The 72,089-nt window shown below is 42.8% G+C and overlaps 2 protein-coding genes across 2 annotated transcripts; both read left to right on the top strand.

Moving 5' to 3' along the window:
* Positions 1 to 31,361: 31,361 nt before the first annotated feature.
* On the top strand, positions 31,362 to 40,828 carry LOC132829835 (sialic acid-binding Ig-like lectin 15). The gene is made up of 4 exons (XM_060847211.1): positions 31,362 to 31,691; positions 35,235 to 35,588; positions 40,616 to 40,656; positions 40,796 to 40,828. Exons 1-4 carry the CDS (start codon positions 31,586 to 31,588, stop codon positions 40,826 to 40,828), a joined length of 534 nt encoding a protein of 177 aa, XP_060703194.1. The 5' UTR covers positions 31,362 to 31,585.
* Positions 40,829 to 40,856: 28 nt separating this feature from the next.
* LOC132826502 (uncharacterized) lies at positions 40,857 to 64,838 on the top strand. The gene is made up of 7 exons (XM_060842468.1): positions 40,857 to 40,999; positions 47,608 to 47,991; positions 52,993 to 53,346; positions 56,695 to 56,802; positions 60,380 to 60,419; positions 61,554 to 61,615; positions 64,499 to 64,838. Exons 1-6 carry the CDS (start codon positions 40,861 to 40,863, stop codon positions 61,582 to 61,584), a joined length of 1,056 nt encoding a protein of 351 aa, XP_060698451.1. The 5' UTR covers positions 40,857 to 40,860; the 3' UTR covers positions 61,585 to 61,615; positions 64,499 to 64,838.
* Positions 64,839 to 72,089: the final 7,251 nt, after the last annotated feature.

Genomic DNA, 72,089 nt, shown 5'->3' with positions numbered 1-72,089 from the left:
CAGCTGAACACGTGGCTGCAAGGATGGTGCAGGAGGGAGCGTTTCAGGTATATTGATAATTGGGGCTCATTCTGGAGAAGGTGAGACCTCTACAAACAGGACGGGCTTCACTTGGACCAGAGGGGTACTAATAGCCTGGGTGGGAAATTTATTAGTCTGATTGGGTGAGTTTAAACTAGCTCAGCAGGGGAATGGGAACCTGAGGTGTAGTTCCAGTGCACAGAAGGATGTGAGAAGGGAAGGCATGGACAGGATTTCACAGTCACAGGAGTGTGCTGGCAGACAGCAAGCTGGTTTTAAGTGTATCTATTTCAACGCCAGGAGTATCTAGAATAATTTAGGTGAGCTTGCAGCATGGAGAGGTACCTGAAAATTCAATGTCATGGCCAGACATGGATAGAGCAGGGTCAGGAATGGGTGTTGTAGATTCCAGGGTTTAGATCTTTCATTAAGATCAGGGAGGGTGGTAAAAGAGGGGGAGGTGTGACTTTGTTAGTCAAGGGCAGTATAACGGTGGCTGAGAGAACTTTTGATGAGGACTCATCTACTAAGGTGATATGGGCGAAGGTTAGAAACAAGAGGGGAGAGGTCACACTGCTGGGAGTTTTTTTTAAATAGGCATCCAAAAAGTTCCAGGGATGTAGAGGAGAGGATCGGCAAAATGATTCTGTGTCGGAGTGAAAGGAACAGGGTGGTCATTATGGTGGACTTTAACTTACCCAACATTGACTGGAAATGCTATAACTCTAGTATGTTGGATGGATCAGGTTTTGTCCAATGTGTGCAGGAGGGTTTCCTGACTTAGTATGTTGAAGGGCCAACAAGAGGGGAGGCCACACTGGATCTGGTACTTGGTAAGGAACCAGGACAGGTGTTTGATTTAGTGGTAGATGAGCACTTTGGAAAGAGCGACTATTGTTCGGTTATGTTTAGTTTAGCGATGGAAAGGGATAGGTACATGCCACAGAGCAAAAGTTATAAATGGGTGAAGGGCAATTATAATGCCAGTCGGCAAGATATAGGAGGCATAGAATGGGGTAGCAAAATGCAGGAGATAGGGAAAATCGAAATGTGGAGCTGGTTTAAGGAACAGATATTGTTTGTCCTTGATAGAAATGTCTCTGTCAGGCAGGGAGGAAGTGATAAGGTAAGAGAACCATGGTTTATGAAATAAATTGTATCTCTTGTTAAGCAGAAGAGGGAGGCCTATGTGATGCTGTGACAAGATGGTTCAGATGAGGCAATGGAGAGCTACAGATTAGCAAGGAAGAATTTAAATAGAGAGTTATGAAGAGCAAGGAGGGAGCATGCGCACTCTTTAGCAAGTAGAATGAAGGAGAACCCTAAAGCTTTCTCTAGGTATGTGAGGAATAAAGGGATGACTAGGGTCGGAATAGGGCCAGTCAAAGACAGAAGTAGGAAGTTGTGTGTGGACCCTGTGGAGATCAAAGAGGTACTAAACAAATATTTCTCATCTGTTTCACTCAGGAAAAGGAGAATATTGTCGCAGAGAAGACTGAGATACGGGTTATTAGACTAGAAAGGATTGAGGTTTGTAAGGTGGAGGTGTTATCAATTCGAGGAGGTGTGAAAGTAGGTAAGTACCCTGGGCTGGATGGGATTTATCTGAGGACTCTCTGGCAAGCTAGGGAGGAGATGACGGAGCTTTTGGTCTTGATCTTTGAGTCATCATTGTCTACAGGTTTAGCACCAGAGGACTGGAGGATTGCAAATGTTGTGTCCTTGTTCAAGAAGGGCAGTAGAGATGACTAAGGTAATTATAGGCCAGTGAGCCTTACATCTGTTGTAGGAAAAGTTTTGGAAAAGATGATAAGAGACAGGATTTATAATCATCTAGCAAGCAACAATATGATTGGAGATCGTCAACATGGTTTCATCAAGGGCAGGTCGTGTCTAACAAAAGTCATTGAGTTTTTTGAGAAGGTGACCAAGCATGTGGATGAGAGTAGGGCAATTGACGTGGTGCATATGGACTTCAGCAAAGCCTTTGATAAGGTTCCACATGGTAGGCTTTTGGAGAAAATGCATAGACATGGGATTGAGGGTGATTTAGCAGTTTGGATTAGAAACTAGCTTTCTGTTAGAAGGCAGCAAGTGGTGGTTGATGGAAAATATTCAGCCTTGAGTCCAGTTACTAATGGTGTGCCACAAGGATCTACTTTGAGACGACTGCTGTATGTCATTTTTATAAATGACTTGAACACAGGCATAGGTGGATGGGTTAGTAAGTTTGCAGATGACACTAAAGTCGGTGGAGTGGTGGACAGTGTGGAAGAACATTGCAGGTTGCAGGGGGACTTGGATGAACTGCAGAATTGGGCTAAGAGGTGGCAAATGGACTCCAATGCAGATAAATGTGAGGTGATTCACTTTGGGAAGAATAACAGGAAGGTAGAATACTGGGTCAATGGAAAGATTCTTGGTAGTGTGGATGTGCAAAGGGATCTTGGTGTCCATGTACATAGATCCCTGAAAGTTGCCACACAGGTTGATAGTGCTGTTAAGAAGGCATAAGGTGTGTTCAGTTTTATTGGTAGAGGGATTGAGTTCTGGAGCTGTGATGTCATGCTGCAATGTAAAAAATGCTAGTGCGGCCTCACTTATAATGTTATGTACAGTTCTGGTCGCCCCATTACAGGAAGGATATGGAAGCATTGTAAAAGGTGCAGAGAAGATTTACCAGGATGTTGACTGGTCTGGAGGGAAGGTCTTATGAGGAAAGGCTGAGAGACTTGGCCCTGTTCACATTGGAGAGAAGAAGGCTAAGAGGGGATTTAATAGAGACACACAAGATGATCAGAGGATTAGATAGGGTGGACAGTGAGAGTCTTTTTCCTAGGGTGATGACATCAGCTTGTACGAGGAGGCATAGCTGCAAATTTAAGGGATGATACATTTAAGATAGATGTCAGAGGCAGTATCTTTACCCTGCCTGCCAATGTAATTAACTCAGCCACATTAGGGTGGATAAGCATGTGGTTGATTATAGGATAGTGTAGGGGAGTGGGCTTAGATTAGTTCACAGGTTGGTGCAACATCGAGGTCCAAAGGGCCTGTTCTCTGCTGTGTTGTTCTATATTCTATGTTCTATGTTTTAAACCAGCAGTCCACATCTTTGAAAAGGTATAGAAATTAGTGATTGATACAAGCGTGATGGTAGAAATGCTGTCATTCAGAGCTGAATTGAACACCTCTTGCTCACAGACAGAATGCAAGCTCCCTGCTGATGAGTGGCTGATGTTATCTGCTTTTGTCCTATTAAGAAGCTGTTCAAACACTTTGAGTGGGGAATTGATCAGTGGACCATGAAGTAAATGACAGGTTTACTGGTTCCAAGCAGAGTGTGCCAATTTTCAAATGGTTGTAAATCTCTGAGTTCACCTGTGATCTCCCTTCCCCAAATTCACCTTGCGTAAAACTAAAATGTTGCTCATTTTTTCCGCAATGGACAATTTGAGTTGGAAGAAATGTTTTATGGAGGGAAACATTGAAATATTATCACTTGCAATGAGTGCTGAGGACAAAATGGAAGGTTTTGTGAGTCCTATCTTTTTTCCCTCCAGATCTCCAAGCAGCTGAATTTCCAATGGGCGGGGATGTGATTTCCTGATCATCCTCCACTTCCCAAGCTTTCCTAGCCTTGTAACATCCTCCAAAGTTACAGCAGATGGGAAGCCCCTGCAGGAATTTTCCCCTCATCTCCAACACCCTCCCTTTCTGCCCTGTGACTAGTTACTCAAAGCTGACCCAGAGCTGCCTTAAATGATCTGTCACTGTGATTCCTGACAGTGTCTGCACAGCCCTCCCTGTGTTACAGCTGCTGACTACACCTTGGGTTCCATGGGTGCCAGCCACATTCTGGTGCCAAAGCAAAACTGTTTTTGATGATGGGTTATTGATGGGTGACATTTCTGATTGGGTCTGGTAGGTGATGGTGTGGTACCTCTTAAAATTGCTGCAGTATATTTGCTATAGGTAGAGCCACAGTGCCCTTAGGGAGGGAATTCCAGAACTCTGACCCAGCGATATTTCACTACCACCTTCTCAAGGGCAACCAGGACCTGTCAATGACACCCATAACCTGTGGGTGAATAAGCAAAAAACACATGATGCTTTTTCCTGGGACTTGAGTTTTGCCATTTGCTTCCTTGGAATATTCCTGTTCCTAGTGTGTTTTCAGGAATGGTCCAGGTTTGTCCAGTATTTGCGAGACAGATCAGGCCCAACAGCCATATGGTCCAGGTACTGGCTGTACTCTAAGCGATCAATGTTTATTTCAGACTCTGTAACAGAGAGAGTGTGAAGCATTCACTGGATAGATATGTAGTGGCAGACTGTCACCCTCACTGTCCAGGTTATATACTGACTACAAGGGTTGTCTCCCTTGATTGATGTACCTTCCAACTTTCTGACTATTCAATATAACTGAATGGAAAGCAGTGTGTTTTCTGTTGAGACCATCACTAATTTTCTTTGATTTTCCTCATTAACTCAGTTCCAAACTGAGGAACAAAGTTGAGAATTGAACTTTGAACTTTGAACACCAGCTTGTTTTTCAAAAGAGGAGAGAACAAATGAGAAATGTTTGCTGTTGGAAGCTGGCCTGGAAAGATAGTGCACATCAATTTCTGATCAGGGTTACCAGGGTTGGAAGATTTGAGCTAATGGGAGAGGTTGAATAGGCTAGGGCTGTTTTTCCTGGAGCGTCGGAGGCTGAGGGGTGACCTTATAGAGGTTTAAAAAATCATGATGGGCATGGATAGGATACATAGACTACATCTTTTCCCTGGGGTGGGGAGTCCAGAACTAGAGGGCATAGATTTGGGGTGAGAGGGGAAAGATATAAAAGAGACCTAAGAGGCAACTGTTTCTCTCAGAGGGTGGTACGTGTATGGAATTAGGAAGTGGTGGAGGCTAATACAATTGAAACATTTAAAAGGCATCTGGATGGGTATATGAATAGGAAGGGTTTGGAGGGATATGGACCAGGTACTGACAGGTGGGACTAGATTAGGTTAGAATATCTGGTTGGCATGGACAAGTTGGACTGAAGGGTCTCTTTCCGTGCTGTACATCTCTATGACTCTATCAGCAACGACTAGCTAATGTGTACGATCATCTGCTGAGGAAATCCTGTGTCACTGATCATGGGTTCTGTGAGTCGCTGTGTAGCTGATAAGCCTGATCCGAGAGCCACTTCTCCAATTGCATATTTGACAGGTGTTTCCAGGAGGTCTTGGCCTTGATGCCATTGACATTCCTTTCTCCAATTCCTTTTCCATACTTCCCTTGTTGATGGCTGTTCTCAATGAATTGTTTCCCTTCATAGAGGAGTTTCATCCAAGTCAGTTTCTTTTGAATGAGCGTTTCCCATGCATTGACATCTTTGTTATATTTCTTGAAGGGAAGCTATCTGAGAGTCTTTCCTTCTCCTTTGATCCTTGATATGTACCATCAACACTGAGGAGGACAGTCTGCATTGGCTGGGAGGAGAGTTGTCAGCTTCCTTGAAGCATTTAATAGCCGGTAAATTATTGCTGTAAGCACATTGTAGATGAACTGAGATATTGCTATGCTTAGTACCTGGCTGCTGGTTGGATATTGAGTTGGTTACACAAGGGAGGACCAATGTTGGTCATGCAGCCACAGAGAATGTTGAAAATAAAAGTAAAAAAAGAGAATGAACTGGCGTGAGGGGAGTGGGTGGCAGTTTGTATATTTGGAGGAAGGGCAACTTGGTTTTGGAAGCTTCCAAACTAAGGCATTTTTTTCTCTGTCTCCAGATATTCCCCAGTTATCAACTTGTTGAAAGATCTGAGGAATGAATCCCAGTTTGTGAGACATCAATACAAATCTCCAGCTATTTGCTTTGACCAATGACTTTGGAATTCAAGCAAGATGTACAGTCCTTTGTGCCTGTAATACAAATCATCATCCAAGGATTTCATGAAGGCGGCTTAGGAAATTCAGCATGCCCACAAGGACCCTCACCGTCTTTTACAGATGCACCATAAAAACATATTGGGTGCATAATGGCCTGGTACGGCAACTGCTCTTCCCAGAACCATAAGAAACTACAGAAGGTTGTGTGCACAGCCCAGATCATCACCTAAGCCAACCTTCCATCCATGGACTCCATTTCCACTTCTTGTTGTCACAGAAAGGCTGCCAACATCTTCGAAGATCCCTCCCCCCCGGTAATGCACTCTTACAACCTCTTCCAACAGACAGAAGATACAGAAGCTTGAACACATGCTCCAATAGGTTGATGAACAGTTTCCTCCCTGCCATAATTAGACTGATGAATGGACTCTCTAACTTCAAATAATGTTGATCTTGTGAATGTTTACGTTGCTTTGTGCACCTCCTATGCAGTGTCACCTGTATGCCTCACTTTGTTTAAGCATCTTATGATTTGTCTGTCATTGCTTATAATGATCTGCCTCTATTGCTCATAAACAAAGCTTTTCACTGTTCTCAGGTACATATGACGATAAATCAAATCAAGTCAAATCATTTCTAGTTAAAATGGTCATTGAGTTGGAAAATTACAATTCTTTATTTTAGGTTTCAATTTTTCCCTTAAGTTTGTGTGTGTTGTGTCTATGTATGTGGTGGCTTATTGAATGATTATGATCAAAGATGTTTGGGTCATGAAGCACATTAATTAGATTGCCTTATAGTTGATCTGTGATCTGATGAGTTACATTCTCATTATTAAAGTGTGAATATTTTTTCAATTAAAAACTTGGTGTCCAAAATGTATTACTTGTAATACATTTGGAACAATTCAGCAATTCTGAGGATCACTGAAAGTTTGTTTTGTACAGTGTTGTGAATCCAGTGATAGATGGATTTGGTTTGGCTTGCTATCCCCATGTTGTAACACTTTACGAAGGGAGCCTATCAGACTCTTTAGATTATTGTATGAGTAATAGAGATGAAAATCTTCTCCTCAGTCAATGATTCTGGATGGATTCTTGGACAGGAACCATTTCCGATTTCCTGAATCATCTGGCTGAGTAACTGGCTCGGCCCGGTCCTTGCTGTCTCGAGCGGTTCATGGCCAGTCTGTCTGCTGCTTTGGTATGGGTCAAGGAAAAGTGACTCGAATGGCTCCCAGTAGCTGGGATGTTGAAAGGAATGTGAGGTTCATACTTATGCTCTGGAGAGAGGAGTTTAATTCTCACCACAGCAACTTACGGAATTTGCATTTAATGAATAAGTCTAGAATTGAAACCTCATTTCCACGATGGTCTCCATCTGAATTATCAACAATTGTTCAAATAAAAAACTGGTTCACAAACGTTCTTCAGGGAAGCAAGTCTACCATCTTCACCCAATCTGACCCACAAGTGACTTCAGATCCTCATTTCTAACTTTAGTGTGTCCTTTTAGGACAGCTTGAATTCAATGTGTCTGACTCTGACCTGCCCTCTGAAATTGCCAAGCAAGCCTCTCAGTTCAAGGGTATTTAGGGGTGGGCAGCAAATGCTGGCCTTGGAGTGACATCCATACACTTTAAAGAATTAAAAAATCTACATAATCTTTTTCACTCTCTACTCACTCCCTGCACCCCCTTCTCTCCCTAACAACTCCCAGCTTATACTTAAGACCATAAGACATAGGAGTGGAAGTAAGACCATTCGGCCTATCGAGTCCACTCTGACATTCAATCATGGCTGATGAGCATTTCAACTCCACTTACCAGCATTCTCCCCATAGCCCTTAATTCCTTGTGACATCAAGAATTTATCAATCTATAAATTTTTGGCGCTGCCTCACCTCTCTCTCTATCCTTGTGTCTCCTTTAACTCTATCTCAGTGTCCAATATCCCACCCACTCCAATCATATCTCATAAATATTTCTAACAGCCTGTATGGTCTTATCCAGAATAAAACATACAAACACTAAATAGGAGTAGCAGAGACAATTCAGCCCGTCTAGCCAATAGTCAGAAAGATCATTGTTGAACAGCATTAGCTTGTGGTCCTTAGGTCATCTTGCAGGACATTTTATAAAGTTTCAATTTACAAACACTTTGTTAAATACAAATGATTCAGAGGTTCAGAGCTCATCAATACTCTGTTCCAGTCTCTGATGGCTACAGATCACAGTTAACTCTCTTGTATCATACACATCTCTTGTGGAATGTCTCTCCAGTGTGGCGGCAAAATAGGCAATATTTGTTTCCACTCAGCCCACTGTGTTTGTGCTAGCCTTTTGGAAAAGCTATTTAAATTAGTCACACTTCCCGTGTTCTTTCCCCCAAGAGTCTGGTGCATAACTTTGTCATGTGACCTCTGATTCTTTGGTCAATCACCTTTATCTGTATCCACTTACTAACCGACTGTCCTGTCACTGGATTTACTTCAGGGCATACTTATTCTTCTTGATATGGCACAACTTAATGAAAACTCACCTGAATCTCCAGCTCAGAATCACCCCACAAGATTCCAACTCAAGTTTCAGCCCTCAAGCTCCAAATCTACCCAGGATGATACGTTTCCCCATTACACTGTCCAACATTCCACAAAGCTGTTTTCAGCACATCCTGAGATCTATACCAAGGGCACATTCTTGACCTCTACCTCCAACAGCAACACGTTACGCTGCCTTCACTTCAGGACCAGAGCTGAACGGAAGCGAGCGGAGAGCACTTTGGGAAGTTAAGGGTTTCTGATTCTGAGGGGGGAAACTGAAATGTGATGTTACAGGTGGGCTGTGATTTGGTTGACTAATAAGGGGTCTGCTAAATTTGAACACATGTTAAATTGAATCTTGTTAATTTATTGCTTGTGATCTATTTATTAGTTACAAACCTGCATAAGCGGTGGCACAGTGGTTAGCACTGCTGCCTCACAGCGCCAGAGACCTGGGTTCAATTCCTGCCTCGGGAAACTTTCTCCCCATTGGTTTCCTCCAGGTGCACCAGTTTCCTCCCACAGTCCAAAGATATGATTAGGTGAATTGGCCATGCTAAATTGTCCTTAGTGTCAGGTGTAGGGGAATGGGTCTGGGTGGGTTGCTCTTTGGAAGGTCGGTGTGGACTTGTTGAGCTGAAGGGCCTGTTTCCACACTGTAAGTAATCTAATCATCTAGAGTTGTAAGTAATTTAATCTAATCATCTAGATCTAAAAACAGTTAAAAAAAAAATAAATTAAATGAAATAAGGATAGAGAGTCAAGGTGATGTGCTGTTTCTGCATGATGTGGGAGCTGTGGACCCCATTGTGGCTCCCAGTGACCATGTGTGTAGTAAATGTTGGTTGCTGGAAGGACTCCAGCTCAGATTCAGTGACAATAGACAATAGGTGCAGGAGTAGGCCATTCTGCCCTTCAAGCCTGCACCACCATTCATTATGATCATGGCTGATCATCCTTAATCAGTATCCTGTTCCTGCCTTACCTCCATAACCCTTGATTCCAATATCGTTGAGAACTCTATCCAACTCTTTCTTAACTGAATTCAGAGACTGGGCCTCCACTGCCTTCTGGGGCAGAGCATTCCACACACCCACCACTCTCTGGGTGAAGAAGTTTCTCCTCATCTCTGTCCTAAATGGCCTACCCCTTATTTTTAAGCTGTGTCCTCTGGTTCGGGACTCACCCATCAGCAGAAGCATGTTTCCTGCCTCCAGAGTGTCCAATCCTTTAATAATCTTATATGTCTCAATCAGATCCCCTCTCAGTCTTCTAAACTCCATGGTATACAAGTCCAGTCGGTCCAATCTTTCAACATAAGATAGTACTGCCATTCCAGGAATTGACCTCGTGAACCTACGCTGCACTCCCTCAATAGCCAGAATGTCTTTTCTCAAATGTGGAGACCAGAACGGCACACAATATTCTAGGTGCGGTCTCACCAGGGCCCTGTACAGCTGCAGAACAACCTCTTTGTTTCTATATTCAATCCCTCTTGTTATGAAGACCAGCATGCTATTAGCTTTCTTCACTACCTGCTGTACCTGCATGCTTGCCTTCATTGATTGGTGTACAAGAACACCCAGATCTCTTTGTACTTCCCCTTTACCTAACTTGACTCCATTTAGGTAGTAATCTGCCTTCCTGTTCTTGCCAAAGTGGATAACCATACATTTATCCACATTAAACTGCATCTGTCCACTCACCTAACCTGTCCAGGTCACCCTGTAATCTCCTAACATCCTCCTCACATTTCACCCTGTCACCCAGCTTTGTAACATCAGCAAATTTGCTAATGTTACTATTAGTACCATCTTCTATATTGCTAATACCATCTTCTATATCATCAGTGAGCTGAAGTCTGAGCTTCAAACACATCGGGGAGGGGGAGAGTTACCTGGACGCTGTGTTTCAGGAGACAGTCACACCCCTTAGACAAACTAACTCAAATTTGGCCAGTGTTCAGTCTCCGGAGGATGTGACTGTCAGTGAAGTAAATAGAGGGATCCAGGAGGTAGAGTGGCAGAAGCCTCAGCTCCTGTCCATATCAAATAGTTTCAAGAGTTTTGCTCCCTGTCTTGATGGGAATGGAGACTGCAGGGAGGATAGGCCAACTGACCACAGTAACATGGTGCAGGGAGCCATTCAAGTGGGGGGAGACAAAAGAAATCTTGTTGGAATTGGAGATAGTATAGTTGGAGGTACAATCACTGTTCTCTGGGACCAGGATTGAGAGTCCTGAAGGTTGTGTTGCCTGCCTGGTGTTCAGGTTCAGGATATCTCACCTGGGCTGCAGAGAAAATTGGAGTGGGAGGGTAATGGTCCATGTAGGCATCGACAACATACATATAGTTAGGGCAGAGGTTCTGCTAAGGGGATATGAACAGCCAGGAGCTAAACTAAAAAGCAGAACCAAAAAGGTAATCACTAGGATCAAGGAGCCCCAGAGGACTGGAAAATTGTTAACCTGACATCCCTGTTTAAAACAGGAGTAAGGCAAAAGATGGAAAATTACAAACTGATTAGCCGAACCTGAGTCATGGGTAAGATCGTGAAATCCATTGTGAAGGATGAGATTTCTGAATGCTTCCAAGTGTATAGCAAAATAGGGCAAAGTCAGCATGGTTTCATCAAGGGGAGGTCATGCCTGACAAATCTGCTAGACTTCTTTGAGGAAATAATGAGCAGGTTAGACCAAGGAGAGACAATGGATGTTATCTACCTAGGATTCAACAAGGCCTTTGACAAGGTGCTGCACAGGAGGCTGCTGAGTAAGATAAAGGCACATGGTTTTAGAGGCATGGATAGAAGCTTAGCTTTCTGGCAGAAAACCGAGTGTGGGGATAAAAGGGTATTTCTCAGAATGGCAGCCGGTGACAAGTAGTGTTCTGCAAGGCTCCGTGTTGGGATCACAACTTTTCACTTAAGAAATTAACAATTTAGATGAAAGAACTGAGGACATTCTAGCTAAGTCTGCAGATTACAAAGATGGATGGAGGGACAGATAGCATTGAGGAGGCGGAGAGGCTGCAGAAGGATTTGGGCAGGTTAGGAGAGTGGGAAAAGAAGTGGCAGATGGAGTACAACACGGGAAAGTGTGAAGTCATGCACTTTGATAGGAAGAATAGAGGCCTGGACTAAAATCTGAAGTGCAAATAAACTTGGGAGTTCTAGTCCACAATTCTCTCAAGGTAAATTTACAGGTTGAGCCATTAGTTAGGCAGGCAAATGCAATGATGACATTTATTTTGAGAGGAGTTGAATGTAAAAGCTGGGATGTACTTCTGAGGCGCCATAAAGCTCTGGTCAGACCACATCTAGAGTATTGTGCTGAGCTTTAGGTCCCAATTTTCCAGTACACTCTGAGACTGTTAGTCAGTCACATGACACTTGCCTGCAAGCTTTCAGTGCAAAACACCTTTCACTCTCTCTTAAAAGGTACAGTACACACCTTCAACTTCATAACAATCATGCATCCTGAGAGAGAACACCATCTTTGACCCAAGCATCATTCAATGTCCTGTGCCAATTCCACCCTCACTTTCCTCTCCAGAGTCCTTATACTTGGTGTCCCTCAGCATTCTACCTGTAGGCCTTTGGATTTCTCAGCTACATACTGCCATGGGGTGACACCATCCAAACAAACCGCATTGGTTTTCACAAGTTCACTGATAACATCCAGCTCTACCTCATCATCATCCATCTGCATTCCTCCACAGTCAACAAATTATCAAACTGCTTATTTCACATCCAGAAGGCCATTTCATTTGGTCATCATTAACGAATACCAACTCCATCCCTCTCCCTGGGAGCTGTTTGAGGTTGAACTAAACTCATCAAAACCTTGCTCTCATTTCTGACTCAAGATGAGCTTCTGACCACATATCCTTGCAGTCACTAAGATCAGAAATTTCAAACTCCAAAAAGTTCTATGTTTCCACCTCACTCCAACTCACCTGCTGCTGAAACCCTCATCCGTCTCCATTTTGCCTTCGAACTTGATCCAATACATTTCTGGTCCTGCTCACTGCTGACAGACGTTGGCTTTTGGGAAGTAATGCCTTAGAGGTTTAAAAGTAACATCCTTGTTATTAACTAACTTGGTTCACTTATATATCTCTCTATCACTTACAATCATACCACCTTCTGAATGACCTGAGCTCCTCTTATTCTGGCCTTTTCAGCTCCCGGATTTTTAATACTGCACCATGGTGTCCATAGCTGGGTGTATTGCTCTCAATTACCTTTCCCAAACCTCTCCACCTGAACCTGCAACGCACTGAATCACAATGAGGCAGAATCTCAGCCAGTGAGAAAGCTCCAGGGTCAATTTCGTACCTCCTTCACTCCCATTGGGTGAACTGATTGATTGGCCTTCAAAACTCCACCAACAGCAATGGTCCCAGCTGGCTTCGCAAATCCGCTACTCCAGATAGAGCGGTTTCCCAACAACATGGAATTGTGGGTGTTTCAACCGCCATGCGAGAACTAATCTCAGCTGTCCGCATATCATTGGGAAATAGTGCAAACAGAAACTACGGAATTAGAAAAGATGCGAAATGCAGCGTTCTGCAATGAGGGACCTGTTCGCAAAACTAGGCAACCAATTTCTTTCAATTAGCCTGTACCAGCGTAATCGTTGTTCTGAAACAAAAAGGATGCACCTAAGAAACATAACATCAGGAGAGAGAAAACAGAATTCAGTGACCCTTCGTCAGAACTGAATTATTTCTATTTATTACAATCGTTTTTCTGCTCCAGTTTGTAAATTGAACAAAAGTTTGTAATGGCGGAATGGCCTACCCAGTGAGGTAGACTATAATCTATCTCCATCAGCAGTGAGCCAGCCCGCACTGGTATTTCACTAATTAGAATGACATTTTCCATCTCACTGCGTTGCCTCTCAGTGTGGTTTATTTTCCATACATTTCCATTTTGTGATGTTTCTTAATGTTTAAAATTCATTCTCCTCAATAACAGACTATTCTTCTTCTGTTCAATTGCTATAGAGATGCTGATACAGAAGAGAGTGAGTCAGTTTTTCTGATCAAAGTCCAATCCCAATTTTGTCACCCTTTCTCCCTCACCCTCTAACTCCCCTCAGTCCCAGAAGCCCATTGACCCATGTACTGGAAGTACCAGTTGGAGCTGTGTGATCCATTTCCTTGTTCCTGGTTTCCCCAATACTGGGCAGTTACATCAGGTGGGGTTTGATCACCTCTTCACCCCAATGCTGCTATCATTGGTCAGCTCACCTGCCTTTCTTCATTGAGGGTATTCCTTTTCTGCACCAATCAGAAAGAAAATATACTCTCCACAATCCCATTAGATAATACTTAACTGTCAGTCAAACAGCTTGTCGCTCCCAAATTATTTATAAAGGTCAGAAAGAAAATGAGCAAAAAGTGAGACACAATGTCTTTGTGACAAATTGCTGGACAGATTACATTCTGGGGACATGAATTTGAATGATGCACAGAGGATGGTGGAATTTGAATTTTAAAAAGTCTGGAATTAAAAGTTTAATGGTGACCACAAATCTGTTCTCAATTGATGGGAAATACCAAATTGGGTCACCAATGTGCTTTAGAGAAGGAAACTGCCACCTTTACAGGATCAGGCCTACATGTGATGCTGGACACATAGCTATGCATTTGAGTCTTGGCAACTTTAGGGATGGACAATAAATACTGGCCTAGCCAGTGACACCCACACCCCATCAATGAATAAAAGAATATTTACAATAGGAGGGGTAAGTAACTCCCTTTCATGTAATTACCATCAAATTGAAATTACAATCAGCTCTGATTTCTGTATCTTTCTAGCAAATGTAATCTATGCAGCTGTTGTGAACACATATTAGGAGTTAAAATTCACAGTAAGTACTCAACCTGTCTCACTGTTGTTGCACAATTTCCCACATTAAATTCAAGGAACATTATGGGATTCACCAATTCCTAAAGTTGACAGATTTATTCTTCAAAAGATTTTTAAATATTTTGTGAAGTTATTTTTATCTTTCTCTGTATTAATTTGTGGACTGAAATGATCAGAATTGTTTTAAAGCTAAGGATTGCTGAAGAATTACTGCATGTTTTTGAAAGCGAGTAAACTGTCACTCATTGAAAGTACTGTTTACACAACAGTTGGGTCAAATAGTAGTGATAAAAGGTGCAGACAAGCTGGAGGCAAAGGCATGTACAAATGCAGATTCAGCTGGCTACAAGTCGCTGATTGATATGTGAACTAATGACCAGTAATCAATGACAAGAACATTTTGCTGACAACAGCTTTGTGATTAGTTCCAGATAACAAGATGTGAACAAGAAAGAGAGAAGGAATCAGACCTCCACCACCTCAGGAGCTCAAATTGATCAAATTGTTCCCTGAAGTAAAAACTACTTTAAATCTGAGGAAAATTAGCTTTTTTTCCCTTCAGCACCTGTAGCAAGCTTTGACTTTTAATTAAGAAGTCAGACCTTCAATAAGCCACACTGCATCTTTTGTAAACCAATGACAGCATCTGAAGAAGGAAGGCTGAGAAGCAGCATTCTCATCAGCACAATGATCATCTCAGCAGATTCTGTGAACAGGGACCATGGAAACTGCTTTTCATGTTTTCCCTCCACCCAGAGCCCAATGTTTGCTTCCTGTCTGTCTGTGTGTGTGTATGTGTGTCTTGAGTTTTGACGAAGGGTCACTGGACCAGAAGCATTAACTCTACTTTCTTTCCACTGATGCTGGAAGACTGACCATGTTTTTCCAGCAATTCCTGGTGTTATTTCAGATTGTCAGCATTTCATTTCTTTTGGGTTTTTTTTTTGTATGTGTATGGGAGGATGATGGTGTGCCTGTGTATGTATGGGGATAGTGAGGTGTCTGTGTGTGCCTGTATGGATATCAGAGTAGTAAAGTTCTGCTTCACATTGAGAATCTCCTCCATCATGTTGTGTAGCATTATCACTGTGCTAAATGGGACAGATGTCGAACTGACCTCACACCCCAAGACTGGACATCCATGATTTTATTTGATTTGATTTATTACATCACATAGACCAAGATACAGTGAGATGCATGCTATTCAGGCAAATTATACCTTACATAAGTACATCAGGGTAATAGAACAGAATACAGAATATAGTATTCACAGCTACCGAGAAAATGCAGAAAAAGATCATCTTTAGTATATGAGAAGTCCTTTCAAAGATTTGAACACAGTAGGGAAGAAGCTGTTCTTTAATTTGTTGGTATATGTTTTCAAACTTTTGTATGTTTTCCCAATGGAAGAGAGTATAACTGGGGTGGGAGGAGCCTTTGATAATATTGGCTGCTTTCCCAAGGCAGCGGCAAGTATGGGTGAAGGCAATTGATGAAAGGCTGACTTTTGTGATGGACTGGCCTGCATTCACAACTCTCTGCTTATGGATTTGGGCATAGCAATTTCCATAGCAAATTGTGATGCATCTGGATAGATGCTTTCTATAGTGCATCAACAAAAAATTAGTAAGAGCCATTGTGGACCGGCCAAATTTCCTTAGCCTTTTGAGAAAGTAAAAGCACTGGTGCGCTTTTCTCAGTGTAGTGTCAGCATAGTTGGTTCAGGATAGATTTTTGCTGATATTTACTACTGGAATCTTGAAGCTGTCGACTGTTTCCACCTCAGCACCATTGATACAGCCAGGATGTGTGCTCAGTTCCTGAAGTTAATTACAAGCCCCTCCAGGTTGCTGACTTTGAGGGAGAGATTGTTGTCTTTATGCCATGCTACTAAGCTCTTTATCATTCTTCTGCACTCTGTTTCATTGTTGTTAAAGATTCAACCCACTATGATGGTATCATCAAGAGTTAGGGTAGAACTTGGTCACATAGTTGTGAGTGTACAAGGAGTATAGTAGAGGGCTGAGTATATAGCCTTACGTGGCACTGTTGTTGGGGATTATCATGGATGAGGTGCTGTCACCTATCCTTACTGATTGCAATCTGTGGGGTAAGAAGTTGAGGATCCAGTTGCAGAGGGGGAGCAGAGTCTTGGGGGGGGGAGCGGGGTGATCTCAGAATTTAGAGATGAGTTTGTTGGAATTATGGTGTTGAAGGAATAGGAGAAGTCAATAAATAGAAGTCCGATGTAGATTTCCTTGTCATCCAGATGTTCCAGAGATGGATTTTGAGTAAGGAAGATAGCATTTGCTATTGAACTATTGTGACAGTAAGTGAATTGTAGTTGGTCAATGCAATCTGGAAGGCGAGAGTTGATGTGTGCCATGACTAACCTACCAAAGCACTTCATAATGATGGATGTCAAAGCCACTGCGCAGTAATTACTAACGCATGTTGCCTGATTTTTCTTTGGCACTGGGATGATAGTGAACTTCTTGAAATGAGTGGGAACTTCAGATTGGAGTAAGGAGATGTTTCAAGCTGTCTGCAAATACTCATGACAGCTGGTCCACACAGGATCTGAGTGCATAGTTGAGGGCACCATCAGGCCAGTTGCTTTCTGTGGTTTCATTTTCAAGAAGGCCAACCTGATGTCTATGACGGTGACTGTAGGTACACATGCATCTGTGATTGTTGGAGCAGGTGACACCATTTCACTGACCTTCTGTTCAAAATGAGCATAGACTGCATTCTGCTCATCAAGGAGGGAATGCATTATTAGATTACTTACAGTGTGGAAACAGGCCCTTCGGCCCAACAAGTCCACACCGACCCACCGAAGCGCAACCCACCCATACCCCTACATATACCCCTTATCTAACACTACGGGCAATTTAGCATGGCCAATTCACCTGACCCACACATCTTTGGACTGTGGGAGGAAACCGGAGCACCCGGAGGAAACCCACGCAGACACGGGGAGAAGGTGCAAACTCCACACAGTCAGTCGCCTGAGGCGGGAATTGAACCCAGGTCCCTGGCGCTGTGAGGCAGCAGTGCTAACCACTGTGCCACCGTGCTGCCCGTAATTATTGTCAAAGATTCAACTCAACTTTGCTTTGTGGCCCATTATATTGTTAAGCCTTGCCACAGTCGACATGTATTTATCTGGTCAATCAGGGATTCTAGTTCAGTCTGGTATTGTCTTTTGGCATCCTTAATTGCTTTGCAAAGGTTAGACCTGGATTTCCTGTATAGGTCAAGGTCACCCAATTAAAACACCTCAGATCTGGATTTCAGCAGGGAGTGGATCTCCCGGTTCATCTATGGTTTCCAGTTGGGTTTAGCACACAGTCCTTTACACATTTACTCATGAACTCTGTGATGGGAGTGGCGTACCCATTTAGATTGGACGCTGAGTTCTTGAATATGGACCAATCAATTGACTTGAAGAAGTCACACAGGAGCTTATCCATTACCCCAGGTCAGCAAGTATGATTTTCTGTACTGGATCTGCTTGTAAGCTGGGAGAAGGGGCATAGCGTTTTGGTCTGATTTACCAAAATGCAGATGGGGAATGGGGCAGTCTCTGATGGTTGTGTAGAAATAGTCAAGGGTGTTTGGGCCTCTAATGGGCAGGAGATATGGTGATGGTACTTTGGGAGCACACTCTTGAGCTTGGCCTGGTTGAAGTTGCTGACTACAAGGTCTCCGGGTATTGCATCTCAAGGCTATTTGTGGTGGTGTATATTATGTCAAGTGCACTCCTTAGGTCTGCATGGGGTGGAATATAAATTGCTATCAGGAAAGCAAAAGTAAACTCCTGCAGTAGGTAGTGGGCACTGTGGGCCATCAATACTGAAAGAATTGTCCTGGAGCACAATCTGCAAACTCACAATCTGACATATCTACCATTACCATCAAGTCAGAGGATCAACCCTGGTTTGATAGAGAATGCGGGGGGGTGGGGTATGCCAGGATCATACCTAAAAATGAGGTATCAACCTGTTGAAGCTACCAAACAGGGCTACTTGCATGCATTAGTAGCATAGCTGAAAATGTGTTGCTGGAAAAGCGCAGCAGGTCAGGCAGCATCCAAAGAGCAGGGGAATCGATGTTTCGGGCATAAGCCCTTCTTCAGGAATCAGATTTTCAGCTCTGATCTCCAGCATCTGCAGTCCTCACTTTCTCCCTGCATAAATAGCATAAACAGGTGATCCGACGATCAATGATCAGATCTAAGCTCCAGAGTCCAGCCATATCCAGTCATGGCTCCAGAAGCAAAGGTAGCAATAAAGAGGTGATAATGACAGTGCAGAGAGATTTTAGGGAGGTTAGGAGCTGTGAATGACCAAGGCTGAAGCCAGTGCTATGTGACAAAATATGTGGGGGATGGGGGGGGGGGGGGGGTGGTGGGTGAAGCAGAGACAAAATGGAAAATAGGGGAGAGGGGTAGCAAAGGGGGAAGAGAAGAGGAAAAGGGTGATGAGAGAGTGGGAAGCGAGAGAAAGAGAGAGGTACAGAACAGTGAAAACATTTTTTAAAAAGATAAATAAAATAAATGAAATAAAATTACAGAGCAGAACGAAAACAGAGGGGTCGAGATGGGATAATCATCTGAAGTTGTTGAATTCAATATTGAGACTGGCAGTCTGTAACGTGCCTAGTCGGGAGATGAGATACTGTTCCTTCAGTTTGCGTTGAGCTTCACTGGAACATTGCAACAGGCCAAGGACAGACATGTGGGCATGGGAGCAGGATTGTGTGTTGAAGTGGCAAGCCACAGGACGGTCCAGGACCTGATTGCGTACAGACCGAAGGTGCTCAGCAAAGTGATCACCCAGTCGGCGTTTTGGTCTCCTCTACATCGAAAAGGATAATTGTCGGTCATTCTCAGTTGAGTCAGGGAGACAGCCTTTCTCAGGGGCTCCTGGAACACTCAGCTGAGTGCAACCTCCGATCTGTCCTGGCCCTGTTCGGGGCAGTCAGAGTCAGGATGCTCTCCACATCAGGACTGAGGAACCGAATGATCAACAACACACCCCTTATCTAGACTCTTTCTGACCTATTGTGGGTTGTTTTCCTCCTGGAATGAGACAGAGGCAGGCAAAAATGTTCCCAAAAATGTTGTGCAGCTCGGACTTAGCCAAAGAAACACAACATACAGCCCAAAACATCGGGACTTTGAGAAAGAAGTTGTGGGAACTGCAAACATAACATGCAAACCACACAGAGGCTTCAGTAGCTACAACAGAATTTCCTGTTCTGTTAAGTCCAATGATTGTTTTTAATGGCACTGAAAAGAAGTTTGTAATTGTGTGCATGTATATGTGTGCATGTGCACAATGTCAATTCAAACCAGACTAACTGAATTTGCATCTGTCTACAAACAGATCTGTGATTAACCCATAAGAGATCTGTGACCCTCGGTCAGCTGTTATCCACGTGAAGTGTGTTCAGGACAGAAGGTCCAGGATAGCAGCCTTCATCTGTCTCCAGTCACCCTCCCTTCAGCAATACAAAGGGATGTGGGCTACCAGAAAGAAGAAACTAAACTCTTTACTTGATCCTGTGCTGCTCCTGTCTTTGGAGGCTTTGATGGGAAAAATGTAAAGACAGCTTTACTCTGTATCTGACTTCAACAGTTTCCTCATTTCCCTTCCCCCACCCCACCCCAGTTCCAAACTTCCAGCTCAGCACTGTCCCCATGACTTGTCCTACCTGCCTATCTTCTTTTCCACCTATCCACTCCGCCCTCCCCCCGACCTATCACCTTCATCCCCTCCCCCACTCACCTATTGTACTCTATGCTACTTTCTCCCCACCCCTACCCTCCTCTCATTTATCTCTCCACCCTTCAGGCTCTCTGCCTGTATTCCTGATGAAGGGCTTTTACCCAAAACGTCTATTTTACTGCTCCTTGGATGCTGCCTGAACTGCTGTGCTCTTCCAGCACCACTAACCAGAATCTAAACATGTGGTCTCCCTGCCATGGGAGTGCTTGATGAGGAAAGTTTAGAGAGCATTGCTTGCCTGTTCTTCATTCCTTGTATTTTCACCCTTGCTAAAGTGTTGCACACTCTTTGGCACTGTTGTGGTTCTGTTCGCCAAGCTGGGAATTTGTGTTGCAGATGTTTCATCCCGTGTCTAGGTGACATCCTCAGTGCTTGGGAGCCTCCTGTGAAGCGCTTCTGTGATCTTTCCGCCAGCATTTGTAGTGGTTTGAATCTGCTGTTTCCGGCTGTCAGTTCCAGCTGTCCGTTGCAGTGGTCGGAATATTGGGTCCAGGTCGATGTGCTTATTGATTGAATCTGTGGATGAATGCCATGCCTCTAGGAATTCCCTGGCTGATCTCTGTTTGACTTGTCCTATAATAGTAGTGTTGTCCCAGTCAAATTCATGTTGCTTGTCATCTGCGCGTGTGGCTACTAAGGATAGCTGGTCGTGTCGTTTCGTGGCTAGTTGGTGTTCATGGATGCAGATCGTTAGTTGTCTTCCTGTTTGTCCTATGTAGTGTTTTGTGCAGTCCTTGCATGGGATTTTGTACACTACATTGGTTTTGCTCATGCTGGGTATCGGGTCCTTCATTCTGGTGATTTGTTGTCTGAGAGTGGCTGTTGGTTTGTGTGCTGTTATGAGTCCTAATGGTCGCAGTAGTCTGGCTGTCAGTTCGGAAATGCTCTTGATGTATGGTAGTGTGGCTAGTCCTTTGGGTTGCGGCATGTCCTCGTTCCGTTGACAACGTAATATAAAATATAAAAAATATAAAATATGTGTATAAAGGAGGCACGGTGGTACATTGATTAGCACTATTGCGTTATAGCTCTGGGGACCTGGGTTGATTCCTGCCTCGGATGACTGTGTGAAGTTTGCACATTATCCAAGTGCATGCATTGGTTTCCATTGAATGCTCCAGTTTCCTCCTACAGTTCAAAGACATGCAGGTTAGGTGGATTAGCCATGGGAAATGCAAAGCTTCTGGGATTGGATAGATGGAATGGGTCTGGACGGTATGCTCTCTGGAGGGGTGATGGGACTGGATGGACCAAATGATCTGCTTCCACACTGCAGGAATCCTATGATTCTCAGTGCAGTTTTGCTTTGCTCCATCCCATGCTGTCCCAGAGTGTTTGATTGGGGAACAGTGTCGAGAGAGTTTTTTCTCTGTGTCTAACCCTGTCCTGCCATAAATCTTAGACTGTTTGAAGTTAACATTGAGGATTTCGAAGATTGTATTGGAAGCTTATACAACATCTCCTGTTCTCAAAGGTTGTTGTGGTTGCTGCCTCAGTTTCACACAGTTATGTCATTCTCTCAGCTGTTACTGACCATACAGAGACTTCCCATTTCTGGTTCTGATCAACATTTTTTCAATAGTGTACAGGAACCCAAGTAACTTCTGTATTTTTCTGTAAAAGTACAAGAGTAAGTAAGTGAAGAGGATGAAACACTGAAGTGTTGATAATGAAGTCTCTCTATGTTTATCTTTCTGGAGTGCTCGTCTCAGTCTCGGTGCAGGGTCGCAGTAAGTGCTTTCTAATACGGACCTTTCAAATCCATTTTTTCAATCATGTAATTGCCTCCTCCTGGATATTTCATCTGCTATCTGGTATTTAATTCCCAAACCTGTTACTGCTTAGCATGATGTGCCTTTTCCTTCACGGTGGTTTCTTTGTCAGGGAGAAATCATTTGCTTTACAAAATAATAAAGCAGGATAACATCACTTACCTGAATCTGCCAAAACATTCCCATCAGAGCTCAAACGGGACAGAGCCCACAGAAACTCATGTGACTTTCCACAGAGTGAGGGGAGATGCAGAATACTGCAGACACAACCAAGGTTCAAGGATATGCTGGGGCAAAACTGACTGAGAAGTAATAATAATGAATCTAAAGACATTTGTCTCTATTTCTTACAAATAATACTGCAAATACAGAAAACAGAGAGGCAAAATTTGCTACTGGATGTCGCCAAACCCTATAGTTGGCTGATCATTGAGATTTATTGAATGATGTGAAGTTGCAGCATTTCTCTGGAAGATATAAGTTAAATGCAGCGTAGAATGCTAAATCTTATCTATTTCATCTTCAATGCTCTTTTATCAGTATGATGAGTATTAATTACTGTTAACCAACCAATAATTAACTATTCCTAGTATGAAGGTTCATTCCTTCAAGGTTTCATTGTAAATTCATGGATTTTTGGACACTTACAGCATAAAAAGAGGCTGTTTGGACCATCATGTCTGGGTCAGACAACAAATATCTCACGATAGTTCTTCCATAATGCAGCTCTTGATCCAGTTGCCTTCTTACCAACTTATTGAAGGCTTTAAATTAATTATTCAGGTAGGGTTGGGTGGGAGGTGGGATTCAATTGGTTTAAAAATCAAAAAGAAATGAGAGGAGCAAGCTACTGAAGAAGCAAATGGAAACTCAACTGAATACCTAAATACTGCTTAAATGTTCCTCATGTTTCTAAAAAAAAAGCACCCTTTCCGGCAGTCAGTGCCAGATTCTTATTACTCTCTGTGTGAAAAAGTATCTCCTCAACTCTCCTCCTACTTGCTATCTCTGACCTTAAATCTGTAATCCCTGGTTACTGACTGCTCCATTGATTAAAAAGGTGCCTCCTGAATTTGTGACTTTTGAATGTAAATGAGCCTGTCCTCTCCACAATCTTCCAGAAAACTTTCTCACATTTGGAGCTCATTGTCAGGAATTCCCTGAATTCTGAGGACAAGATGGGTTTAGTCTTATCACCTCCCATGGACTCATTGTTTTTATCATTCATTCATGCGATGGAGTTGTCACTGGCTGGAACATTCATTGTTCCTTCCTAACTGCCCATAGGGCAGTTCAGAGTCACCTGCATTACTATGGATCTGGAGTCACATGTGAAACCATTAGGTAAGAATAACAGATTTCCTTTCCTTGAGATTACAATCACCATGGGACTGTTAATTCCAGAAATTTAACAAAAAAAAGTCCATGGTGGGCTTTGAACCCCATTCCCTAGAGCATGACCAGAATCTTTAGATGTCTTACCACTTGATAATACAGCTACGCCATGGCTTCCCTATTGTTGAAAATTGTTTGTGTTGTTTGAATCATGCAGAATCTTAAGTTTTCAGTGCAATTGCTGACCAATGAATTTGTTTCTGTCTTTTTTCACTACTTCAATAGGTAGCTTTGTCCCAAAAAATTTCCAGCTAAAAACAATGACTGCAGATGCTGGATACCAGATTCTGGATTAGTGGTGCAGGCAAAGCACAGCAGTGCAGGCAGCATCCGAGGAGCAGTAAAATCGACATTTCGGGCAAAAGCCCTTCATCAGGAATACAGGCAGAGTGCCTGAAGGATGGAGAGATAAGTGAGAGGAGGGTGGGGGTGGGGAGAAAGTAGCATAGAGTACAATAGGTGAGTGGGGGAGGGGATGAAGGTGATAGGTCAGGGAGGAGGGTGGGGGAAGGTAGCAAAGAGTACAATGGCTGGATGGGGGTGGGATGAAGGTGATAGGCCAGAGAGGAGAGTGGAGTGGATAGGTGGAAAAGAAGATAGGCAGGTAGGACAAGTCATGGGGATGGTGCTGAGCTGGAAGTTTGGAACTGGGGTGAGGTGGAGGAAGGGGAAATGAGGAAACTGGTGAAGTCTGCATTGATGCCCTGGGGTTGAAGTGTTCTGAGGCATAAGATGAGGAAGTCTTCCTCCAGACGTCAGGTGGTGAGAGAGTAGTAGAGTGGGAGGGGGAGTTGAAATGTTGGGTCACAGGGCGGTGTGGTTGATTGGTGCGGGTGTCCCAGAGAGCAGAGCGCTTTAGGGAACATCTCTGGGACACCTGCACCAATCAACCACACCGCCCTGTGGCCCAACATTTCAACTCTCTCTCCTACTCTGCCAAGGACATGGAGGTCCTGGGCCTCCTTCACTGCCGCTCCCTCACCACCAGACGCCTGGAGGAAGAACGCCTCATCTTCCGCCTCGGAACACTTCAACCCCAGGGCATCAATGTGGACTTCAACAGTTTCCTCATTTCCCCTTCCTCCACCTCACCCCAGTTCCAAACTTCCAGCTCAGCACTGTCCCCCTGCCTATCTTCTTTTCCACCTATCCACTCCACCCTCCTCTCTGATCTATTACCTTTATCCCACCCCCATCTACCCATTGTACTCTTTGCTACCTTCCCCCACCCTCCTCCTTGACCTATCACATTCATCCCCACCCCCACTCACCTGTTGTACTCTATTCTACTTTCTCCCCACCCCCACCCTCCTCTCACTTATCTCTCCACCCTTCAGGCACTCTGCCTGTATTCCTGATGAAGGGCTTCTGCCCGAAACATCAATTTTACTGCTCCTTGGATGCTGCCTGAACTGCTGTGCTTTGCCAGCACCACTAATCCAGAACTAACAATCTTCCCTCTTGGCATCTCCTTGTGAATCATTCCAATCTGGTATATTCCATTCAATCTTTTTTTTTGCAGCTTCTCCAGTGTCTTTAGGTTTCGCTGCTTCTGGCTTCAGCATTGTTACTTAATGCGCTGTAAAAGAGGGAGGTTTGTGAGGTTGTCATGGGAAACCTGTATTATGGTCTTGGTGAGCTCAGTGACATTGATATTGAGCTTCATTTAATTCTGTCCCGTTCAATTTGTAGGACATATTTGTGGGCAAGTGGAGAGTGTACATGCTACGCAGAGCTCTGGGTTCAAGTCATATCAGTCTATTCAGCAACTTCAGTCTATTCAGGGCCCCACCAGTGGGCTCTAATTCACTAGATGACCCTTTAAGGGGAGGTGGGGAGTCAATTTTCACATTCATTGCATAGAAAATGTAGTGACAACATAATCCTTAAGTGGATGCACCTTAAATTGTTGCCAATCATTACATACAACTGTCAGGATATAATGGATTGGTTCCATGACTTATTTGACAGTCTGAAGCAGCAGAACAGAAGTCAGATTGACAATAAATGTTGCTGAGGAGAAAATGAGGACTGCAGATGCTGGAGATCAGAGTCAAAAGGAGTGATGCTGGAATCCCTTCCAGTAAATCAAAATACTCCGCTCAAACAAAAACACACATTATTGTTTCACCGATCCTGTGCATGTCTATTACTTTTGCATTGAAGAGAAGAGCACAATGAAGGGATAATCTGACAGAGATATTCCAAATGGTGCAACCTTTGGATAGAGTGGATACAGACAGAATGTCTCCTCTTGTGGCGAATTGCACAATTAGAGACATCAAAATAATGAGACGTCATTATATAACTGGGTTAAGAATGGATCTGGGCCGAAGGAAAGGCTGGGAGAAGATTTGACTGATATGTTTAAAATTATGAGTGGCCAGGATGGTGTAGATGGAGAGAGATCAAATCCACTCATGAGGAGATGAAGAGCCAGAGGGCACCGTGTGATGGAAGTTTAAAAAATATTATTATTAATTCAGAACTTGGATTCAAAAGTAGAGGGAAATAGATTTTAGTTTTCAGTTCTGTGAAAGTGATTTCTTTTTAAAAAGAAGGGGTCAGAATATGATCTGGAACAGTGAAGTAAAGACAGCCTATCTGACAAAGTATGTCCCTATAGCTAAGTGTTAAAAAATGTTGCGAGTTAATTGATGAGCATTTATAAATTTGAGCTTTACAGCCTATTGGAACAGATGGTTAATTACCACTAGTAGATAGAGTTCAAAAGAACAGAAGTCAAACCAGCAGAAATACATTTTTTTAAAAAAGAATTTATAGAAGTCTCCAGGTTGAGATTTGGAAAAAATTCTCCAGACCACTAGAGCTGAAAATAAGTCTGAAACTGTTTCACTACTCCAAGAAGGAAGGCTAGAAAGAATCACTGAATTTGTTTATGTTAACGTGTTTCATGGAGGAACAGACAGAATCCTATCTGATGAATGTGCAGAAAGTCAAGTGTGCAAGACAGCCTTAAGTGAAGTTTACTGGAGTCCATGTAGACCATATCAATTGTGTTACTCTCATCCACATACTGAGATACATCCTTGAAAATTCAATCAAATCCCAATTCCTTTACAAAGCCATGCTAGTTATCCTTGATTAACCCTTAATGCTTAAGGTAGTGGTTCATTCTGTTCCTCCAAATTGTTTCCAATAGTTTTCCCACCATTGATGTTCACCTCACTAGCCTGTAGTTTTTTGGTTTATCATTACCACCTTTCTTGAACAATAGTACCACATTAGCTGTCCTTCAGCGCTCCTGTGGCCGGAGAGGATTTGAAAATTAATATCAGACCACTGGATTCTCTTCCCTTGTCCCACATACAGCCTGGGTTATATCTCAACTGAACCTGGGAATTTAGCCATTTTCAAGCCTGATAAAACCATTAATTTTTCTAACTTCTATCTGCTACCTTGTTCACACTTATTACAATTCCCATCCTTGATTTTTGCACCTACTTTCTACTTGTCTCTGTACTGAATACAGATGTGCAATTTTATTTTGAAACATCACCTATTACTTTGGCCTAATGAATAGATTGCCATTCTGGTCCCTAATATCCCTGGTTATTCTCTTGCCCCTAAATACACATGACATTCCCTCAGGTTTACCTAAATATTACCTAATAGTATTTTATTTCGTCCTCTCTTTGCTCTCCCAGTTTCTTCTTGACTGATCCTCTGTACTTTCTATACTCTGAGGACATCTGGTGTTTTCACAACTCAGTACCTCCCATAACCTTCCTTTCTTCCTTTTTCCAATCCTTCAGGTAGCTGCTTCCAACCAACTTTGACCAGATCCCATCTTATTAAAATCAGCCTTCTGCCCAAACACAACTTTGTCCTCATGTCTAATTACCTGAAATCTACCAAAATCATAGTCACTATCATTGAAATGCTCCTTACTGACACATCAACCATTCTCCTGCAGTGCCCTAAAATTTGATCTAGCATCACCCCGTCTCTTATCTGAATCTCCGTGTGCTGGCTTAAAAATCTCTCCTGGATATATTTTAAGAATTCTAGTCCCTCTAAGCTTTCAATTTTTAGTTGTCTATCCAATTGAATATTGGGGAATTTGGTATCACCTTGTGTTATTACCTTATTATTTTTCCAGTTCTCTGAGATTTGCTTCCATTTCTGTCTTTCTACCTCTCCTTTTTGGTTTGGGGGGGTTGATAAGGATTGTACCTGTTTTATAGTTATCAAGTCCTTGAGTCATACAGCATGAAAACAGGTTTTGGTTCAACTTGTCCATGCTTACCAAGATTCCCAAACAGAACTATTCCCATTTACCTGCATTTGATCTATCTCCCTCTCAACCTTTCCTATTGATGTGCATATCCATGATTGAATGGTGCAGCAGACATGATGGTCTGAATGGCCTAATTTCTGTTCCTGTGTCTTATGATCTTATGGTCTTTTAAATCTTGTAACTGTACCTGCATGCAGCACTTCATTGGACAGTTCATTTCACATACGAACCACTCTCCGTGTGAAAATGTTGCTCCTCACGTCCCTTTGAAATATTTTTCCGCTTACTTTAAAATATACTCCCCAGTTTTGAACTTTCCCACCCAGAGGAAAAGACCTTTGCTATTCACTTTATCTATGCCCCTTATGATCTGAGAAACCTCAGGAATGATCACCTTGATGGGATTGTACTATATGCACCTGCACCTCCAACCGCACCACCGCCCCCCCCCCCACCAAATACCACCACCATCCCTCACCACCCAAAAATCAGAGGGAATTGAGGTGCAAATATGCTGAGTGATTGCATTTCCAGATAAATATATAAGAATGATAGAGTTCTGATAGCAGTGGGTTTTAACTTTACAAACAAAGGCTGGGATGGTCATAGTATTTAGGATTTGGATAGTAAGAAATTAAAATGTGTTTAAGAAAAAATTATTTTCAATACATCGATGCAAATACTGGAGAAGGAATAATGTTTGACTCTCTTGGGAAATAAGGCAAGGTAAGTGACTGAAGTGTTGGTAGAGGAGCACTTTGGGACCATTGGTCATAATTCTATCAGTTTTTAAACAGTTATAGAAAAGTTTGGGACTTATATAAAAATTAAAATTCTTCACTGGCAAATTTAAATTCTTAAAAGCAAATTTTGATGATGTGAGACAGGAACTTTCAAAAGTTGATTGGAGTAGAACTGTTCACAGGTAAAGGGATGACTGGCAAGTAGAAGCTTTTCAAAATTGAGAAAATAGGAGTTCAGAGGCACTATGTTCCTGTTAGCGTGAAGGGTAAAGTTTGTGAGAAGATTTGTTGCTCAGGTGCTCGTTGTTGTGGTTCTGTTCGCAGAGCTGGGAATTTGTGTTGCAGATGTTTCGTCCCCTGTCTAGGTGACAGTCTCAGTGTTTGGGAGCCTCCTGTGAAGTGGTTCTGTGATCTTTCCTCCGGCATTGGTAGTGGTTTGAATCTGCCACTTCCAGTTGTCAGTTCCAGCTGTCCATTGTAGTGGTCGGTATATTGGGTCCAGGTCGATGTGCTTATTGATTCAATCTGTGGATGAGTGCCATGTCTCTAGGAATTCCCTGGCTGTTCTCTGTTTGGCTTGTCCTATAATAGTAGTGTTGTCCCAGTCAAATTCATGTTGCTTGTCATCTGCGTGTGTGGCTACTAAGGATACTGGTCGTGTTGTTTCATGGCTATCCTTAGTAGCCACACACGCGGATGACAAGCAACATGAATTCGACTGGGACAACACTACTATTATAGGACAAGCCAAACAGGGAACAGCCAGGGAATTCCTAGAGGCATGGCACTCATCCACAGATTCAAACAATAAGCACATCGACCTGGACCCAATATACCGACCACTGCAACGGACAGCTGGAACTGACAACTGGAAGCGGCAGATTCAAACCAATACAAATGCCAGAGGAAAAATCACAGGAGGCTCCCAAGCACTGAGGATGTCACCTAGACAGGGGATGAAACGTCTGCAACACAAATTCCCAGCTCGGCGAACAGAACCACAAGAGTGAAGGATAAAGCTGGTAAGAGGAGAAAACAATTGATGAATAAAGACGTTGAGCCTTTTGTCAAGAATAAGAAGGAGTCATATATTAGATATTGACAAGTGCGATCAAGTAAATCTCTTGAAGAGTATAAGGGATACAGCAGCATTTTTAAGATGGAAATCAGGAGAGAAAAAAAGGGGACATGAGGCAACCTTGGCAAGTAAGGTTAAGGATAATCCAAAGACAGTCTATAAGGTCATTAAGAGCCAGAGAGCAACTAGGGAGAGAATAGGGTCTCTTCAAGATCAACAAGGTTGGCTATATGTAGAACAACAGGAGATGGGACAGATATAGTAAACAAATACTTTGCACCAATTTTTACTGTGGAGAAAGAAATGAAGGCCAGGAGACTCAGGGAAATAAATATTGATGTCTTGAAAACAGAACATGTTACAGAAGAGGAAATGGTCAAGGTCTTAAAACATAATAGTGGATAAATCCCTGGAACCTGATCAAATGTATCCCAGAATATTGTGGGAAGTTAGGGAAGAAATTGTGCGGCGCTGAACAGAGATATTTGTATCATCCATAAACAGCAGTGAAGTGCCAGAGGAATGGAGGGTGGCGAATCTTGTGTCTTTATTTAAGAAAGACTATGAGGAGATGCCTAGTAACTACAAACCTTTGAGTCTGACATCAGTAGTGGAAAAGTTGTTAGAGGGAAATTCTGAGAGATATTTGGACAAGCAAGGACTGATTAGCATGGCTTTATGCATGGGAAATCATGTCCCACAAGCTAAATAAAGGATTTTGAGGAAGTAACCAAAAAGACCAATGAGTGCAGAGGGGGAGACGATGTTTACATGGATTTTAGTAAAGCCGTTGTCAAGATTACACAGGTGGACTAATTATTAAAGTTAGATCACATGGGAGTCAGGGAGAGAATGCCAATTGGATACAAAATTGATTTGATGAGAGGAGACAGAGGGTGGTTTGTTTTTACATTGTACCATGTGGCCTCACTTGAGGAACATTCTAAGATATCATCCATCTTATTACAGCAATTGACTCTTTGAAAAACGTTGCAACACCACTACCTATTCTACATTCCCCCTACCCCTACAGGTCTCATCTCATGGTTGTATACCCTGGAACATTGTGCTGTCAATCCTGCCTCACCCTCAACTATATTTCTGTGATAGCAATAATATCACATCCCCATGCATTAATCAACAGCTTCAGCTCATCTGCCTTCACAAGTAAATACCATCCAGCTATGCCACACTGCCTTATGCCCTCACTTGACAATATTCACACTGCCTTCTGGTATTACTTGGATTGTCTTCCTGGGCTCAGTAAGCTCAGTTGGCTGGACAGTTGGTCTGCAGTGTAGAGTGATGCCAACAATGCAGGGTTAATTCCCATACTGTCTGAGGGGACCATGAAGGTCCCACCTTCTCATCTGTGCCCCTTGTCTGAGGCATAATGACCCTCAGGTTATATCACCACCAGTCATCTCTCTCTAAGAGACAGCAGTTCTCCGGGACTATGACGAATTTACCTTTTTACTCCAATTCCCCCTATTTATTTCTCTGTGCATTTCCCTCTGCTGTACCTCCACCGCATATCCCATCCCTCTGCTACGAGTAATAAATGAGTGAGTTTGCAGAAGGCTGGCTAGGTAATAGAGTAGAAGGTGATGGGAAATAGAAAAGGTTCTGCAGGGAGGGCCCTGAGTCCTGCTCTTCAGATCACTCTGGGTCTCCTGGAACAATGGAGAGTTCAGAAAACTCTCAGGCACCAAACCCTCTCTTCAACAAACAGCAACAAACACCCACAGTCTCACCTCAAGATGTTTACAAAGTACTGACGTCCTCTGTGTGCTCTACACTGTAGCTCAATCCGCACTGTCTCAGGTCAGTTTAGAAGTCAGAAATGTTATCTTTGCGCACTATATAACAGATTCAGTGTTTTACTTCACCGTTTGGTGTTTGTGCTGTGTTCATATCCTCTCTCTCTCTCTCTCCCCTCAGTGTTTTCTCTTAATGGTTGGTCAATGACAATCGCGGATGAAGTGAGGGCTGAGGAAGGAGGCTCCGCTGTCTTACCTTGCAGCTTCACCCACCCTGACACTCACCTCACACTCACCGGCTCCGTCATATGGATTAAATCTGACACAGGTGTTATCTTTAATTGTACATATCCTGGTCCAGACCATTCCCAGGGTGAGCTGTGTGAGAATGTGAGACAGCGGGATGGTGGGAATCGATTCAGATTCGTGGGGAATCTCAGCAACAACGATGTCTCATTAATGATGGAGGGACTGAGCCGGGAGAATGATGGTTTCTATCGGTGTTGTGTGGAACTCAATATTGGCAGTTTCGAAACGCTGTTGGGGACAGATCTGGAAGTGATAGGTGAGGAACAATGTTCGGATGGTGTTGTTGCCCGTATAGCACAATGGGGACAGGCTTCACCTCTTCTGGGAGCTCTTGGTTTTGCTCCTTGTCCTGGGCTCTTTCAGTTGGACTGAGGCAGGAGGCAGTGATATTAACTGGAGTTTGTAGAATATTCCATCTGAAACTTCCCACAGTCTCTCACACAATCATTCATTATGTTTCAACTAACTTCAGCATTCTGGGATAGGGAACAGACTAAATATCCTCAAGATCCAAGCTCCTAGATTCCGACCAGTGAAAGCCCTGCCCCCTTATTGGGTGGAGTACAGAGAAACTCGTACCTCCTGAGCCCTCATTGGATGAGCATGCCTCAGAGTGAAGGAACCTTCAGCTCACATTGGCTGAGAACCTCACAGTTGCTATTTCCCTCTCTATGAGCTGAGGAGAAAATTAGGGAAGCTGCCTTCTCCAGAGGTTAATGTCCTTGTGAATGATTCCAATCCCAGCTGGATTGTAAAATTTGAATTGAAAAAAATCTCAGACTAAAAAGTCGTCTCATAATGACTATGGATCCATCACTGTAAAAGTAAAACCATCTGGGTCACTCATGTCCTTTAGGGAGGAAAATCTGCTATCCTTACCTTGTCTGACATACACACATCTCTGTACCCATAGTCATGTGATTCATTCTTAACTACCTCTGAATGGCTCATTCATTTGTGGACAAGGAGTGAACCCATGAGTGCAAATGAAATTGTGGCTCCAAGAGCAGGTCGCAAGCTAGGAATCCTGTAAATTAACACATCTTCTGACATTAAAGCCTATTGATCAGTCAGAAGCGTGGTGGAATACTCCCATTGTTTCTGGAAGAGTACAGGAATATATATCGCTGTCCTGTCACGGATGCTGGCTGAAAATCCTGGAACTTCCACCCAAACACCATTGTGGGAAGAAAAATAACTACAAAATACACTGCAGTTAAGCGCCAACTCTTCCATCTCGAGCACCCCCCAAACTAGTGATCTCTACGAACACCATGAAAAACAGCAGCAGATGCACATCATCCTGACTTGGCACTATTTATCTTGGAATTGTTCAAGGGGATGTGGGTGTTACTTGCACAGTCAGTGTTTATTGGCCACCCCTAATTGCCCTGGAGAAGGGAATGGTGAGCTGCCTTCTTGAACTTCTGAATTCCCTCAGCTGCAGGGATAGTCATGATGTAATTGGTAAATGAATTCCAGGACTTTGCCCCAAAAAAACTGAAGGAATGGTGAAATATTTCCAAATCAGGATGGTGAGTGTCTTGGAGGGAAGCTTGTATATAGTGATGTTCTCCTGTATCCCATGTTCATCAGGAAACATCCATCTCCACTTCTGATCGTATGGTGGAGGGAGGACTGATGATACAGCAGGAGATGGTTGGGCCTAGGACACTACCCTGAGGAACTCCTGCAGCGGTGTCCTGGAGCTGACCTCCAACAACTGCAACAATCTTCCTATGTGCCAGGTATAAACTTAGACCAAAAGAGAATTCTCCCCCAATTCCCATTGGCTTCAGTTTTCCTCAAGCTCCCATTTGCTCCACCTATTCAAATGTAGCCTTGATGTTAAGGGCAGTCACTCACATTCCATCACTCCCCTGATGATCGAGAGTGAATTGATGGAGCTGTAAATTGCCTGGTCAGAATCACTTTGCTTTTTGTATACAAGACATACCTGGGCAATTTTCCCCATTGTTGGGGAGATCGTAGTGTTATAAAACTCTACTGAACCAACTGGTGCAGCAATTGTCCTCTATCATTCAGGACTGTATGAACCAGTACTGCAGAGCCATCTGATCCATTGGTTATGGGATGGCTCTATTATGTGCTATCCTGGATGTTGTAGTTTCAGAATGTTGGCATCATATTTTTCAGTTTGCCTATTGTTGCTCACAGCATATTCACACATACATTTCATTGATCTCCCAGCCTGATGGGAATGGTGGATTGGTAGTTAACCTGAATCGTGAAGTTACAGATTGTAGTTCCATGGGCTAACAATGTTCACTTTAAGTTGGGGACTTCATGTTAGGTACTACCAGGGCAACCTCTTCCCACTGTATATCACAGCGCCTCGATCTCTGCTGGGTCTGTCCCTGCCAGTGGGACAGGGCATATCCAGCAATGGCAACGCTGGTACCTGAGACATTGTGAGATATCATTCCATGCATTTGCCTATGTGACGCTGTTAGTTGACCAGTCTGTGAGACAGCTTTTCTACTTCTTGCACTAGCTTCCAGATGTTAATGAGAAAGATTTTACAGGATTAACAGGGCTGTGTCTGCTCTCATTGTTTTTGCTGCCTCACTCAAAACAAAGTCGTCTGGTTCCATTCTTACCATATTGCCATTCCTTCAGTGTTGCTGAGTCAAAATCCTGGAACTCCATCCATAGAACTCCTGTAGGTAACCCCTTCACCTCAGCAGTTCAAGAAGGCAGCGGCTCCTTGGCAGTCGAGATGGACAATAAATGCATGTAATATTTTCCAGAGACACCCATGAATGAATAAAAAATATTAGAAGAGAAATTACTGAAACAAAGAAAATTCTGAAGAGATTTGACGGGGCAGATTCTGAGAGGATATTTGCTCTTGTGAACAAAAGATGAACTGATTTGAAAATGAAGTTTCCTGTTTGAAATAGGGAATGAGGAATCAGATCATCACTCAGCTCATCTTTAAACTTATACCGTGAAAAGCCACATGGCTGAACTATCACTCCTCTTGCACCCAAAGTATTTTACTCAAAATTTAATACAGACTACAAGTTTGAATTAACCTGTGCATATTTTCAAAACTCAAGTTTGAACTGGTGAATGGTTACATTAGGAATGATACCAGGGGGTTCTCCTTCATACAGTGTGTGATCAATATTTTGAATATGTTTGCTGGACAGAGTGAGGGGGAAGGTTGTAAAATCCTTGACATTATGTAGAGAATGGCGGCACGGTGGCACAGTGGTTAGCACTGCTGCCTCACAGCGCCTGTCGACCTGGGTTCAATTCCCGACTCAGGCGACTGACTGTGTGGAGTTTGCACGTTCTCCCCGTGTCTGCGTGGGTTTCCTCCGGGTGCTCCGGTTTCCTCCCACAGTCCAAAGATGTGCGGGTCAGGTGAATTGGCCAAGCTAAATTGCCCGTAGTGATAGGTAAGGGGTAAATGTAGGGGTATGGGTGGGTTGCGCTTCGGCGGGTCGGTGTGGACTTGTTGGGCCGAAGGGCCTGTTTCCACACTGTAAGTCTAAGTCTAAGTCTAAGTCTAAGAATATAAACTTTGGGCAGAGGGTTCTGCATGAATGAATTCGGGAGGGTTGTAAGCATCTTGTGATTCAGGTTCTAAAATTGAGAGATAGGGAGAGGTTTTGATCATGGTGACTTCAGGGGAATATCTAGAACAGATCTGTGAGCAGTATGGGTGGAGTGTTTACTTGTTCATTTTATTGTGAAGTTTAAAAGAAATGTAACAAATTGAATCTCGAGCTTCTGACCACATCCATTCTAATGCTTGTCCTTTCCTCAGCTGCTCAAGGAAATGTCCCAGTGGTGAGTGGGGAAGAGGGAGATTCAGTTACTTTACCCTGTATCTTTGAGACCATGGAGTTCCTTAACCTGACCACTGTTACCTGGATGAGGAAGAAGCCCTACCAACACATCATTACATTTACAGCCCAATCACAGGGAACTTGGACAACTGTACACAGTGGAAATCGATATGAGCTCATCGGGAACCCAGAGGAGGGAAACGCCTCGACCAGGATAAACCAGCTGAGTGTGAGGGACAATCACACTTACCTGTGTCTGGTGGAATACACATCACTACCACTGGATATTCAGTGTCTGATCCAGAAAGAGAGTCGGGTGCAGGTCATAACTGGTAAGAGGCCATCCACACATTCTTCTGTCTGTAGATGTTGTACGGAGAGAATGGAACACATTCTGTGAACTTTTTAGGATTTCATTTTCAGGTGAAACATCATTGAACTAAAACATTAACCATGTTTCTCTCTACAGGTGTTGTTTGACCAACTGATTATTTGCAGCATTTTGATTTTTGTTTCAAATTTCCAGCATCTGCAGTATTTCACTTTTGTATTTGAGATTTGACTTTTTATATATTTAACTTAATTTGATGTGCTGATTCTTTGAGGTACATTCTGATGTCAGTATTGAAAGACATTGACACACTCAGAATGTTCAGTTCAATCTCCAAATGACGCAAAGTCGTGTAGACTTTGAGTTCATCTCATCAAACAAGAAGTTGAAACAGTCTAATGTGTCCCTCTTGGTCACAATGGAAGTGTTCACGCCTTCAATAGGAATAGTTCCATCAGTGCAAGTACGTTCCTACAATTCATTTTAATGTATGAGGCATGACAGCCAAGTGGGACCTATCCCAGCCCTTATTCACACATGGGTTATGAAGAGAAATGTTGGTATACTGCACTGTCACTGGGAAACTAATCCAGATACTGAAGTCTGGGGCCATGGGTTCAAATCCCACCACAGCAGAAGTTTGTGAAATTTGAATGTAATGTTTAAATATCTGGAACTCAAATAAAAAACCAATCTATTGGCCACATTGCTGATATATAAAAAAGCCCATTTGATTCAGTCATGTTTTTTAGGGAATCTGGGAATCTGTTTAGCTCAGTTGGCTGGACAGTTGGTTTGAGAAACAATGTGGAGCCTACCATGTGCATCAATCCCCACACTGGCTCAAGTTACCATGAAGCACTCTCCATCTCAACTCTTCCCTCACCTGAGGTGTGGTGGCCCTCAGGTTAAATCTCTCTTTCATAAGAGAGCATCCTCACAGTCTGCTAAGAATATGGTGACTTGACTCAGAGAATGAAATCTGCCAATCACACTCTATGAGAAAGTGAGGACTGCAGATGCTGGAGACCAGAGTTGAAAAGTGTGGTGCTGGAAAAGCGCAGCAGGCCAGGCAGCATCCGAGGAGACCCGCTTGGCACACCAGCCTCATTCTTGAAGAAGGGCTTATACCCAAAACGTCGATTCTCCTGCTCCTCGGATGCTGCCTGGCCTGCTGCGCTTTTCCAGTACCACACTTTTCATTCACACTCTATGCATATGGCAATGCATGGCACCATCTTGATCCTTCTCTCCCCATCTGTACCACCTCATATAGCCTCACGGCTGCTCATATTCCACCAACACTGCAAAGTTCACTTCTACCTCTACACTGGGAAGACTAAACACAGACTGGATGACCACATTCCAAAACACCTATATTCTGTACACAAAAATGACCCTCTATGCAAATGGCAATGCATGGCACTATCCTGACCCCTCTCTCTATCCATCAGCACCACCTCATAGCTGCTCACCACCCATCAACCCTGCACAGTTCACTTCTACCTCTCTACATTGGGAAGACAAAATGTAGACTGGATGACCACTTTCCAAAACACCTATAATCTGTACACAAAAATGACCCTGAGCTTTCTATGGCTTGCCCCTTCAACACCACCATGTTCCCTGGCAACCCCCTCTGTCTCAGGCTTATTACTGTGCTCCAGTGAAGCTTAGTGCAAGCTGGAAGAAAAGCATCTAATTTTTCACTTGGGGACTCTGCAGTTTCCTGCACCCAATATGCAGTTCAATAATTTTAGGGCCTAACCAACTTCTCCTATCTCTTCACTCAACCATCACACACCAAGGCCTTGTCATCACATGGACTGCTACCAGAAACAATCCATTCTCAGTTACTAATGGTGCTCATGAACAGCTGTTCATTCTTCCAGGCTGAACTTTACCCTTTAAGTTGTCTGTCCAAGTCCATCTATCCATCTCTCTGTGTGTTTATCCCTATCTGACCGCCTTCTCCAACGAATGTTTATTCCTCTACCCTTCCTCCACCCCATTTTCATCATTTATACCAACCTTTTTCCCAGCTACAATCAGTCATTGAGTCATAGAGAGTCATTGAGTCATACCGCATGGAAACAGACCCTTCAATCCAACCAGTCATGGAGGATGCTCAGTTAATACAACTGGTTAAGATGGCAGCAGAGTAAGGTGCTCCAGCTACAGCTCATCTCCTCACCAGCTCCTTTTCCTTTTTCTTCCTTTTCTTTTTTTTCCCTTTTGCTGATGTTTTTCTTTACTACCCTCAACTTTTAACTTCTTAAACTGTCCTTACTGGAAGGAATGAAGAACAGCGTCCAAGACCAGCCCAGTGGTGAATACGAGTCATGGCCAGAGCATGCTCAAAAGTAAAAAATAAAAAGAAATAAACATATACATCTTAAGAAAAATCAAACCTAGAAGTCTTCATAAAATCAACCACTGAGTTGAACAATCGAATTTATTAAATACAAAAGTGACTCCTGCTCAGCTGTTCTAGCAGGCAGCTTTCAATGTTCTCATGAAAAAAATCATACAACAGAGTCATCCTTTGTGTTAGCCTCTTCAAAATCTCTATAAACACAACTGTCTTAAAAAAGAACTCTCCTCTGCAATTTAAAAAAATAATCGCTTCAGCGATGTTAACGCATGTAATTTTATATAGATATAAAAAAATCCAAACCATCCATGATTGCAGAACTCCGTTTGATTAAAAAGGAGTGCTTTTTTTGCTTTTGCTTTTATTTTTCTTTGCATTTTTGATCATAAAAGAACTAAAACTGAATCAAAATTAAAATCTTGTACAATGGAAATGCGATAACTGTAAGAAATCTCCAAGTAAATCTCCAATTAAGCCAGAATCTCCAGAGCAGCAGCAATATCCAAGCTATTCAGTCTACCATTTTGAGTCATTTTTCTTCTGAAGAAGGGTCACTGGACCCAAAACACAGATGCTGCCAGACCTGCTGAGTCTTTCCAGCAATTTCTGTTTTTATTTCTGCCATCCTCACTTGGTCTGCCCCACATGTAGAGCACAGGACCGGAGTAGCTAGTACATCAGTCTTCAATAGCAAGGTTCACTGTGTTAGGGCATGGGCAATGAGTGTAGCCCTCAAGTATGGGTCAGGGGCTGGGTGAGGAATAGCTCCAGGTCAATGATTTCTGTCCACACCCTAGCAGCACATGTCTCCAGATCCACAGAATCAGATTTACCGTCTTGGTAAGGAATTATCTGTGATGCTGAGGATCTTTGGAGGAGAGTGAGATGGATCATCACTCAGCACTCTGGTTCAAGTTAGGTGTGAATGCTTCATTTGCACTAATGAGCTAGGATCCCCCTCACTGAGAATGGGGATATTTGTGGAGACTCATACTCCTGTTAAGTTGATTAATTGTCCTCAACCATTCACAACTGCATATTGCAGGTCTGCTGAGCTTATATTTGATCCACTGACAGTGGGGTCACTTAACCCAGGTTATCAGTTGCTGTTTATGCTGTCTGGCATGGAAGTATTTTCTCGTTGACATTTCATTTTCAGTTTTGCTGGCAATGTTCCTGTCATCCACGCCTCCATTGTTCATTGAACCAGGGTTGATGACCTGACTTGATGATAATGCTTGAGTCAGGGAACATCCCAGGCCTGGAGTTTACAAATTGTGCTGCAATTCAACTCAGCTATATTTCTGGCCTACAGTGTCACTGGGATCCTGGTTCTGAGTTTCTAGATCAATTCAAAGCCTGTCCCATTTAATGCTGGGCTAGTGCCACACACGTGATGGGGATGTACCTTAATGTTCTTCAAAGAAGGGACTCTGTCTCCAGAAGGACTGTATAGTGGTCAATCCTCCCAGTCCTATCATGGACAGATAGACTGCTGAGAATGATGAGCAAAGGTCTAAGTTCACATAATAGACATTTAGTTTGAAGGAAGACCATCATTGTACAGAGAACAGCATCTCATCACTGCAAAAAACAACAGGGACTGTGAGATAGAAAGATCTTTCCATCTTGTGTTCGGGAATTTGATTTTTAGAACTTTGTTTACCCTGTCTATATTCTTTTTTCTCACTATGGTAGAAATATAAACTGTTTATCTTTTCTCTGTCATAATTGTGACTGATTCTCTGTGTGCGTGTGGGGAGGGGTACGAGCAGATATTACTATAAATTGATTGATGGAATTATTTGAACTGAAGACTGCTGGTGTGGTTCCTTTCTGTCCCAAGTAGTCGTTTGTCAGGCAATACAGATTTCAGTGATCTCGTTGGGATTCTAGTACATTTGTACAGTTCCTGCCGAAGTGTGGAACAGTAGGACATGGCTATTGACACAGTATTCCCTGTTGAGTCATGATGTGGAGGTGCCGGTGTTGGACTGGGGTGGATAAAGTTAAGAATCACACAAACTCAGGTTATAGTCAAACAGGTTTATTCGTACTTCCAAACAAACCTTTTGGACTATAATGTGTTGTATGATTTTTAACTCTGTTCAGTCATGACAGTCATTTTGCTTTTAATCCTGGTTTGTTCCAACTGAGGGTCTCCTGTGGCCATTTCTAAGGGCAATTCAGAGTCAAATCTATTGCTGCGGAACTGGAGTTACATGCGGGCCAGACCAGGTAAGGACGGTATTTCCTTTCTCTGAAGAACATCAGTGAACCAGACAGATTTTTTCCAACAATTGATAATAATTTTATGGTTACCATTAGACTACTGCTTAATTTCTGATGTTTAATAACTGTTTAATAACTGAATTGAAATTCCAGCAGCTGCCATGTCAGAAACTGAAACTCTGACCTCAGTATTGGATTGCTCATGAATTGACATTACCATTAGGTCACTGCCTCTCTTTATAACTGTTATCCCTATTTCCATGAAATAACAGAATCAGATCAGAATCTCAAAGTTTCAGTTCCACACACTGATATTTGTCCTGCTAATATTGTTTATGTCTCTCTCTCTCTCTCTCTCTTTCTCTCTCGCTCTCTCACTCTCTCTCTCTCTCTCTCTCTCTCTCCCTCTCCCCACTTCACAGAGGATTCTGATGATGGTTGGTCAATGACAGTCGCGGATGAAGTGAGGGCCGAGGAAGGAGGCTCCGCTGTCTTACCCTGCAGATTCACCCACCCTGACACTAATCTCACACTCACTGGCTCCATCATATGGATTAAATCTGACACAGGTGTTATCTATAAGTGTACATATCCTGGTCCAGACTATTCCCAGGGTGAGCTGTGTGAGAATGTGAGACAGCAGAACGGTGGGAATCGATTCAGATTCATGGGGAACCTCAGCAACAATGATGCCTCAATAATGATGGAAGGACTAAACCAGGAGGATGCTGGTTCCTATCTGTGTCGTGTGGAGCTCAATATTGGCAGTTTTCAAATGCAGTCTCCAACAAAGCTGGAGATTGAAGGTGAGGAACATTGTTTGGATGCTATGTCTGCCCTCACAGCTCAGTGGGGAGAGACTCCACTGGTCCAGAAGGTCTTGGGTTTGCTCCTTGTCCTGGGCTCTTTCAGTTGGTCTGAGAAGAGGCAGTGAGAAGGAGAGAGACAAAGTGAGAGAGAGACAGAGAGGGGGAGAGAGAAAGCAATGAGGCTGGGATTTATAGACCAATCTATCATGCATAAACATAGCCTCTCACACACTCAATTCTGATATTCAGACTGGCTTCAGTGTGCTGCGATAAGAAACAGAGAAGCCATCACCAAGATCCCCATTGGCTCTATGCTGCCTGTTGACAATATAAAATCATTCAGACAGTTTTAAATGATGTATCATGATAAAGGCATTAGGCCTTCTGCATGTATCAGTTTTTGAAGGTATCAGGACATATTGAGAGAGTGTCTGAAAAAGCAAATGGGATTCACAGGCTTCAGAAATGGAGGTGTTGAGAACTGAGGCAGCTGGAGCATTCTAGAAGGCCATTCAGCCCACTAAGTCTGTTCTACACTTCACTGAGATCATGACTGAGATGATAAACCTCAATCCCACTTTCCTGACTTTTCTTCACAACCTCTGATTCCCATAAAGAAAAGAAGTCAGTCTATCTCTGTATTGAATGTACTTAGGGACTCAACATTAACTGTTCTAGTAGCAAAGAAGTCCAGAGCTTCACTACTTTCTTCGAGTCAACATACCTCGCCTCTTAAATGTGCAACCGTTCTGCATCCACTTTGTCAGGCATCCGAAGAATCCTTTATGGTTCAATAAAGTCACCGCTCATTCTTCTGTATTCCAATAAGTACAGGCCCAATCTCCCCAAACCTGCCCATACCTGGCATCAAATTCGTGAACCTTCTCTGGTCTACCTCAAACGCCAGTTTAACATTCCTTTGAAAAGGGACCAAAACTATTCACAATATTCCAGCTGTAAATTAAATAGTGCCTGGCAAATCTTCCTGACATGTAAATTCCACTCCAATTGAAATAAAACTCACCATTCTGTTTACCTTCCCAGCTACTTGCTGAGCTTGGATGATTTTGTGATTCATGAAACCCGAAAATCCCTCTGTTCTGTCACTTTCTGCAGACTTTGCTGATTTCAATAATATTTAGCTCTTCTATTCTTCCAACCAAAATGTATAACTACACACTTCTCCCATTGTATTCTATGTGCCATGATTTTGGCACTTACTTAACCTGTCTATGTCACTCTGCAGCTTCTTTGTTTCATCCTTATTACTTGCTTTCTCACTTACATTTTTTTGTCATCAGCAAACGTGGCTACAGTACATTCACTTACTTCATTCAACTCATTAACATATATAAGGATAAATACATTCCCCGGGTCAGACAGGATATATCCTAGGTGTCTACAGGAAGCAAGGGAAGAAATTGTTGTGCCTTTGGTGATGATCTTAGTTTCCTCACTATCCACCAGAGTAGTACCAGATGATTGGACGGTTGCAAATATTTTTCCCTTATTCAAGAAAGGAAATAGGAATAATCCTGGGAAATGCAAATCAGTCAGTCTTACATTTGTTGTGGGCAAATTATCAGAGAGGATCTTAGGCACAGGATTTATGATTATTGGATAACCAATGTTCGATTAAAGATAACCAGCATGGTTTTCTGAGGGGCAGGTCATGCCTCATAAGCCTTATTAAATTATTTGAAGATGTGACAAAGCACATTGATGAAGGTAGAGCAGTCGATATGGTGCACATGGATTTTAGCAAGGTATTTGATAAGATTCCCCATGGTAGGCTCATTCAGAAAGTAAGTAGGCATGGGATTCAGGAAAATCTGTCTGTCTGGATACAGAATTGGCTGTCCCATAAAAGACAGAGGTTGGTGGAAGTTGGAAAGTATTCAGCCTGGAGCTTGGTTATCAGTGGTGTTCCACAGGGATTGGTTCTGGGCCCTCTGCACTTTGTGATTTTTATAAATGACTTGGATGAGGAAGTGGAAGGGTGGGTTAGCAAGTTTACTGATGACATGAAGGTTGTAGAGTTATGAATAGTACGAAGCTCTGTTGTAGCTTTCAACAAGACATTGACAGGATGCAGAACTGGGCTGATAAGTGACAGATGGAGTTCAACCTGGAAAAGTGTGAAATGATTCACTTTGGAAGGTCAAATTTGAATGCAGAATACAGAGATAAAGGCGGGATGCTTGTCAGTGTGCAGGAACAGTGAGATCTTAGGGTCCATGTCCATAGATCCCTCAAAGTTGCCACCCAGGTTGATAGGGTTGTTAAGAAGATATCATTGTTTGTTGGCTTTCATTAGCAGGAGGATTGAGTTTAAGAGACTTGAGGTTATGGTGCAGCTCTGTAGAGCCCTGGTTAGACCACACTTGGAATAGTATGTCCAGTTCTGTCGCCTCATTATTGGAAAGATGTGGAAGCTTTAGAAAGGGTCAGAGGAGATTCACCAGGATACTGCCTGGACTAGATGGTATGTCTTATTAAGGAAGGTTGAGGGAGCTTAGGCTTTTCTCATGAGGGGGAATGATTTTATTCCTGATGAAGGGCTTTTGCCTGAAACGTCAATTTTCTTGCTCCTCAGATGCTGCCTGACCTGCTATGCTTCTCCAGCAACACCCTAATCTAGGGTATGATTTCAAGGTAATTGGAGGAAGGTTCAGAGGAGCCGTCAGAAGTAGGTTCTTTACTCAGAGACTGGTGGCACATGGAATACACTTCCAGAAGTGGTAGTAGAGTCAACTACATTAGAGACACGCAGGTTAGTCTGGTATTAGAGTAGGATAGAAGGCTGGCACAACATCAAGGACCACGGGGCCTGTACTGTGCTGTATTATTTTATATTCTATTATAAATGTTGCCACAGTGTAGATCCCTGTGGGACACCACTAATTACAGGTTGCCGGCCTGAAATTCCACCCCACCCCCATTGTCCCAAATCTCTGCTTTCCATTAGTTGGCAAATCCTCTGTCCATCCTCATATATTATCACCAGCACTATTGAATCCAATCTTATTAAGGTGTTTAATGTGTTGTACTTGTGAAATATCTTCTGAAAATCCAAATATATAACATCCAATGATTCCCCTTTATCTGTCTACAGAGTCAGTATGGATGGAAGTCAGAAACAGAAAAGGAGCAGTCACATTATTGAGAGTTTTCTGCAGACACTCCAGTAGCAACAGAAACACGCAAGGGCAGATTGGGAGGCAGAATTTGGAAAGGTGCAGAAATAACAGGCTCGTTGTCATGGGTGACTTTAACTTCCCCAATATTCAGTGGAACCTCCTTAGTTCAAATAGTTTGGATGGAGCAGTTTTTGTCAGGGTATGTCCTGGAAAGAATCGTGACTCAATATGTAGATCAGCCGACTAAAGGGGAGGCCATATTGGATTTGGTGCTTGGCAACGAATCAGTTGAGGTCTCAGATCTCTCAGTTTGAGAGCATTTTGGTGATAGTGATCACAACTCCATGACTTTTACTATAGTCATGGGGAGGGTTAGAAGCAGATGGTATGGGAAAGTATTTAATTGGGGGAGGAGGAATTACAATGCTACTGGGAGGAACTGAGGTGCCTAAATTGACAACAAGCTGTTCTCAGGAAAATGCATGACAGAAATGTGGAGGATGTTTAGGGAGCATTTGCTCATAGTGCTGGATAAGATTGTTAACTGAGGCAAGGAAGGGATGGTAGGTTGAAGGAAGTTTCGGTGAATAGGGGTGTAGAACATCTAATCAAGGGGTAGAAGGAAGCTTATTTATGTTTGAGGATGCAAGGATCAGACAGGGCTCTAGAAGGTTACCAGGTAGCCAGGAAGGAATTGAAGAATTGACTTAGGAGAGCCAGAAGGGGACATAAAAAAAAGCTTTAGCAGTTAGGATTAATGAAAACCTGAAGGAATTCAGCACCTTTGTGGGGAACTAGAGGATGGCCAGAGTGAGGACAGGGCCAATGAGGGGTAATGGAGGGAAATTGTAGCTGGAGGTGCAGGAGTTAGGGGAGGCCCTTAATAAATACTTTGCTTCAGTATTCACTGAAACATGGATGATAGTAAACTGGAGGGCATGTAACTTTGAATTAGAATAGGATAAACATTTGGCACAACATCAAGGGCTGAAGGGCCTGTACTGTGCTGTATTGTCCTATGTTGTATGTTCTATTTTCTATGTTCTATCTCTTTAACTTGTAATAAAACACAAAATAATTCAAGTAAATTTTTCAGTCATCTGCTGTTGGTTGTTAAAACTTTCCCAATCCTCTTGTTTATCATGAATATTTCTTATGTTGTATGTTTCATCTTTCAACCTGATGATATACTTAGCTTCCTTTGTTAAACCTGATTGACTTATCCATTTCAGAGAATGCTTCTCCTCACTGGACTGCAAACTTTGGTGTGAGCCATAATCTATTACCTTAAAAGTCTGTCATTTTTCCTTATCTGTCTTTGCTGCTAAACTGCTTCTACAATCCACTCCAGCCAGTTCTGCCCTCATCCCTTTGTAATTACCCTTCCATAAGCTAAACACAGTTACTTCCAATCCATGTTTCTCCCTCTCAAACTGAACACTAAATTCTAACATATTATGTTCACTGTTTCCAGGGTGTTGTTCACTCTGGCATAATTGATTAAACTTGAATCATGATACATCACCAGGTCTGAAATAGCCTGATCCCTTGTTGGATTCACAACATATTGTTCTCAGAAACTGCCTTGAATATGTTCTATGAATTGTTCCTTATGGCTTCCTTTGCTAATCTGATTATACCTATGTACATGATTAATGTATTACCTTTCTTACATGCTCTTACTCTCTTCTGAATTATTCCCTGTCCCACCATATAGTTTGTGTTATGGAGCCTTTGGACCACTCCCACCAGCATCTTCTTGCCCTTTTTGATTCTCATCTTCACTCAGTCAGAGAATCATAGAATCAAACAGAACAGGAGAGGCCCTTTAGCCAATTGAGTGTACACCAAAAAAAATCTCAATCTACATGTATCCTAGTTTCCAGCATTCGGGCCATGACTTGTTATAAATTTTCAACTGCTGATCCAAGTACTTTTTAAAACGTTGTCCGATTTCCCATCTCGACAACTCTCCTAGGCAGTGCATTCCAAATTTCTACCATCTTCTCAGTGAAAGAATGGTCTCCTCAAATCCCTGATTTACACATTAAAATTATTGTTCACATGGTATTTAGTAAAGCCATTGCCAAGGTTCCACATGGTGGACTAATTGGTGAAGTTAGATTACATGGGATTCAGGGAGAGAATGCCAATTGAATACAAAATTGCCCTGATGGTATAAGATAGAGTGTGGTGATGGGTCATTTGTTTTACATTGTACCATATGGCATTATTTGAGGGACATTATAAGATATCATCCATTTTATTACAGCAATAGACTCCTTGATCAATGTTGCAACACCCCCTCCTCTTTTACATTCACCACTATCCTTACATGTCTCATCTGATGGTTCTATAAGCCTGAACACTGTTGGGTCCATCTTGCCCTGCCCTCAACCATGCCTCTGTGATAACAACAATGTCACATCCCCATTCATCAATCTACACCCTCAGCTCATCTGCCTTACTCACAAGTAAATTGCATCGAGTCATGCCACACTCCCTTATGGCCCTCACTTGATGATATTCACGCTGCCTTCTAGAACTACTTGATTCGCCTTTTCAGGCCTGTTAGCTCAGTTGGCTGGACAGTTGGCTCCACAATGTGGAGTGATGAAAATGTGTTGCTGGAAAAGCGCAGCAGGTCAGGCAGCATCCAAGGAACAGGAAATTTGACGTTTCGGGCATAAGCCCTTCATCAGGAATCCTGATAAAGGGCTTATACCCGAAACTTCGAATTTCCTATTCCTTGGATGCTGCCTGACCTGCTGCGCTTTTCCAGCAACACATTTTCAGCTCTGATCTCCAGCATCTGCAGACCTCACTTTCTCCTCAATGTGGAGTGACGCCAACAATGCAGGTTTAATTCCCATACTGTCTGAGGTGACCATGAAGATCCCATCTTCTCAACCTTGCCCCTTGTCTGCAGCATAGGGACCCAGGTTAAATCATCACTAGTCATCTCTCTCTAATGAGACAGTCGCTCTCTGGGACTATGACAAATTTACTTCAGCTCTTCTTTATTTCTTCATCTATTTCCATTCTGCAGTACATTCACTGCATCCCCCACCCCTCTCCTACAACTGATGAATGAGCCAGGTTGCTGAAGGCTGGCTCTGTAATAGAGTAGAAAGTGATGGGAAATAGAAAAGATTCTGCAGGGAGGGCCCAGAGTCCTCGTCTTGCGATAACTCTGGATCTCCTGGAACAATGGAGTGTTCAGAAAACTCTCAGACACTAAACGCTCTCTTCAACCAAGACCAACAAACACTCACAGTCTCACCTCAGGATGCTAACAAAACACCTGACATCCTCTGTGGTGCTGCACGTTGTAGCTCATTCCACACTATCTCAGGTCAGGGTATAAATCATGAATATAGGATGTTATATCTTTTTGCACTATACAACAGATTCAGTACTTGCCCTCACTCTTTGGTGTTCATATCCTCTCTTTCCCCCCTACAGAGGTTTCTGCTATTGATTGGTCAATGACAGTTGCGAACGAAGTGAGGGCTGTGGAAGGAAGAACCGTTGTCTTACCCTGCAGCTTCACCCACCCTGATACTAATCTCCCACTCACTGGCTCCATCATATGGATTAAATCTGACACAGGTGTCATCTTTAACTGTACGTATCCTGGTCCAGACCATTCCCAGGGTGAGCTGTGTGAGAATGTGATACAGCGGGACGGTGGGAATCGATTCAGATTTGTGGGGAACCTCAGCAACAACGATGTCTCATTAATGATGGAGGGACTGAGCCTGGAGGATGATGGCTTCTATCGGTGTTGTGTGGAATTCAATATTGGCAGTTTCGAAACGCTGTTGGGGACAGATCTGGAAGTGATAGGTGAGGAACAATGTTCGGATGGTGTTGTTGCCCTTATAGCACAATGGGGACAAGCTCCACTTCTCCTGGAAGCTCTTGGGTTTGCGCTCTTTCAGTTGGACTGAGGCAGGAGGCAGTGATATCGGCTGGAATTTTTAGAACATTACATCTGAAACTTCCCAGTCTCTCACACAATCATTCATTTACTATGTTTAAACTAACTTCAGCATTCTGGGATAGGGGACAGACGAAATATCACCGAGATCCAACCTCCTAATTTCCTACCAGTGAGAGCCCTTCTCCCTCAGCATTGACTGAAGTAAAGAGAAACTTGTACCTCCTGAGCCCTCATTGGATGAGCATGCCTCAGGATAAAGGAACCTTCAGCTCACATTGGTTGTCTCCCTCTCTATTGGCTGAGGAGAACATTAGGGGAGCTGCCTTCTCCAGTGGTTAATGTCCTTGCAAATGATTCCAATCCCAACTGGATTGTAAAATTTGAATTGAAAAAATTGTGGACTAAAAAGTCATCTCGTAATGACCATGTATCCATCACCATTAATGTAAACCCATCTGGGTCACTCATGTTCTTACCTAGTCTGACCTACATGTGACTCTATACCCACCATCATGTGATTCACTCTCAACTGCCTCTGAATGGCTTACTCATTTATGAAACCAGGAGTGCAAATCGTGAGCTAGGAATCCATTAAATTAACACACCTTCTGACACAAATGCCTATTCTTCAATCAGGGCTGTGTTGAAATACTCCCCACTTGTCTGGAAGAGTGCAGGAATTGAATTGAATTTATTATCACATGTACCAAAGCACAGTGAAAAGCTTTCTCTTGTGAGCAATATGGGCAGATCACAGAGTAAAGTAGCATAGATAAGTAAATAATAGGTAAACAGCAGCTAAAACAAAAACACAGGTACAGGCAAATGTTAAGAGTTTGTGAGTCCAGTCATATTCTAACAACAGTAGGGTAGAAACTGTTATGAAACTGTCTGCTGCGTGTGTTCAGGCTTCTGTACCTTCTCCCCAAAAGCATTGCCAGGGTGGATGGATCTTTGAGAATGTTGGTGGCCTTTCCTTGACAGCGGGCCTGGTAGATGGATTCTCTAGATGGGAGGTTGGCCTTTGTGCTTGTCCAGGCTGAATTCATTAGTCTCTGTAACCGTCTTCGATCTCGAATGGTACAGTTCTCATACCCGGTAGTGATACATCCAGACAGAATGCTCTCGATGGCACACTTATAAAAGTTGGCAAGGGTATTTGCTGTCATGACAAATTTCCTCAGCTGCCTGAGGAAGAAGAGATGTTGTTGGACCTTTGTAACCAGTGCATCCATATGAAGAGTTCAAGAAAGCTTGTTGTGGATGACCACTCCCAGGAGCTTGACACCCTCCACTCATTCCACCTCTGTGCTGTTAATGTGTAGGGGGGCATGAGTACATCCTACCAAAAGTCAATAATGAGTTCCTTGGTTTTGCTGGCATTGAGACTAGATTGTTCTCAGTGCACCATTTTTCCAGGTCTTCCACCTCCCATCTGTAGTCTGTTTTGTCACCATCTGAGATTTGGTGGTGTCATTAGCAAACTTGTAAATGACATTAGTCTGGCATTTGGCGAAGCAGTCATGGTTATACAGTAAGTACAGTAGGGGGCTGAGTCTGCACACCTGGGGGGCTCCAGTGTTGAGTGTTAGTGAAAATGAAATATTGTCCCCAATCTTCACTGATTGTGGCCTGTAGGTCAGGAAACTGAAGATCCAGTTGCAGAGAGTGGGGCTTAGTCCGAGATCACAAAGTTTAGTAATCAGTCTCGAGGGGATAATAATATTGAAGGCTGAATTGTAGTCAATGAGTAGGATTCTTAAGTAGCTGTTCTTGGTGTCAAGATGTTCTATAGAGAAGTGAAGAGCAAATAGTATGGCATCTGTTGTGGATCTGTTGGTCCAATAGGCAAATTGGACTGTGTCAAGAATAGTAGGGAGGCTGGAGTTGATTAATGCCATGACCAGCCTTTCAAAGCACTTCATGACCACCGAAGTTAGGGCCACTGGGTAGTAGTCATTGAAACATGCTGCATGAGTCTTCTTAGGCACAGAGATGATGTTGGCCCTCTTGAAACAGGCAGGGAAAGTGGCCCGCTGCAGGGAGAGGTTGAAGATGTCCAAGAAGACCTCTGCCAGTTGATGTGTGCACACTCTGAGTGCACGACCTGGTACTCCATCTGATCCCATTGCTTTTCTTGGATTCACACATGAAGGAAAACTGATCTAACCTCTGATGCAGTGGTTGTTAGGATAGGTTCATCAGGACTTGTCGGAAGAGGTGTTACCTTTCCCAAATTTCTGCTCAAAGTGAGCGGAGAAGGCGTTGAAACGATCTAGGAGGGATATGTCATCTAGGCATAAGCCCCGAAACGTCGATTGTCCTGCTCTTTGGATGCTGCCTGACCTGCTGCACTTTTCCAGCAACATATTTTCAGCAGGGATGTATCATCGTCTGCTATCTTGCACTGTCTCTTTTTAGACCCTGTGATGTCATTCAATCCTTGCCATAGTCACTGGGTGTCTGTCTGGATCTCTCGTTTGGATGGTATCGGTCCTTGGTTATCTTAATGGCTCTGCAAAGGTCATACTTGGATTCCTTATATTTGAGTGGGTTTCCTGATCTGAAAATATATCACTGCTCTGTCACAGTTGCTGGCTGAAAATCCTGGAACTTCCACCCAAGCAACATTGTGGGAAGGAAAATAACTACAAAATACACTGCAGTTAAGCATCAACATTTCCATCTCGAGCACCTTCCAAACTAGTGACCTCTACAACCACCATGAAAAACAGCAACAGATGCACATCATCCTGACTTGGAACTATATTTATCTTGTAATTGTTCGAGGGGATGTTGGTGCCACATGCACAGTCAGCCCGTATTGGCCATCCCTAATTTCCCTGGAGAAGGGAATGGTGAGCTGCCTTCTTGAACTGCTGCATTCCCTCAGGAGCAGGGACATTCATGATATGGTTGGTAAAGGATTTTCAGGACTTTGCCCCAGTGACACTGAAGGAATGGTGAAATATTCCCAAATCAGCATGGTGAGTGTCTTGGAGGGGAGCATCCATCCCCACTTCTGACCTTATGGTGAAGAGAAGGTCATTAATGACGCAGCAGGAGATGGTTGGGCCAAGGACACTACTCTGAGGAACTCCTGCAGTGGTGTCCTGGAGCTGACCCCCAAAAACTGCAACCATCTTCCTATGTCCCAGGTATGACTCAAACCAAAAGAGGATCCACCACCAATTTCCGTTGACTTCAGTTTTCCTCAAGCTCCCATTTGCTCCACCTACTCAAATGTAGCTCGATGTTAAGGCAGTCACTCACACTTTCCATCACTTCCTTGATGATTGAGAGTGGATTGATGGAGCAATAAATGGCCTGGTCAGAATCACTTTGCTTTTTGTACACAGGACATACCCGGGTAATTTTCCCCATTGTTGGGGAGACTCCAGTCTTGTAAAACTGTTCTGAACCAACCGGTGCAGCCATTGTCCTCTATCATTCAGGACTGTATGAACCAGGACTGCAGAGCCACCTGATCCATTGGTTATGGAATGGCTCAATTGTGTGCTGTAGTTTCAGAATGTTGGCATCATATTTTTCAGTTTACCTTATGTTGCTCACAGCATACTCACACATGCATTTTATTGATCTCCCAGCCTGATGGGAATGGTGGATTGATAGTTAACCTGGATCATGAGGTTACAGATTGTGGTTCCATGGGCTAACAATGTTCACTTTAAGTTGGAAACTTCATGTTGGGTACTGCCAGGGCAACCTCCTCCCAAATGTATATCACTGTGCCTCAATCTCTGCTGGATCTGTTCCTGCCAGTGAGACAGGATATATCCAGGAACGATGACAGTGGTGTCTGACAAATTGAGTTATGATTCCATGAGTTTGCCTATGTGGGACTGTTAGTTGACCAGTCTATGAGACAGCTCTTCCATTTCTTGCACTAGCTTCCAGATGTTAATGAGGAAGATGTTAATGAGAAGGGTTTTTCAGGATTGATAGGGCTATGTCTGCTCTCAATGTTTTTGCTGCCTCACTCAATGCAGAGTAGTTTGGTTCCATTCTTACCATATTGCCATTCCTTCAGTGTTGCTGAGTCAAAATTCTGGAACTCCATCCATAGAACTCCTGTGGGTAACCCCTTCACCTCAGCAGTTCAAGAAGGCAGCGGCTCCTTGGCAGTCGAGATGGACAATAAATGCATGTAATCTTTCCAGAGACACCCATGAATGAATAACAAATATTAGAGGAGAAATTACTGAAACAAAAAAGGTGCTGAGGAGATTTGACGGGGCACATTCTGAGAGGATACTTGCTCTTGTGAACAAAAGATGAACTGATTTGAAAATGAAGTTTCCTGTTTGAAATAGGGAATGAGGAATCAGATCATCACTCAGCTCATCTTTAAACTTATACCGTGAAAAGCCACATGGCTGAACTATCACTCCTCTTGCACCCAAAGTATTTTACTCAAAATTTAATACAGACTACAAGTTTGAATTAACCTGTGCATATTTTCAAAACTCAAGTTTGAACTGGTGAATGGTTACATTAGGAATGATACCAGGGGGTTCTCCTTCATACAGTGTGTGATCAATATTTTGAACATGTTTGCTGGACAGAGTGAGGGGGAAGGTTGTAAAATCCTTGACCTTGTTTAAAGAAAATTAACTTTGAGCAACGGGCGGAGGGTTCTGCATGAATAAATTCGGGAGGGTTGAATGGATTTCCTAATTTGTAACAATCTTGTGATCAAGTTTCTAAAATTGAGAGATGAGAGATTTTGATCAGGGTGACAGCAGGAGAATATCTGGAATAAACCCATGAGTGATATGGGTGGAGGTTTTAATAGTCCATTTTATTGTGAAGTTGAAAGAAATGTAACAAATTGAATCTCGAGCTTCTGTCCTCATCCATTCTGATGTTTATCCTTTCCTCAGCTGCTCAGGGAAATGTCTCAGTGGTGAGTGGGACAGAGGGAGATTTAGTCACCTTACCCTGTATCTTTGAGACCATGGAGGTCCTTAACCTGACCACTGTTACCTGGATGAGGAAGGAGCCCTACCAACACATCGTTACATTTACAGCCCAATCACAGGGAACTTGGACAACTGGACACGGTGGAAATCGGTACGAGCTCATCGGGAACCCAGAGGAGGGAAACGCCTCGACCAGGATAAACCAGCTGAGTGTGAGGGACAATCACACTTACCTGTGTCTGGTGGAATACACATCACTACCACTGGATATTCAGTGTCTGATCCAGAAAGAGAGTCGGGTGCAGGTCATAACTGGTAAGAGGCCATTCACACATTCTTCTGTCTGTAGATGCTGTACGGAGAGAATGGTACAGATTCTGTGAACTTTTTAGAATTGGATTTTCAGGTGAAACATCATTGAACTAAAACATTAACCATGTTTCTCTCTACAAGTGTTGTTTGACAAACTGAATATTTTCAGCATTTTGATTTTTGTTCCAAATTTCCAGCTTCTACAGTTGTTGTGGTTCTGTTCGCCGAGCTGGAAGTTTTTGTTGCAAACGTTTCGTCCCCTGGCTAGGCGACATCATCAGTGCTCTGGAGCCTCCTGCGAAGCGCTTCTTTGATGTTTCTTCCGGTATTTATAGTGGTCTGTCCTTGCCGCTTCCGGGTGTCAGTTTCAGCTGTCCGCTGTAGTGGTTGGTATATTGGGTCCAGGTCGATGGGTTTGTTGATGGAGTTTGTGGATGAATGCCACTCCATCAACAAACACATCGACCTGGGCCCAATATACCAACCACTACAGCGGACAGCTAAAACTGACACCCGGAAGCGGCAAGGACAGACCACTATAAATACCGGAAGAAACATCAAAGAAGCGCTTCGCAGGAGGCTCCAGGGCACTGATGATGTCTCCTAGCCAGGGGACGAAACGTTTGCAACAAAAACTTCCAGCTCGGCGAACAGAACCACAACAACGAGCACCCGAGCTACAAATCTTCGCACAAACCTTGAGCTTCTACAGTATTTTGCTTTTGTATTTGAAATTTGATTTTAAAATATTGGTGTCATCCAAAATTTACTCACCATGATTTCTCTATTCTCATCCATGTCATTTATATGAATGTCAAACAAAAATGAACTCAGTATCAATCCCTGTGTAACACTGCCAGTCACAGACCCCCAGCCTGAAAAACAATCCTTCACCATCACTCTCTGTCTTGTGCCATTGTGCCAACTTTTTATCCATTTGCCAAGCTCATCCTGAATCTCACGTGATCTAACTTTACTAATTAGTCTACCAAGTGGAAACTTGCCAACAGCTTTAATAAAGTCTAAGTAAACAACTTCTGTCGCTCTGTCCTCATGAATCTTCTTGTTTACTTCTTCAAAAAACTCAATCTAAGTTTGTGAGACAGAATTTCCCTCAGACAAAACGATGCTGACTATCCCTAATCATTCTTTGCCTCTCTTAATGTATATAATTCCAATCTTTCAGAATCACTTCCAACATCCTACCCACCACTGAATTCAGACTCATAGACCTGTAACTCTATGGCTTCTCCTTTCATCCCTTCTTAAATTAAGACACAACATTAGCTACTCTCCAGTCATTTGGCACCTCATCCATATTTGTAGGTGACAGAAATATTTCTGCAAGGGGATATGTAATTTCTTCCCTTTCTTCCCACAAAGCCCTGGGATACAATCGATCAGGTCCTGCACATTTATTTACCTTTATGTTTTCTAAGATCTCCAGCACTTCCTCTTCTGTAACGTGAAATGTGTTAAACATATCAATATTTATTTCTTTGAGTTCCCTAGCTTCCATTTCTTTCCCCAGTGTAAAACCTGACGTAAAATATTCATTTAGTATCTTTCTGATCTCCTGAGTTTCAATACAAAGACACCTACATAGAACATAGAACATAGAAGGATACAGCGCAGTACAGGCCCTTCGGCCCTCGATGTTGCGCCGACCGAATCCTACCTAACCTATACTAGCCCAATAACTTCCAAATGCCTATCCAATGCCCGCTTAAATGACCATAAAGAAGGAGAGTTCACCACTGATACGGGCAGGGCATTCCATGAACTCACAACCCGCTGTGTGAAGAATCTACCCCTAACATCTGTCCTATACCTACCACCCCTTAATTTAAAGCTATGTCCCCTAGTAACACCTGACTCCATTAGCGGTAAAAGGTTCTTAGTATCTACCCTATCTAAACCCCTAATCATCTTATACACTTCTATCAGATCTCCCCTAAACCTTCTCTTCTCCAATGAGAACAGCCCCAAGTGCCTCAGCCTTTCCTCATAAGATTTTCCTACCATTCCAGGCAACATCCTGGTAAACCTCCTCTGCACTCGTTCTAAAGCTTCCACATCCTTCCTATAGTATGGCGACCAAAACTGCACACAATACTCCAGATGAGGCCTCACCAGAGTCTTATACAACTGCAACATGACCTCAGGACTCCGGAACTCAATTCCTCTTTGATCTTTAAACGGCACTACTCTCTCTCTCTCTAGTTGCTCGCTTGCTTTTAATGTACTTACAGAACTCTGAATTATCCTAACCCCTAACTGTCAAGGCTATCTCATATATTATCTTTGACTTACCGATATCCATCTTCAGAATGCCCTTACACTCTTTATATTGTGCAAGGGATTCATTTGAACCCAGTTGTTTGTATCTAAGGTATGATTCTTTTTTGTGCTTGACTAGAACCTCAGTATCTTTATTCATCTATTGTTCTCTAATCCTGCCATCTTTACCATTTAATCTAACAGGAACATAGTAATTCTAAACTCTCATCACACATTTGAAAGCCTCCCACTTATCAGACATCTCTTTGCCTGAACAGTCTACCCAATCAAATTTATAAAGTTTTTGTCTCATACACTAAAATGTTCCTTACTCCAATTAAATTTTTGAGGATCTGTGTTTTTTTTCAATCTCTACTTAACCTCTTATATTCACTCTGTGAAATATTAATCTTTTTCCTAACTATGCAATTCCCCCCAATATATACAATAACTTATGGTTTCTCATGTTGCTGGTGGATCCAAAGAAAGGGAACTCATGGAATGCTTACAGGATGGCTTTTTGGAACAGCTTGTGGCGGAGCCCACAAGGGAGCAGGCTATTCTGGACTTAGTGCTATGAAATGGGCCAGAACCTTATAAAGCGATCTTAAAGTAAGGTTACACTTAGGAGGCAGCGATCATATGATGGTCGAGTTCAGTCTGCAGTTTGAAATAGAGAAGGCAAAATTGGATGTAATGGTATGATAGTTAAGTAAAGATAATTACAGGGGCATGAGAGAGGAATCAATGAAAATCGACTAACCTTATATACTGTGTCACAGAATTAAGCAGCTGCCTCCTTCAGGAATTTTTCTGATCTGTAATGCACTATCTGAAAGGGCGGTGAAAACAGATTCAATTAGGGGAGCTTTCAGAATCAAGTGGGTAAGTATTTGGAAAGGAGCAAGTTAGAGGATTATGGGGAAGGACGGGGGAGACAGACTAACTGAATTGCTCCATCAGAGAATGTCCATATTGTACAGTTAATCTCATGCTCTGTAACCCTGCTACAGGTTTCACTGCAGCAACACTGAGATATTAGTGACCAATGCTATTCTTGCTGTTTTACAGTGAAGAAGACTGAGCCCACCACTGTATATCCGCTGGCAATGCCATTGCTAATCATCCTCCTTATCATCATCAATGTCATCATCTGCATCACCTTCAGGAAGACAGGAGGTGGGTTCTGTAGGGAATGAGGTTAATAAAACAATATGGTTCTGTTTTTGAAACAGCAACAAATGATGACTCTACATAAAATTTCCCTCACTATCCTCTTCAATACATTCATTAAAAACTGGCTTTGATTATAGTGTGTGGTGGAGGGTGGATGAAGTTGGCCTGGTTGATAGCATCAGCCACTTTCTAGTATCTGTCTCCTGTTTGACCTTTCCCATGAGTGATTGAACACTGAGGCTGTTTCACAAGCAAGGCCATTCAAACCCATTCTATTGAACTCTGGATCAATCCCCATTCTACTCCCTATTACTGTCAAATCTCAATGCACCAAAATGTCTTTTCATTCAATCCCATTTAACAAAATCCCAACAGACCTCACCTTTTCCATTCATTCCCACTCAGTACAGAATCTCAATTAAACAGAAAGGAGGCTTCAATTCAAATTAAATAGTCACAGAAATTTTGGGGTGCATACATGAGGATCAGTGATCGGCACAACATCGTGGGCTGAAGGGCCTGTTCCGTGCTGTACTGTTCTATGTTCTATGTTCTATGTACCTTATGTGTTTTTATTGTTAAAATAGATTTGGAGAGTTTGCTGCACAAAAGTAGATAGTCTGAGTAACAGAGCTATATCGAGGGTGGAATGGTAACATGGACTCCTCTTTGGGCCTATGCAGTGGGTGCAATGTTCAGGCACTGATCTGTTTTGGGGCTGCCCTCCTGATCTATCTTTGCACTGGCTGATCAAATTGAACATCCAGGATATCTCAGCAATGTTGTAGACCTCAGACTCCTGAGCTCTATGATGTCATCTTGCGAAGTTCAAATTGCTATCTTTATCTTCACGTTCTCTCCCTCCCTATCTCTGTCAGTTGCATTTTGGCTTCAGACTGACAGGATTTGAGTACAGCAGCAGGAATGCTTTACTGCAATTGTATAGGGCCTTGGTGAGGCCATACCTGGAGTATTGTGTGAGGCTTTGGTCTCCTTATTTGAGGAAGGATTTTATGGCGAGCGGGGGAGTGCAATGCAGGTTTGTTGAACTGATTCCAGGATTGACTGCACTGGGGCTAAGAAGAACAAGGTGGGTAATCTCAGGGAAACGTATGAAATTTTAACAAGACTAGACACGGTAAATGCTGGAAAGATGTTCCCAATAACTGGGCAGTCATGAACCAAAGGTCACTGTCTAACAATATGGGGTATGTCATTTAGGATTGAGATGAGGAGAAATTCCTTCACCCAAAACATGGTGAGCCTATGGAATTCTCTGCCACAGAAAGCAGATGAGGCCAAAATATTGAGTGTTTTTAAGAAGGAGTTGGGTGCAGTTCTTCAGGCTAAATTAATCAAATGGTATGAGGAGAAAGCAGGAACAAGGTCATGAAATGGATGATCAATCATGATCATATTGAATATTAAAGCATACACAAAGGGCTGAATGGCCTACTCCTGTTCCTATTTTCTACATTATTAAAGGCCTTCGAAAAATATATGCACAGTCTATCCTAATGTTTTCTTTTCTCTTTTATTTTATTTCAGCGATGTGACCTGCTATAATGTGTTCAATATTAGCTTCTAACATTTTCACTCTGTCCTATCATTTCCTGCTCTCTGTCTCCTCCTCTTTTTGAATAAAGGAGGTACATTCATAATTTTTGAATGGAATGGGACCTTTCCTGGACCTAGGGAATTCTGGCAAATTGTCTTGTTCCTGACTTTGCTACCAAAGTGGATAACCTCATACTTAATACGTTATTTTTCAACTGTAACGCATTTGACTGAACTTGTCCAAATTGCACTGAATTATCTCTGTATCCTCTTCACAGTTCATCCTCCCAATCAGCTTGCTGTATTCAATATTATTTGTTCTAAATTTGAGGTTTTTTTAAAGTTGTCTCGTGGATTTTCTGCATGTTTAAGGTTAATAACTGGCCTGTTAGTATTGCTGTAGACATGGTGATTTCTTCTAAGAACAGCTTATTTTGAGGCCTAGCTTTAGAATTGATGGATTATTGTTTAACTTAGACTGTTTTATGGTTCAGTAAGATAAATAATGGGTCCTCAAGATTTGTTAGAGATCTCTGGAACTTGTTTTTGTTAAAGCTGCAAAAATAGTTTGGAGGAAGAGGGTTTTTTTTAGTTTCATTCTGTGTTTGAGCAGTGTGGTGCTGAAAAGGTACAGCAGGTCCGGCAGCATCTGAGGAGCAGGAGAATCGATGTTTCAGGAATGAGCCCTTCATCAGGAAGGGCATATGCCCAAAACATTGATTCTCCAGCCCTCAGATGCTGCCTGACCTGCTGTATTTTTCCAGCACCACCCTCTCAACTCTGATCTCCAGCATCTGCAGTCCTCACTTTCTACCTCTGTGTTTGAGCAGGCCTGTTCCTGAGAAAGGAAGGATATACTGAACTACTTTACCTTAATGTAAAGAGGTAATGTTAGTAACAGACCACTGTTTCGTTGCGATGAAACACCAAAGTGTTTACTTAAAACTGAGTTCATTTAAACTCAGCTGTATCTAATTCCAGGAAGAACTATGTCCATCTTCAGTCTATAAATTGAAATTGCAATGGCTTAAATCTACTGAAGTGATAGAAACAGGAATTGTGGTTTGAGTATTGCACAGTTGGTGTTTTTCGGTACGATGTGTGTGTTTTGGGTACTGTACCAGTGAAGAGTTTTGGGTGGAATGAAACTGCTTTTAATTGTTTTACAGAGCAGTGTTTTGGCATTAATCAGATGATGCTTTCATCTTTAAATTTGCATCAGAAGTAGATAGCTTGGTTTATTAGATTACTTACCGTACAGAAACAGGCCCTTTGGCCCAACAACTCCACACCAACTCTAAGAAGAGCAATCCACCCAGACCCATTCCCCTACATTTACCCCTTCAGCTAATACTACAGACAATTTACAATGGCCAATTCACCTGACCTGCACATCTTTAGACTATGGGAGGAAATCCACGCAGACACGGGGAGAATGTGTAAACTTCACACAGACATTTGCCTGTGGTGGGAATTGAACCCGCGTCTCTGGTGCTGTGAGGCAGCAGTGCTAACCACAGTACCACCATGCCTCCCCATTTTTTTTCTGAATAAACTTCTGTTTTACACTAAAGCAATATGAGTAGTATTGTGCTTATCTTTCACAGAGAGACAATTCCATTATAAACCAACAAAAATCTAAATATTATCTAGCAAGTTAGGTTCTGTCTGGGTGTGACTTGTCCAGTAATAACTGGGATTATAATAATATTCTCTCTTACCCTTGTCTCTGCTCTTTGAGGCAAAACACCTTCCTGCATTTGATCCTTTGTCCCCACTGATCACCTTAAAACGCTCTAATCTGACTTGGTCAATTGCAGATCTTGGACTGAGCTATGTCAGACACACTTGAATAAAGATTGTAGGTATCACAAAACATTCGAGAGATCTGTGCAAACGGTGCAACTTGTGTAGATGGTCGAGAAATCATGGTTTTGCTTGAAACACTTTCAACTGTGGAAACAATATAGCAAATTTGTTCATAACACAACAAAACATTTAACAATCACTTTTGTCTCTTTAGGGTTTTCACGACAAATTGAGCTGACCACATTTTCAAGAAGGTAGGGTAATTAATCATTCATACAAGCATGGTGGCAGAAATGTTCTGGTTCAGGGTTGAATTGAACGCTCTTGCTCACAGACAGAATGCAGCCCATTGCTTATGAGTTACTAACGTGGTTTAGCCTTTTGGGAAACTGCTCAAACACGCAGAGTGGGAAACTGGTTTTAACAGACTGAGAGGTAAATGAGAGTACATTGTTACTGGGCAGAATTTGTCAATTTCCAGTTGTTTGAAAATCTCCACCTCCAGATTCACCTGCGATTGCCCTTTCCCAAATTAACCTGTAATTCACCCTCGTGCAAAATTAAAATGTTGCTCATCTTCAGCACAGTCGATCGTTTGAATTCTAATTAACGTTTTATGGAGGGAAAGATTAAAATTTTATCACTTACAGTGAGTGCTGAGTGCAAAATTGAAGTTTTGTGAAACTTAGCATTTTCTCCCTTGTTCTCCAAGCAGCTGAATTTCCATTGGGTGGGGATGTCTTTTCCTGATCATTCTCAGCTTTCCAAGATTTCCATGCCCTGTAACATCCTCCAAAGTTACAGCAGATGAGAAGCCCCTGCAGGAATTTTCCTCTCACCTCCAACATCCTCCATCCCTGCCCTGTGACTAACTGAACAAAGGTGACCTAGAGTTGCCTGGGAATCATTTGTTTGTCACTGTGATTCCTGACAGTTTCTGCAACCCTCCCTGTGTTACAGCTGCTGACTAAACTGTGAATTCTACGGGTGGCAAATTAAGACTGTTTCCAGTAATGTATCATTCAAGGGTGAGATGGGTGATTTGTGTCTAAATCTCAACATCGTTTTTATTCACTGAGGAACATGGGCATCTCTAGCTAGGCCAGCATTTACTGCCCATCCCTAGTTGCCCTTGAGAAGATGGTGGTAAGTTAACTTCTTGAACTTTTGCAGTCTGTGTGCTGTAGGTAGAGCCACAATGCCCTTAGGGAGGGAATTCCAGAACCTAGACCCAGCGACATTTCACCACCACCTTCTCAAGGTTAATCACGATCAGTCAGCGACACCCATGACCTGAATTATCAAAAAAACACATGATGCTTTTTACTGCGAGCTGGGTTTTGCCATTTGCTTCTTTGGTATATTCATGCTCTTTGTATGTTTTTCAGGAATGATCCAGATTTGTCCAGCGTTCTTTAGACTGCTCAGGCTTAACAGTCGTCTAGTCCAGGTACTGGCTGTACTCTAACTGACCAATCAATGTCTATTTCAGATATTGTTACAGAGAGAATGTGAAGCATCAATACAATGGGAATCTTAGATAGACATGTAGTGACAGACTGCCACTCTCACTGTTCAGGTTATATATTGACTGCAAGGGTTGTCTCCCCTGATTGATGAACTTTCTAACTTTCCTACCATCAATGTAACCAAATGAAAAGCAATGTGATTACTGTTGACACTATCGCTATTTTTCTTTGATTTTTCTAATTGTTCCTCAGTTATGGAACTGATTTAAAGTTGAGAATTGAATTTTAATTTTGAACAGCAGCTTGTTTCACAAAAGAGGAGAGAACAAATGGGAAATGTTTGCTGTTAGAATCTAGCTTGGAAAGATCATCAGCAATGACCATCTAATGAGTAAGGTCATCTACTAAGGAAATCCCATGTCACTGATTATTGGTTCTGTGAGTCATTACGTCACTGATGAACCCAATCCAAGATCCACTTCTCCAACCACACATTTGACAGGTGTTTTCAGGAGGTCTATGGCCTTGATACCATTGACATTCATTTCTCCAGTTCCTTTTCCATACTTCTTCTGCTGATGGCTATTCCCAACAAATCATGTCCCTTCATAAAGGAGTTTCCTCCAAGGCAGTTTCTTTTGAATGAGAATTTCCCATTCATTGACATATATTTCTTGAAGGAAATCTTTCTGGAGTCTTTGAGATGTTTCCTTTGTTGTGGAATCATAGAGTTCTACAGCACGGAAACAGGCCCTCAGGCCCAAACTGATCCATGGTGACCAAAATGTCCATCCACGCTAACCCCATTTCCCTGCACTTGGCCCATATCCTTCTAATCCTTCCCTATCCGTGTATTTGTCCAGTGTTCCAAAAGCTGCCTTCACTGCCCTGTCTACCTATGACTCCAATTTTAGAGAACTATGAACCTGAACTCCTACATCCCTCCATTCCACTTCACTCCTTAAGGCCCTACCATTCACTGTGACACTCCTGCCTTGATTTGACTTTCCAAAATGCAAGACCTCACATTTATCTATATTAAACTCCATTTGCCTTTCTCGGCCCATGTCCCCAGCTGATCAAGGTCCTGCTGCACTTTCTGATAACTGTCCTCACTGTCCAAGATACCGCCTGTCTTGGAGTCATCAGCAAACTTATTGATCAGACCTTATACATTCTCATCCAAATCATTGATATAGATAACAAATAGCTTTTTCACCAGCATCGACTCCTGAGGCACTCTACTAGTCATAGGCCTCCAATCTGACAAACATCCTTCCACTATTACCCTCTGCTTCCTACCATCAAGCCAATTTTGTATCCAATTTGCCAACTCACCTTACATTCCATGCAATCTAACCTTCCAGAGCAGCCTACCATGTGGAACCTTATCAAAGGCCTTACTGAAATCCACATAGACTGCATCTACCACCCTGCCCTTGTAAACCTTCCTGGTCACTTCATCAAAGAACTTGAACGAATTTGTGAGGCATGATCTCCCATTCACAAAGCCATGCTGACAAACCCTGTCTTTCCAAATGCATGTATATCTTATCCCTCATAATCTTCTCAAGAAACCTACCCGCCACAGACATTAGGCTTCCTGGCACATCATTCCCAGGTTTTCCTTTGCAACACTTCTTGAATAAGGGCTCAATGTTCACTACTCTCTAATCTCTGGGACCTCACCCGTGGCTAATGATGATGCAAAAACACCAGACAGGGCCCCTGCAATTTCTTCTCTAGCCTTTTGCAGTATTCTTGGGCATATCTGGTCAGGACCAGGAGATTTATCCACCTTCATACATTCCAATATGTCCAACACCTCTATTATAGTGATATGGAATTTTGGCAAGATACCACTACTAACTTCCCCAAGTTCCCAAGTCTTCATGTCTTTCTCCAAGGTAAACACAGGGGAAATATTCAATGATAACCTCACCCATTTCTTGTGGTTCTATACATACCTGTCCACTTTGGTCCTTGAGGAGCCCTATCATCTCTCTAATTATTCTTTTTTCATTTAATATACTAACAGTATCTTTTTGAATTCATCTTAATCTTCTCAGTGAATGTTTTCTCATGCCCCCTTTTCACCCTCCTGATTTTCTTCTTCAGTAAAATCCTGTAGTTCCTGTATACCTCCATGGATTCCCTTGAATTCAGCTGCCTGTACCTGAGCTATGCCTCCTTTTTTCTGGTCAAAGCCTCAATATCTCTTGTCATCCAGGGTTCCCTATCCCTGCTAGCCATGGCCTTCACCCTCACAGGGGCACATTGATCTTGAACTGTAGCTGTCTCACTTTTAAAGGCCTCCCACTTGCCAGAGGTTCCTTTGCCTGCAAACAAACAACTCCAATCATCCCCTGCAAGCTCCATGCAATTCCATTAAAATTGGCCTGCCCCAATTTAGAGCTTAAACCTGTGAACCGGTTTTGATACTATTTCACAAGGATAGGTCATGTTTTGCCCCTTCCCAAGTGTCCTTTGATCCTTGATAAGTACTATCAGCACTGAGGCAGACTCTCCACATCAGCAGGGAGCAGAGGCATCAGCTGCCTTGGAGCACCTAATAGCAGGTTAATTACTGCTCAAGGACACTGTAGATGAACCGAGATGTTGCTAAGCTTCGTTACTGGCCACTCGTTGCATGTTGATTTGGTTAATCACGGCAGAATTGGTGCTGACCAGCCAGGCACAGAGAATGTTCAGAATAAAAGTAAATAACAGTGAAGTGGTTCTGACTTGGTACATGGTGGACGTGGGAGGAGAGTTGGGCTTAGTGGTTCACAGAATGGGGGAGAGTGCAACTTTGTTTTGGAAGCTTCTCAACCAGGGCTTTCCTTTGGTTTCTCTCTCTCTAGATGTTCTCCAGTCATTGACTTGCTGAAAGATCTGAGATAAGACTCCTAGTCTGAAATGTAAAAAGTCTCCAAAGGTCTACAGAAGCTGTTTGCATTGACCAGTGACTGTGGAGTTCAAGCAATATTTGCAGATCCATGTGCCTGTAATATAACCAATTATTCAAAATTTTTGAGAAGGCATTTATTGTTAAAATGGTCATTAAGCTACAAAATTACAATTCTTTATATTTTATGTTTTAACTTTTCCCTTACAATCATGTGATGAGTCTGTGTGTCTGTGTGTGATGTCTGATTGGATGTTTAGGATCAAAGAGGTTTGGGCTCACATGGTGCATATTAATTACATTGCCTTATAGTTTATCTGTGCTCTGGTAGGTTAAGTTTGCAACATTAGATTGTTAATTTCGATTAAAAACTTGATGTCCAAAATCTGTTGTCTGTAATGTTTCATTTACAACAATACAGCAAATTCGAAGATCAACGAATGTTTGCTGTTCATTGTGTGGGGAATCCAGAACTCGGTGGATTTGGTTTGGCTTGAAATTCCTGTGTTGTACCATTCCAAAAAGGGAGCTGATCAGGCTCTTTAGATTAGTGAGAGAGCAGTGGAGTTAAAAACCCTCTCCTCAGTCACTGACTCCAGAAGAAGTCTTGGACAATAACCAGTTCCGATTTCCTAAATTATCTGGCTTAGTAACTGGCTAGGCTCAGTCCTTGCTGTCTCGAGTTGTTCACGGTCAGTCTGTCTGCTGCTTCTGAATGATTGAAGGAAAAGAGTCCGGTTGGGTGTCACAAATCTCAAATGACTCCCAGTAGCTGGGCTGCTGCAGGGAACGTGAGGATCAGATTCGTGCTCTGGAAAGGGGAGGTTCAATTCTTATCGTGGCAACTTGTAGAATTTACATTTAATTATTAAATTTGCATTTGAAACTTAATCTCCATAATGGTGATCATCTGTCATCAATTGTTGTAAAACAAAAACATCTAGTTTACTAATATCCTTCAGGGAAGCTAAGTGACCATCTTTACCCAATGTGGCTTACAGGTGACTTCAAATCCCCATTTCAAACATCAGTGTGTCCTTTTAGGAGCGATTGAATGCAATGTGTCTGACTCTGACCTGCTGCCCTCTGAAATGACCAAGCAAGCCTCTCACTTCAAGGGTGTTCAGGGATGGGCAACAAACGCTGGCCTTGCCTGTGAGACCCACGTGCCTTGCAAGGATAAAAAGAATCTACCTAAATCTGTTCTCATTCCCTGAACCTGCTAATATTTTGCTCTGTGTTCCTCTCACTCTCTCTGCTGTTGTTTCCAGTCAACTCTCCCCAGGAATCAAAATCCCATCTGATCCAATCTCATCTCTCCTGGATGTTTCTAACACACTATGTGGTCCTATCGAAAATGAAAAATATGACCATTAGAAATATGAACAGATGTAGACCATTAAGCTTCTCAAACCTGTTCCATCATTCAGGATGACCATTTTTGAACTTTAGAACATAGAACAATACAGCACACTACAGGCCCTTCTGCCCTCGATATTCCACCAACCTGTCAAACATATGTGAAGCCCATCTATCCAACACTATTTCATTTCCATCTATATGTTTATCCAATGACCATATAAATGCCCTTAAGGTTGGCGAGTCTACTAGGAATGCACTTCCAGGAGCCTTTTGTTCCTGTAAAGTTGTATCATTTCAGTTATATCATCTCTGTCATTCTTCAGAACATAGGAACAGGAGTAGGACATTCAGCCTTTGAAGACAGTTCTTGCATACAATGAGATCTGGGGTGATCTGTGGCATAACTTCTTCCTATCATTATGTGTCACTTCACATTTCCTAATGTTAATTTTCATTTGTCTGGCCATTTCACCAGCCTGTCTGCTCCAAAGCCTGTTGATACCTTGCTCACTCTTCACTGCTGTGACGATATGTGCCTTTAAGGGAGATCTGTTCTGTCCTGTTTCTCTTGAAGATATGTGTTGTAAACCTGTGGCAAGATGTCTGCTCCATAGAAAGCAAAGTAAACAGATTTTTTTAAAAATTAGACAAAAAAGGCATGAGTGGGTGGAGTCATGCTCATACAGGCCTCGGGTTTTAGTTCCCCATTCAGTTGTTAAAGTTGGGGTTTGGAACTGAAGCTGGGAGATACAGCCCTCTCCCTGCTGCTGCAAAGCCTTGAGTTCTCACTCTGCACTTATACATTTCAACTCTGGGAAAACTATTCTGACTATCATGATGCCTGTGCTGACCATGATGCTGTTCTGAAATGATCCCATCAGCCTGCACATTGTCCATATTCCTCTATTTCCTATCTGTTCATGTGTCTGTCCAAATGCCTCTGAAATGTTGTGAACATTTCTGCTTCTATCAACTCCCCTGGCTGTGCCTTCTCGGCACTGACCAACTTGTGCATAAAAAACTTTCCTCACACATTTTCTTTAAACTTCCCATTCTCACCTTAAACCTATGGCTTCCAGAATTTGACATTTCCACCTTTGGAAAAAGACTCCAGCTATCCAAACTGCCCATGTCTCTTATAAATTGAAGCACTTCAATCAGGTCACCTCCTCAGTCTCTGATGGTCTACCAAAAGTAATCCAAGTTTGTCCAACCCCTCCTTTCAGCTAATACAGTCCAATCCAGGGGGTAACATCCTGAGAAACCTCTTTTGCACCTTGTTTAAAGCCTCCACATCCTTCCTATAGTGTGGAGAACAAAACTGCAGCCAATGGTACAAATATGGCCTAACATGACTTGCCAACCTTGAGAGTCAATGCCCAGACCGATGAGGGCAAGCATGGGGTCCTGAAGGGAGAGTGTGACCAGCTCCAAGTCGTGATCCATGTAGGTACCAACAACATAGATAGAAAGAGGGATAGGGATGTAAGGCAGGATTTTAGGGAGCCAGGGTAGAAGCTGAGAGCTAGAACAAACAGAGTTATTTTCGCTGGTTTGTTACCTGTGCCACGTGATAGAGAGGCGAGGAACCTGGAGAGATATTAGCTGAACACGAGGCTGCAGGGATGATGCAGGAGCGAGGTTTCAGGTATATGGATAATTGAAGCTCATTCTGGGGAAGGTGAGACCTCTACAAACAGGACAGACTTCACTTGAACCAGAGGGGTACTAATATCCTGGGTAGGAAATTTGCTGGTGCTATTCGGATGGGTTTAAACTAGCTCAGCAGGGGGATGGGACCCTGAGGTGTAGTTTCAATGCACAGGAGGATGTGAGTAGGGAGGACATAGACAGGATATCACGGTCACAGGAGTGTGCTGGCAGACAGCAAACTGGTTTGAAGTGTGTCTACTTCAACGCCAGGAGTCTCCATAATTAGATAGGTGAGCTTGCAGCATAGATTTGGGACTTTGATGAAGTGGCCATTTTGGAGACTTGGATTGAGCAGGGTGAGGAATGATGTTGCAGGGTCCAGTGTTTAGATCTTTTATTAAGAACAGGCAAGGCGGTAAAAGATGGAGAGGTGTAGCCTTGTTCGTCAAGGAAAGTATAATGGTGGCTGAAAGAACTTTTGATGAGGATGCATCTATTGAGATAGTATAGGCTGAGATTAGAAACAGGAGAGGAGAGGTCACACTGCTTGTAGTTTTTTAATAGGCCTCCACAGAGTTCCCAGGAGGTAGAAGAGAGGATTGGAAAATTGTTTCTGGAGAGGAGTGAAAGGAACAGGGTGGTCATTATGGGGGACTTTAACTTCACCAACATTGACCGGATGGATCCGTTTTTGTCCAATGTGTACAGGAGGGTTTCCTGACACAAGTTGTAGAAGGGCCGACAAGAGGGGAGGCTATACTGGATCTGGTGCTTGGTAATGAACCAGGCCAGGTCTTTGATTTAATTGTAGGTGAGCACTTTGGAGAGTGACCATAATTCAGTTGTGTTTAGTTTAGCAATGGAAAGGGATAGGTACATGCCACAGGTCAAGAATTATCAATGGGGCACGGACAATTATAATGTGACTAGACTAGGATGCATAGAATGGGGTAGCAAAATACAGGGGATGGGGACAATGGAAATGTGGAGCTGGTTTAAGGAATAAATATTGAATGTCCTTGATAGGTATGTCCCTGTCAGGCAGGGAGGAAGTGAGAAGGTAAGAGAACCATGGTTTACTACAGAAATTGCATCTCTTGTTAAGTGGAAGAAGGAGGCTTATATGTTGATGAGACAAGATGGTTCAGATGAAGCGATGGAGAGATACAGATTAGCTCGGAAGGATTTAAAGAGAGAGTTAAGAAGAACAAAGAGAGGACATGAGCAGTATTTGTCAGGTAAAATAAAGGAAAACTCTAAAGCTTTCTATGGATATGTGAGGAATAAAAGGCTGCTAGGGTAGGAATAGGGCCAGTCAAAGACAGAAGTTGGAAGTTGAGTGTGGACCCTGTGGAGATTGGAGAGGTACTAAACTAATATTTCTCATCAGTTTTCACTCAGGAAAAGGAGAATATTGTAGAGGAGAAGAATGAGATATGAGATATTAGACAAGAAAGGATCGAGGTTAGTAAGGAAGAGGTATTAGCAATTCCAGAAGGAGTGAAAGTAAACAAGTCCTCTGGGCCAGATGGGATTTATCTGTGGATTCTCTGGAAAACTAGGGAGGAGGTAGCAGAGCCTTTGGCTTTGTTAAAGTTGGGTCATCATTATCTATAGGTTTAGTACCAGAGGATTGGAGGATTGCAAATGTTGTGCCCTTGTTCAAGAAGAGCAGTAGAGTTGATCCAGGTAATTATAGACCAGTGAGCCTTATATCTGTTGTAGGAAAAGTTTTGGAAAGGATTAGAAGAGATAGGATTTATAATCATCGAGGAAGCAACAATTTGATTTCAGATAGTCAACATGGTTTCGTCAAGGGCAGATTGTGTCTCAAAAATCTCATTGAGAAGGTGACCAAATATGTAGGTGAGGATAGAGCAGTTGACATGGCATACATGGACTTCAGTAAAGCTATTGATCAGGTTCTACATGGTAGGCTGTTGGACAAAATGCAGAGGAATGGAATTGAGGGTGATTTAGCAGTTTGAATTAGAAACTGGCTTTCTGAAAGAAGGCAGCGAGTGGTGGTTGATGGAAAATATTCAGCCTGGAGTCCAGTTACGAATGGTGTGCCACAAGGATCTGTTTTGGGACCATTGCTGTTTGTCATTTTTATAAATGACCTTGATGCAGACATAGGTGGATGGATTAGTAAGTTCACAGATGACACTGAAGTTGGTGGAGTAGTGGACAGTGTGGAAGAATGTTGCAGGTTGCAGGGGGACTTGGATAAACTGAAGAATTGGGCTGAGAGGTGGCAAATTGAGTTCAATGCAACTAAATGTGAGGTGATTCACTTTGGGAAGAATAACTGGAAGGCAGAATACTGGGTCAATGGAAAGATTCTTGGTGGTGTGGGTGTGCAACTTACTCAGGGGCACAGGTGCTTCTGTAGCTACAAGAGTTGGCTCACTCCAACTTACCAGCTGCTGAAACCCTCACACATGTCCGTGTTGCCTTTGACCTTGATCTGATACATTTCTGGTCCTCTTTATATCTGAAATCATGTGATCAACCATAACTCTGTTCCCTGAATCTTGCATTAAGTCCCCTTCATCTAACACTCTGGCCTACACTGACAGACTTTGGCTTCTGGGCAAGTCATGCCTCACATTTAAAAGTAACACAGTTGTTACTAACTCCCTTGGTGCGCTTGTACATTCCTCTCTCTATCACGTACAATCAGGCCACCTTCCGAATGATCTGAACTCCTCTTATTCTGGCCTTTTCAGACTTCCAGATCTTTATTACATGGTTGGGTGTGATGCTCTCAAATTCCCTTCCCAAACTGAATCTGCAACACACAGTGTCCCAATATGGAAGACTGTCAACCAATGTGAAAGCGGCAGGCTCAGCCCCGCCCTTCCTTCACTCCCATTGGTTGGACTGATTCATTGATGGTCGCCAATGATGCACCGACAGAAACGGTCCCACATGTTCCCATTCGACAATGCGCTGCTCAGCCAGAAATTCACTTCTACGGATAGCATAGTTTCCGAAGACCATGGAATTGTGGGTATTGCAGCCGCCATGCGAGAGAACGTCTGTGTTGTTTGCATCACAGTCGGGAAACGCATAAGGATGGAAACTGTGGATTGAGAAAATTTGGGAGATGCAACTGTCTGTAGGTATGGAGCCGTTCGTCAAACTGAGCAATCATTTGCTTTCAATTAATCTGTACTAGCGTAATCGTTCTTCTGAAACAAATAAAGGATGTGCTGAAGAAGCAGAACATTAGGAAAGAAAGAACAGAATCTAGTAACCCTTCGTCAGAACTGAGTTATTTTTATTTATTACCAGCAAAAGTCTATAATGGCGGAATGACCTACCCAGCGAGGTAGAATATAATTAATCTCAAATAGCAAAGAACCAGCCCGCCCTGATACTTCACTGATTTGAATGACATTTTCAATCTCACTGTGCTGTCTGCCACTGTGGTTATGTGTTAGTAATTCCACGTAGCAGTATCGTCCTGAGGTTAGATCACATGGAATCCAGGGAGAACTAGCCAATTGAATACAAAGCTGTCTTGCGACAAGCAGTGTGCTGCAAGAATCGGTGCTGATACCACTGTTATTCATCATTTATCTCAACGATTTGGATGAGAATATAGGAGACATGGCTAGAAGTTTGCAGATGACACTAAAATGCAAATGGGAGGAAAAAGTTATCAAAGAGTTCAACTGGGGTTTAATGCAGATGAATGCGAGGTCTTTACATTTTGGAAAGGCCGACCAGGATTTACACAGATAATGGCAAGGCCCTGGTGAGGATTTCAAACAGAGAGATCAGGGGTGCAGGTACACAGCTCCATGAAAGTGGCATCACAGTTAGACAAGGTGGTGAATAAGGTGTTTGACACACTTGAGTTCATCAGAGCATTACTTTCAAGAGTTGTGACCTTATATTGCAACTATACAAGACATTGGTCAGACCACATTTGGGGTACTGCATACAATTCTGGTCATGCTGCTCTAGGGAGCAAATATTATTAAACTTGAAGGGATGCAAACTAAAGTGAAAAAAATGTTACTGAGACAGGATGGTTTGAGGTGTTAGGAGAGGCTGGATAGGCTGGGACATTTTTTCCCTGGTGTTTAGGAGGCTGAGGGGTGCCTTTATAGAGGTTTATAAATTCATGAGGGGTATGGATATGGTGAATAGCCAAGCTGTTTTCCTCAGAGTAAGGGAGTCCAAAACTAGACAGTACAGGTAAAGAAGAGAAGGTAAAGAATTAAAAGGGACCTGAGGGGCAACTTTTTCACACAGAGTATTACACATGTATGAGAAATGCTGCCAGAGGAGGTGATTGAGGCTGGTACAGTTACAATATTTAAAAGATTTTTGGCCAGATACATGGAAAGGTTTGGAAAGAGTTAGGGGAATAAGTATCTAACACAGGAAAACTGGGCTAGCTGAGTTTAGGAAACCTGATTGAAATGGACAAGTTGGGGCAAAGGGTCTGTTTCTGTGCTTTATGACCCTGTGGCACAAAACGACAATTAACTTTGCCCCAGTTGTTGTCATTTAAT

Source organism: Hemiscyllium ocellatum, chromosome 2 (assembly GCF_020745735.1).
Source record: "Hemiscyllium ocellatum isolate sHemOce1 chromosome 2, sHemOce1.pat.X.cur, whole genome shotgun sequence".
NCBI lineage: Eukaryota > Metazoa > Chordata > Chondrichthyes > Orectolobiformes > Hemiscylliidae > Hemiscyllium > Hemiscyllium ocellatum.
The sequence above is the reverse complement of the archived record's forward strand: the minus strand, read 5'-3'. Positions and strand labels throughout refer to the sequence as shown.

Excerpts from the sequence above, each read along its gene's own strand:
- LOC132826502 (XM_060842468.1), top strand. The coding sequence starts at position 40,861 with ATGGGGAACCTCAGCAACAATGATGCCTCAATAATGATGGAAGGACTA. Across the intron at positions 56,803-60,379 it reads CACCTTCAGGAAGACAGGAG|GGTTTTCACGACAAATTGAG; the intron begins GTGGGTTCTGTA and ends TTGTCTCTTTAG. Across the intron at positions 60,420-61,553 it reads CTGACCACATTTTCAAGAAG|GAATGATCCAGATTTGTCCA; the intron begins GTAGGGTAATTA and ends TATGTTTTTCAG.
- LOC132829835 (XM_060847211.1), top strand. The coding sequence starts at position 31,586 with ATGATGGAGGGACTGAGCCGGGAGAATGATGGTTTCTATCGGTGTTGT. Across the intron at positions 31,692-35,234 it reads GACAGATCTGGAAGTGATAG|CTGCTCAAGGAAATGTCCCA; the intron begins GTGAGGAACAAT and ends TCCTTTCCTCAG. Across the intron at positions 35,589-40,615 it reads TCGGGTGCAGGTCATAACTG|AGGATTCTGATGATGGTTGG; the intron begins GTAAGAGGCCAT and ends CCCACTTCACAG.